Source organism: Lactuca virosa, chromosome 5 (genome assembly GCF_052849685.1).
Source record: "Lactuca virosa cultivar CGN04683 chromosome 5, Lactuca_virosa_CGN04683_v6, whole genome shotgun sequence".
Classification (NCBI taxonomy): Eukaryota; Viridiplantae; Streptophyta; class Magnoliopsida; order Asterales; family Asteraceae; genus Lactuca; species Lactuca virosa.
In genome coordinates, this window is record NC_136430.1 from 51357624 (window position 1) to 51429712 (window position 72089).

At 35.9% G+C, this 72089-nt stretch overlaps 1 pseudogene across 1 annotated transcript; it reads left to right on the plus strand.

Moving 5' to 3' along the window:
- The first annotated feature begins 37540 nt into the window (after positions 1–37540).
- Positions 37541–40070, plus strand: LOC145115373 (protein LATERAL ORGAN BOUNDARIES pseudogene; annotated as a pseudogene). The gene is made up of 3 exons (XR_013711533.1): positions 37541–37650; positions 37788–37851; positions 39267–40070. The product of XR_013711533.1 is annotated as a protein LATERAL ORGAN BOUNDARIES pseudogene (transcript).
- The last annotated feature ends 32019 nt before the right edge of the window (positions 40071–72089 follow it).

A 72089-nucleotide genomic window follows, 5' to 3' on the forward strand; every position in this document is an offset into this window, starting at 1 on the left:
CTAATCGTGTTATTTAACAATCGTAATACTTTTGTTCTGTCCTAGTGACACTGTTTTTTGTATGAATGCAGGTATGTATACTTAGTTAAATATTTTATTATTTAAAAGTGTAAACTCTTGGTCAGAGTATATTAATCCCGTTGTGTTTATAGTTCGTATATCTTTTATGGGTTGATATACCTGATTCACTATAAACAATGCTCTGATACCAATCTATCACACCCCAAAACCGGAACGGCGGAAACGTTCTGGGGCGGAGGACGTCATGTACAGTATCATAACAATGCTAAATAGTAAATAAGCAACAACATCATCCATTGCATTAATAGTATAATTTTATACAAGTGTGTTCTTTAATAGTAATAAGACACCAAAAATGAATAATCAAAATAAAAGACGAGTCTTGAAGATGCTCCGTCTTCTCAAAACCTGACATCGGTACCTGTCTACTGACGACCTGAGAATACAAGTTATTTTGAAAGCGTAGATCAGCATTTAAGCTGGTGAGTTCATAAGTATTTAATGTCAATGTTTGTATAAGTTTGAATGTAAATTTTTGTGAAAGTTTGAATGTAAATGTTTGTGAAAGTTTGAATGTAAATGTTCGTAAAAGTTTGAATGTAAATGTTTGTAAAAGTTTGAATGTAAATGTTTGTGAAAGTTTGAATGTAAATGTTCGTAAAAGTTTGAATGTAAATGTTTGTAAAAGTTTGAATATAAATGTTTGTAAAAGTTTGAATACCCTTAGAAAATCCCATATTTCCTACTAGTTTAAAAAGTAAACTTCTGCCAAGACCCGACTGTTTTGAATGTTTATTTCTTTATAAAAGTGGATGTTTTTCCCTAGTTTATAACTATCTTAACTCGAAAATAACTTGCTTTGACTTCCAAGTAGAACTATTACTATATGAAAGTAATGGGAAAAGTAAGTACTCAGGGGTCTTCAGAATTGACAACCTGCAGTACTAATTACCTGAAAACATATTTGTTTTATTAAGGTCATAATGTGATAAGTAGTTCCCATACTAAAAGTTCTCCCTACAAGAGATTCTGGGAAACAAGAGTGGCTTCCGCAACAAATTGCTACGCCGTAGTATCCACATTAAAGTTATATGATCATGTATACCCAACTTATTATCACCTTTTGTTTAGAACAATGCGTTAGTGATCATTGGTATAGTTAGATCCTGTAGTTGTTCCATGCTATAGCATCTTAGTATGTTCTTTCTGTTATAGTATCTTAGTATGTACTTGTATATGATAGTATTCTCTGTGTGTACTTGTATATGATAGTATTCTCTGTTGTAGTATTCTCTGTTATAGTATTCTCTGTCTAATATTTGTTTATGATAGTATTCTCCTAAACTATACCTACAATAGCTTACTAGTAATTTCTGTTATAGTATTCTTCTTTGTAGTATTTGAATGATTGACTGGTACTTTTATATCTACATATGTATACATAATATAACTAATTTTTAGACGACCTTCGGGCAACTAACCGATTACTCTAAGTACACATTCAAACAAGAAAAAGGAAATAAAGCGGGTTAGAAGTTCTAAGTCCTTTAAACATTTCTTACATATTATACATATATAGGCATGCACTTGACGATATATAAGTTAAAAAGGAAGTTTTGTAAAAGCTTTTGAAGAGTTTAATAATAAATATTCATGACTTGATGTCAATTTATAAAATGATTTAAAAGTAGTTTGTTTGAAATACAGTTTGAAGTATATGAAGTCCTTTTGTTTAAAACACAGTTATAAATCACATATGATTGATTTAATAACAAAAAGTAATACAGGACTTTAACTGCATACTTGAAAGTACGTGAAGTTGAATGTCTCACAAAACTTAGTATCAAATAGATTTACGTATGAAAAGTCCATTTGTTCTTGTATATGAAAGTATTTCCTTGATATAGTACTTATAGTATGTAAAATCTCGTGATTTCTTTGTAAACTATACCTATTATAGTTTTTCCAAAAGTATGTTTCATTTGTATGGTAAACCCTAGCATAGTGTCGACTTTGTATGTACAGTATAACATTTATATTAACATTTATACCCAAAATATAATTATAGGGTTTGATAGTTATATAACAATATGTTTTTATTCTGAAAAGACAAGGTGTTATTGCAATATGTGTTGCATGCGAACGTTTTCATATGATAGTTAAAATAACAGTAAAAAATGCATAGCAAAGGATAGATATTTTCACACGATAATAACCGGGTGTTTACTTGTATTCCCCTCCCCTTAAAAGTATTAAAAAAAACATTTAAAATGTATTTAAAGTGTGTTTGTAGGGGTATGAACTCACTTGATAGATTGAAGAAGGTGAGACGAAAACCGAGCAGAACTTTGACAGGTGAAAGCGGATTTCTCGGGATTCTTGGGAATCTCGGGAGCGTAAAACCTTCCTTCGGAACTTGGATGTGAAGACCGGGGCTTCGGGATATTTTTTTGCACGCAAAACGGGGAAAAAACGCAAGAGAAGGAGAGAAAATGAGCCCTTTTGCCCGGAACTCTCGCATCCCTTTTATAGGGGGCTGGAACCCTCGCGTACGCGGGGCGTACCAGCGAGGTTACGCTGGGCGTTCGCATGCGTCATGGATTACCGCATCCTCGGACGAAGCATTGGAGCGACGTGGACGAACCGAGGCCTAGTATCCGAGTACGCTGGGCGTAAATCGTCTTGGTTTGTGTGCCTCAAACTTGTAAAATCCGTAAATTTCGCATACGAGCTCCGTTTTTGACGTTCTTTATATGCACGCGTAGGTGAAAATGTACTCTACAACTTTAATTTAGACTTCGTCGGCTGGTTTTGAATTTATTTTTAATTATATTTTATTTAATAAGCCGGGACACGATAATTCCATTAAAAATCCATAACTATTATATCCGTTGTCCGTTTTCGTCTGTCTTTTTACCATTGAACTACTTTTGTAGAGACCTTCAACTCTCGTTTAGGTTGCGTCGGCTAAAAATCGCTCGATCTATATTTCGAGTTTCTAGCTGTCTACCGTTGTTCCGAAACTTACAAAAATCATAACTTCCTCATACGAAGTCAGATTTTGGCATTCTTTTTATGCATGCTCACGGTTTAACGTAATCGACAACTTTCGTTTAGATACCTAAGGCTAAAAAGTATTTTACTTAAGTTTCACTTTTTTTACGTTTAGCAGTGTTTTACCGGGTGTGTCGTGGATTTTCGATTGGTCATAACTCCTTTGTTATAACTCGGATTTGAGTGTTCTTTATGTTTTCGGAAACCTTGGCACGATATCTAACACTTTATGCATCCCAAATTAGATTTTTGAACACTTTATTTTTGACGCTGATTTCATTGATTCTAAATAGTACATTATATTTGACTTTTTGAATGTTACATTGACTTGAAAAATATCGGGTTGTCACAAATGGAGCGTGTATGCTTAACCGACATATTGATTAAGTGATATGTAATCTCAAGAGTACCAAGCACATTTGCATGGTTATTCACACCTTGTTTGTGATCCTCGGTATCCCATTCACAAACTTGAAGGGCATAATCGAGAGTTAAACATGTCATTGAAAAGTTCAATGAATCTCAAAAGAATCTAGGAATTTCAATTCATTTAAAACTTAATAATCAATTTCGTTTTTCATGGTGGAAATTGGTAAATCATCATTTACCTACCTTCAAATATTTTGCAATTGGATTACGTCATCCCTCTTCCGAATTGTGAAATATTGTGTTGGGTCCTAGCCTTAATATTTAATTTGGGTGTTATATTAAGGATCCACATCTAATCTAAACTTTGTCTTTCTATTCAGATGTCTACTTCAAACACCGCATCAAACCCAAACTCTTCTGACTCTTTCTCCCTCGTGAACCTATGTTGGAGGGTCATTTTTGATAGATCTAACTTCAATGACTGGATTCGAAATATTTGAATAGCCATTCGGTACGAGGACAAAGAATATGTTCTCGATAAAGAGCTAAAGGAGATTGATGAAAACACTGCAACTCCCGAACAAATTGCTGAGTATAAGACTCATGAGAGGGACGCGACAAAAGTGTCGTGTATCATGATTGCTATCATGACTGCTGAGCTTCAGAAGTCCTATGAGGACTTTTGGCCTAATGAAATACACCAAGATTTGATGGAAAGGTACCATCAAAGTGCTCGGTAGGAAAGGTATGAAATCATTGCCTCCATGATTGTTGGATTAATGTCTAAGTCCATAACTATATTTGGTATGTACTTGACCCGACCCGGCATGGTCCATTTGGGTTGCACTTCACCGGCACAATTTATATGGATAGTCTTTTGAGAATAGTATATTTATGATTTATATTAATATATTATAAGTTATAATATATTAATATGGAATCATATTATTTTATTACTATTGATCAAGAATTAATTTAGAATTAATTAAGTTATCAAAAAGAACTAATTAAATATGGACTCTTATATATATGGAATGGGCCAAGTTCATTAGGTTGGGCTAAGCTTTCATGGATGGTCCATGGAGCTTTTAACCCATGGATCCTATGTAAATGAAAGGTCATGGGTATTAGGGTTTACATAGATGTAACCCTAATCCTCCATAATATATAAAGGGGTCCTTGACTCACAAAATTGGCACAAGTGTGTGAAAATAAGAGTGGACCGATTTTAGTGTTTATACATATTCTCTCAAGTTCTTCCAAGGTGTTTTGGTGATTTGTGATTCCATTTGAGGTTTCCATACTATTGGGGCTAAGCTCTTAAAGCTTGAAGACATCAAGCTACATCAAAAGGTATGTCATCTAACTAGAACTTTGTAGTATAGGTGCTTCATAATATGCTAGTTAGGATGAAACCTTGGAATAGTTAATATTTGCATGTATAATAGAGAAAACATAGATCCAAGGTTTATAGGGTTGCATGTACACCGTAGGAGTGTTAGAATGCTCAAAACCCAACAGTGGTATCAGAGCCATAGGTTGTTTTCTGTTATATTGATGCAAATGTTTTATTTTCAAGTTGAAAAAAAAGGAAAAAAAACATCACGTTTGTCAGATTTTAAGATAATTACTTGTTTTTGTGAAAAAACTAATTATTTGTAAAATTTGAATCATTTGCTATATGAGTTGAATTAGGTCAAATTTAGTAAAAGATAAAATGATATGATTATTTTGTTAGTTTTAAAGGTTTGATCTAAATGTTTTAAGGAGTTACATATTTTGTTATAAAATTTTGGAGATCAAAAGTTTTTTTTAAAGTTGTGATCTTAAGGGTTTTTGAAACTTCCATAAGTTATGGATATGAAAGTTTTTTTTTAAAAAAAAAATTTGATTCAAAGTTTTTATGGAGTTACAAAATTTGGTGTTAATGTTTTAAAGAATTACATAACTTGTTCTTAAGTTATGGAACATGGAAAGTTTCATCATAAAACACCATTAATTCCATAAGTTATGGAATCCAAAGGTTTTCAAGAATTACAAAACTTGCCCTCAAGTTTTGGAATGTGAGAAAAGTTTTTTATGAAAAAAAGAATTGAATTCTAAAACTCTTGGGTTCATAACTTAAACAATTAATTAAATGGTTTTAATTTTGAGTTTAATAATTGGAATTATGATGTTTTGTTGAATAGTTCAAATTAACTCTTATGGACTTTATTAATAGTTAATTAAAGCATTTAATTAAAAGAGTATTATTAATCCATAAATATATGGTTTGAGTTTAAATAAATTAAAAGTCTAGTTTAATTAATAGATTAAACCACCAAGTATTTTAAATGTCTAAAATACACCCTTATACTATTATAATATTAAAAGATTAATATATTATATGTATAAGAGCAAGTCTTCTTACCATTAGTAGGCCTCATTCACGAAGCCGGTTTATAAGGGGGGTATAAGGTTACTGCCTATAAAATGGCAGTTTAATGGGTGTCCACTCTCACTCACCGCTTCCTTGACTGGTGGAGGGTCGTAGCCGAACAGGTAGGACAAGGACTATAATTCTCCCTTCATTATAAGTATAATCATAAATACTAAGTAACTAAACACTTATAAATTCCCAATCTTAGTTACTTAGGAAAATGTGAATAAGGTGCTAATCCATGAAATTACACTTTGCACTTTGTTTAAGCTGTTAGTGGAGCGTGTGTGGTTAACCGTCACACTAACCTGGACTTAACAAGGTAGGCAAAGGGTAACTTAATGTTTATCATAGTATCGTTGGAGCGTGTGTGGTTAACCGGCACATCGATTGAGGGGTAAATATTAAGGGTACCAAGTATATTTGCATGGTTACTTCACACCTTGTTTTGTGATCCTCGGCATCCCAGTCACAAAACCTGAAGGGCACACTCGAGATTGAAACATGCCATTGAAAAGTTCAATGAATCTCAAAAGAATTAGGAGTTTCAAAACCAATTAAAACCTAATAATACATTTCGTTTATCTTGGTGGAAATTGGTGAATCGTCATTCACCTACCTTCAAATATTTTATAGCTTGGATTACGGCATCCCTCTTCCAAGTTATAAAATAGTTTGTTGGGTACTAGCCTTAATATATCATATTAGGTGTTATATTAAGGACTTAAATCAACTTTACGTGAATTTCTCCCATTGTTGATGTCTGGTTTAGACAACAATGATCTTCCCAAACCAAGCTTTCCTAATGAATATGACTTCCCGAGTTTGGCTCATGGAAGTCATACTTCTCTTCCTCCACCTCCTCCAATTATTCTCCCTAACCCACAAGTTCAAGGTCACTCAAGCCCTAATGGCAAGCAAGGTCTATGTGTGATCACATCTTAGAGATGAAGTCACATATTGACAAGCCGGGAGAGTTGGGTGTCAAAGTCTTGAGAAAGTTGGATGTTCAATCACTTTCTAAATCACATAGTGAGTTCCTTTGGGACTACTATGAAATACACTATGACAGGAACCTTAATGATCATATCTATTTGCTTGGTGCTGCTGAATCAGCAAATTTGATTAGAAGATCAACTTCCCAAAAACTTTATGGACAGTGACAATGGTGACACTGGAAATTCAGAAAAAGCATTCTCTTCCCAATGGAAAGGGATTGACCATAGTCAACCCGGTTGACCAAATGGTAAAGAGAAAGGCTAAGTTTGAGATAGTCCCATTACCAAAGGGTCCATATGTTTATTTTGCCAAAGGAAGGGGCATTGATTGCAAAGCTGCCAAATTTACCTAAGGATGTTAAAGTTAATAAGTTTGACTCTACATCAGGTAGAGCCCATTATCTAACTCTGTTAAGTTCTATTCTGAGATCCTCATTACATGATGTGACTGGGTCACATGTTGATGTTTTAAGAATCAAAGAATAGAGAGAAATCTTAAAGGAAGTATATGATGATTCTGATCGCGAAGGTGGATTTCCATCGCATCAGAATTTTGAGCAGTTGCTTAAGAAGTTATGATATATTACTAAGGAATAGATAACAACAATTTTCCATGTGGATTGTAAGGATAAGTTTTTCCGCAAAGTTTTAAAATAAAAGAAAATTGTTTAATTTTATTTATTTGAAGTATCCTTACAATGACATTTGTGGAAAATTGTTGCTTATATGATTCCACTGACAGCAATATTGGAAAATGGATTTAATTCTTTCATTTGTGATAATGTCTAAATTTACCAAATCAGGAAAGTTCCTCATCACCCAAGTTTCAATTGGACCGAAACTTGGAATCATGCAAGTTGAATAGTATGATGAATGAGAACTTTCAAGCATTGGAAAATCAAGACTAATTACTTGTTCACATGGATGTGTGAGTCAAGTGAAGGACTAAAGGGATCGAGTACACATTCTTGTGCACTGGTCATGTCCACCACAAAGCTCGTTAAGACTATTTGATTTACTAAAGTTTAGTAAATATGGTTATACTTACAAGTTTAAGTATAATTATGAAACATTGGAAAAGTCTCAATGTATGGCAGAACGAATGGGAAGAATCAAATTAGGAAGAAAGATAAAAGTTTCTTAAATCTGAAAAGATGGGAGAGTACTTTAGTATCATGTTTGTGATCATCTTAAGGATTTAGAAATCATATCACAATTAGTCCTCTAAAGGTCATCTTAGTGCATTCTTATGACTAAGAAGAGGAGTCATGAATTGTTGAAATGGTTAGATTAGGAAGATGAGTCATACTTCGTTCCAAAACAATTCTTAGAGTCATACTCCAAGATTGTAACTTGAGTGACATATCTTAAAGAAAGGTTTAAAACACTTGTCAAATGTAAGAGTAAAAGTGTCCTACTCTTGTACATTTGAAATTGGTAAGTTGTGATGTTTTGGATAAAACAAAGACCAACTAAGGCCAATTGTGTGAAGTGTTTGTCTTGATAAAGAATCTGCACTATCTCTTGAATATTTGGCAAGATAGTCTTATATGTCAAGAGGATAGTGGGAGTCTTAAAGATCCTACAAAGAATTTCAAGAACTAATCAAGAATAAAACCTGAGGTTCTTCACTAGCACACGGCTTGAGGTTTATAACCTATCGTGTTGACATATTCTGTGCCCATTCCAGTTAAAGTTGGCTTTGCATAGGAGTTCTGAAAGTTCTCAATTGGTTGCATAACAACTTGGAAGCAATGGCAGGCCCTGTACTGCCAGGTGGCAAGAAGTTAAGATTGCATAAGTTCAGTCCATATGAGTTTGGATTTGTCATTATCCTTGTCTTGTGACTATGGTTTTGACGATTCACATGGATAAGAACACATACACCATAAAATCTAAGGGTCATAAGGTTTCTCTCCGATTCATGAAAATGATGGTGAGGAAACACTTCCACCAAGTAGATTTGAAGCAGATGGCAAAAGGTCTAAACAATTGAGACTATGATTACGGCATCCCTTTTCATAGTTCTAAAATTGTTTAGACACACATGCATGTTATCTAAGGAAAGGTGTATGATTTTGATAAAGTTTTATCAAAGCATCTCGTATCAGAAATCTGAACTTTGGTAAGAAAGTCAATAAAGTATTGATTTCTAGAAGTCCAGCTGATTTCTGAGTACATGTCAAAGCTAGTGGGAGCATAAGTGTTATGCTAATAATCATCATGTTAGTGGGAGCATGATAATTATTGTTAGTGTTGCAAGTTAGCAATGTTAATTATAGAAAACAAAAGTTTCAATTCGTGAGGCTGAAGGGATTGAAAAAGTTGTTTTGCTATAATTAAGGGAGAGGATATACTTCATTTCAGTTCTAAAGGCTTAGATTACTTCATTTCAGTTCTAAATGCTTAGATTGAGACCTTAATCATCTTTAGTCAAGAATATATGTATGAATTTCATGTTGGATTGGTTCAACTTAAGGAAATTCTATATATTGCGTTCTCAAAATTCGATTATGATTACGGCATCCCTCTTCATAGTCAAATTTTGAAAACATGGCAAATAAAAATATTGTAGCAAAACACTGGTCTAGAATCATGTCTTTATGTGAGACATCATAAATCGTGTACCATTTGCTTTGGGTACAGGATCGATTGCATGTGCTATAATATTTGTCATTTCTAAATTTTTCCAAATGCCCAGAGGCATTAGGAAGGGAAAAGGACTAGAATTGGATATGACTAAAATGGTTAAGCAATTGTTGAGGACAATCTGAGGTTTACCAAAGATTGGTTGCTCAGGGACAGTTGGAAGTATAGTGCTAATTTTGGAAGGACCATATTGACATATTCTGAAAAGAGGCATCTCTTATTCAGAAGTGATAGTCAAAATGAGAATATGGAGTTGTCTCCATAGGTGGAAGTTATCTGTGTAAGATTAGAAAACTTAATGCAAGAAGCATGTCCAAAGCAATGTACTTTGAATATGAGACTTAGTTTCCATGGAGTTGATCTCCATTGGAATACCTTATAATGACTGTTGACAAGTCTTTGTGACTTTGTACATATTCATTACAGGAGGGTCAGTGCATATAAGTTTAAAATCTAAACAGATTTCGATAAATGATAGGAATTTGAAATTCTCACATTTTTCGATAAGGATTTGGGAGTGTGAAATTAGAATCATTGAAATTATGTTCAATTGGTTTATTTCACAAAGTAAGGATCATAGACAAACATAGAGTGCATACTTGGTGTATGGCAAAGCTATTGTTTAAGAAAAACATAGTGTACATGCTTGGAGCATGGGACAACTAATGTTTTTAATTCAAGTATAAAGTTGATAAAACCGAAACAATGAATAATGAGTAATTAGTATGGTGATAAATAAAAGTGTTTATTTATATTTATAGGGTTTGATACCATATTTGATTCATTTATTCTTGTGTTTCACTTTGCATGTTTTGACTTCCAGAATAACTAAGTCGCTCTTTTTGAATGATTAAGTTATTCAAACCATCCACAGTCGATCATATGTTGGAACTAGATATGAATCAAGACTGTCATGGGTTGGTTTGTAGAGGTCCAAGTTGGTGGACAAAGTGGTGCTACAACACTCATGAGTGCTCATAAGTTCTGAGTATTGGATTCAACCCGCGCTCATTTGAATCACTTCATGGATTTTATCACGAGTGATCATGAGACGATAATATCTTATATTCTTCAAACCTAGAGATATGAGTTGTTACTATGAGTTGGTTATACACTGATTGCACGAAAACGCATTGGTAACTCGATGTTGTAAAACGTGCCTTTGTGTATGATTCAACAAGTAGTAGAACAAGCCATATGAGTTGAAGTTTATCCATTCCTTTTACCTTCGGGATAAAAGCGATATATGTGGGCCCCTCGATGATTTAGCGATGACACATGTGAGTGCTTGGCCAAGCCAGGACTGATTTGATTTGTTCAATCAGTCAGCATTCATAAATCGAAAATCGGGAAGAGAATGATTATAATCCATGTCTCAGTCCATATGATATCTAGAATGGAGGAATATATGATCCCTTATCTAATGGACAAGTCATTGACAAGGTCAGAGTTCGAAAGCGGCTTTAAGAGCTACGATTGCCAGTTAGGTTTTGAAGTCATACTCAAAAATAGTTTTAGACTTATCCAAGTGGGAGACTGTTGGATTAATGTCTAAGTCCATAACTATATTTGGTATGTACTTGACCCGACCCGACATGGTCCATTTGGGTTGCACTTCACCGGCACAATTTATATGGATAGTCTTTTCAGAATAGTATATTTATGATTTATATTAATATATTATAAGTTCTAATATATTAATATGGAATCATATTATTTAATTAGTATTGATCAAGAATTAATTTAGAATTAATTAAGTGATCAAAAAGAACTAATTAAATATGGACTCTTATATATATGGAATGGGCCAAGTTCATTTAGGTTGGGCTAAGCTTTCATGTATGGTCCATGGAGGTTTTAACCCATGGATCCTATGTAAATGAAAGGTCATAGGTATTAGGGTTTACATGGATGTAACCCTAATCCTCCATAATATATAAAGGGGTCCTTGGCTCACAAAATTGGCACAAGTGTGTGAAAATAAGAGTGGGCCGATTTTAGTGTGCATACATATTCTCTCAAGTTCTTCCAAGGTGTTTTGGTGATTTGTGATTCCATTTGAGGCTTCCACACTATTGGGGCTAAGCTCTTAAAGCTTGAAGATATCAAGCTACATCAAAAGGTATGTCATCTAACTAGAACTTTGTAGTATAGGTGCTTCATAATATGCTAGTTAGGATGAACCCTTGGAATAGTTAATATTTGCATGTATAATAGAGAAAACATAGATCCAAGGTTTATAGGGTTGCATGTACACCATAGGAGTGTTAGAATGCTCAAAACCCAACAATGATCACAACCAAAATAAAGGTTTATAGGGTTCCATTTGCCTTCCTGTTATGATCAGTTTCGTATGACTTATAATCTGAACAAGGAGGAGGTCACTCTAAGCAAGCTTCAAGGCCTTTTGAGAACTACTGAAAGTAGTTTAAAAGGCAAATATGGTGTACCTACTCCTACTGCTACTGCCCCTGTCTTGGTAATTGGACATGGGAAGGAAAAGAAGAGGAAGGCTCCTTCTAAGAGCCACAAGGGAAAATCCCATGATGGATCCTATTCTAGTTAGACCAAAGTTGGTTCCGCTAAACCCTCTTCAAATCCAAAGGAAGTAGAGTGCTTCTATTGTCATGAAAAAGGGCACCGGAAACGAAGCTCCCCCAAATAATTGCAAGACATAAAGGATGGGAAGATCAAGCCCACCTTTACAGGTATTTATACTATTATGTCTAATAACTTATCACATGCTAATTCTTGGGTCCTTGATACAGGATGTGGTTTTCACATTTGTTCTGATTTGCAAGGTCTAAAAGGAAGTAGGGATGTGGAGCCCGGGAAGATGAACTTGATCATGGGGAATTGGAAAAAGTCGTATGTCACCAAGATTGGAGTTTATTCTTGAATGCTTAATAGTGGGTTAAATTTAGAATTGAATAATTGTTGCTACTCGTCTGATATGGCGATAAATATTATTTCTTTTCATGGTTTGTATGAACAAGGTTTTACTTTTTCATTTAATAATGAGATTGGTAGTATTAATGCTTATTATAATGGTAAATTTTATTTTGAAGCATTGCCTTGTAATGGTATATATGAAACTGTGATGGTTATAGATAACTTAGGAAATAATGTGTTGCATATCGATTCGTCCAATGGTTTGGATAAAGCATGCTTATGGCAACAAGAAGCGCATAGCCCAACTCCAAAATGATGGAGTGTTGGAGTCATTTGACTTAAATTCAGATGACACATGTGAATCTTGTTTACTTGGAAAGATGACCAAGTCAACCTTCACTGGTTCGTGTGCAAGGGGTGAGGGTTTGTTGGATCTCATACACACCCATGTGTCTGGACTCTTCAGATTCGCCACAAGGGATGCTAACCGCTTCTATGTGACTTTTACTGATGATTACAACATATATACCTATATGTACTTAATCAAGCATAAGTCGGAAGCTTTTGAAAAGATCAAAGAGTTTAAACATGAAGTGGAGAATCAGATGGACAGAAAGATTAAGATGCTCCATTCCGGTCGAGGTGGAGAGTGTCTTAGTATCGAGTTCCATGACTATCTTAAGGAATGTGGAATTGTTTCACAATTGACGCCACCTAGGACACCACAACTTAATGGTGTGGCTGAGAGGCTCAATCAAACTTTGCTAGACCTGGTTCGTTCCATGATGAGTCGAGCTTTGTTACCTATCTCATTCTGGGCGTATGCCTTAGAGACTGCCGCCCATATCCTTTATCTAGTCCCAACTAAAAAGGTTGCCAAAATACCTCATGAAATGTGGACAGTGCAGGTTCACGCGTTAGCACATATCAAGGTTTGGGGTTGCGAGGCTTTCGTAAAACGAGAGACTCACGAAAATCTCGAACCTCATAGTGAGCGTTGTATTTTCATCGGTTATCCATAGAAGTCCTTTGGATATCTCTAATATAGACTGAGTGACAATGTTGTCTTCGTTGCGAGGAGAGGGGTTTTCCGTGAAAGAGAAATCATGTGCCAAGAGGACAGTGGGAGGCAAATTGACCTTGAAGAGCTTCAAGAGTTAAGTGATGAAGGAACCTCAAACACTAGCGCTCAACCCGAGGAGGAAACTCCTGTTGAACCAATTGACAAGTCCTTGCCTCTGAGGCGTTATACTAGAGTTAGAATGGCACATAAGTTTTATGGTTTCCATATTACTACTGAAGGTGACAAATTTATCAGTGATAGTACACTGGTAAACTTAGATGAACCTAACAACTACAAGGAAGTCATGGTAACCCCGAGTCTGCAAAATGGAAGGACGCTACGGACAGCGAGATGCAGTCCATGAATGAAAATTAAGTTTGGAACTTGGTTGACAATGTACTGGGTCGTAAGACAGTCGGGAGCAAATGGATCTTCAAGAAGAAGACTGACATGGATGGGAAAGTACACACATATAAGGCACGATTGGTTATGAAGCGCTTTACTCAAACTCATGGAGTTGACTATGACGAGACCTTCACACCAGTAGCGAAGATCAAATCGATAAGAGTTATGCTAGCCATAGCTGCATTTCATGATTATGAAATATGGAAAATGGATGTCAAAACCGCTTTCCTTAATGCGAAGTTGGCTGAATATGTTTATATGAGTCAGCCAGAGGGTTTTGTCAATGCAAAGTACCCTAATAGAGTGTGTAAACTTGAGAAATCCATTTATGGATTGAAACAAGTATCTCGTAGATGGAATCTTTGTTTCGATGAGAAAGTCAAAGAGTTTGGATTTTCGAGAAGCGAGGATGAGTCCTATGTATATGTCAAAGCTAGTGGGAGTATAGTTAGCTTTCTCGTATTGTATGTAGATGACATACTGCTCATAGGAAACGACATTCCAACCTTGCAGGAGGTTAAGTCGTGGCTTGGGAAGTGTTTCGCTATGAAGGACCTCAGAGAAGCTGCTTATATTCTAGGGATAAGGATATTGAGAAACAAGAGTAAAACACTAATAGGACTTAGTCAAAGCACCTACTTGGACAAGGTGTTCAAACGTTTCAACATGGATGATTCCAAGAAAGGTGACTTACCTATCCAGAACAATACCAAACTGATCAAGGCTCAGAGTCCGAGTACAGACGAAAAGATAGCATATATGAGTCAAGTACCATATGCTTTGGCAGTTGGGTCGATCATGTATGCTATGACATGTACTCGCCCTAATGTGGCCTTTGCTTTGAGCATGGTCAGCAAATATCAACGGAATCCTGGTAGAGGTCACTAGACTGTCGTAAAGAACATTCTTAAGTACCTGCGGAGGACTAAGGACTGGGTGCTTACCCTCGGTGGGAGTGATGACTTGAGAGTGACAGAGTATCGTGATGCCAGTTTTCAGACCGACATAGATAATTTTTGCACTCAATCGGGCTGGGTATTTACCCTAAATGGAGGAGCAGTAACATGGAAAAGTTCCAAACAGGAAGTTGTAGCTGATTCAACGTGCGAATCAGAGTACATAGCAGCAAACGAAGCGGCAAAGGAGGCCATATGGCTAAAGAACTTCATTGGAGACCTTGGAGTTGTACCAGCTGTAAAGGAGCCTATGGATATTTTTTGTGACAATGAGAGTGCAGTTTCCTTAACCAAGGAACCCAGGGATCATGGCAGATCCAGACACATCGACATAAAATATTACTTTATACGAAATCAAGTAGAAGAAGGAGTCCTCGTAGTAAACAGGATATCATCAGAGAAGAACCCATCATATACCCTTACAAAGGGACTGAGTAGAGATAAGCACTTGCAACATCCAAGGAGTATTGGGCTGAAGGACGATATTAGTTGTAGTGATTAGATAGTTTTTTAGAAAGTTGTAATAGATAAAATGTAATTGACATTTGATGATTGAATAAAAGGAGTTTTATTTATGAGTAAAGTTACTATCTTGTTTCAATTGTTTACTATTGTTTCAATTTTCATGTTTTGACTTCCAGAATAATAAGATTATTCAAACCATCCACAGTCTGTCATACTTTAGACTGTCATGAATTGGCTTGTAGATTGTCTAAAGTGATTAGACATAGCAAGAGTTTGCTACAACATTCATGAGTGCTCCTGAAATAAGATTTTAGTATTGGATTAAAGCCACGCTCACATCAATCACTTCATGGAATTTATCACGAGTGATTGTGAGACGATAATATCGTATAATCTTCAAACCAAGATATATGAGTTGTTGATTATGAGTTGGTTGTACACTTATAATGTGAAACCGCATCAGTAACTTGATGTTATAAAACATGCTATTATGTATGATTTAACAAGTAATTAGTACAAGCATATAAGTTGAAGTTTATCTGTTCCTTTTATCCTAAAAGGAATAAAAGCGATATCTTGGGCCCCTCGATGATTTTGTTCTGACTTATGTGTCGGGCCCGGTCAGGACCCAATTGATGTGTTCAATTAAGTTCTATGTCAAACAAATAAGAAATCGGGAAACAAAATGTTGGACAATAAGTATGACTAGGTTCCATGTATTTCTCTGCATGATATCTTGAAGAACAGAGGATTATATGATCCATTATCTAAATCGTGCGTTAGGATTCGACAGCAGCTTTAGAGAGCTACGATTGCTAATCGGATTTTGAAGTTGCATTTGCAATTATAGTTATTAGTCTTATCCAAGTGGGAGACTGTTGGATTAGGTGTCTAAGCCCATAACTATAATTGGTATGTACTTGAACCGAAAGTAGCATGGTCCATTTGGGTTGCAATTCACTAGAACAATTTGATAGGATGGATATTTGAGAAAGAGGTTATTTGTGATATATTAATATATTATAAGTATAATATATTAATAGAGAAATCACATTATTTAATTAGTATTGATCAAGAATTAATTTGGAATTAATTTAGTGATCAAAAGAGACTGACTAAATTTACGGGGACTGATTAGGTAAATCAATAATACTTATAGTTTGGACCAATGATCCATGATGATTAGGGCTAGACTAAACCTTTATGAGAGTCCATGAATGTTTAACCCAAAAAGCCTATGAAATGTGAAGATTCATGGTAAATTAGGGTTTGCATGGATGAAACCCTAGGCTATACAAGTAACCCCTAACTCCCTAAAACCGGTTCATGCATTCTAAAGGAGAATACTTGCTGATTTGTGCTTCCTAGCTTCTCTCTCACAAGCCTCCTTTTTGTTCTTGGTGTGTTGTGAAACATTTGAGGCATCACACTTGGGGTGCTAAGCTCTTAAATGCAAATAAAAACAAGATACAACAAGAGGTAATCTTCTAACTAGTTTTTATGATTCATATATCAAGTTGTATGCTAGTTTAGGCTTCATGCTTTGGAAAAACAATATTGCATGTATAATTAGAGAAAAATTAGATCCAAAGCATTAGGGTTGTATGTGCCCCATAGGGATGTTATATTACATAAAACCCATCAGCCGATATCATGTGTTATGAAAGGGTCGTCTGACTTAACTTACCAAATAACGAAACCCTTGTCATCTATGGTGAAAAACCCTGCACAAACCTCTGAATCGTCTCCTGCATCAAGGCTCAAAAGTACCTGCGCAAGAAGTACCATGCATTCCTAGCCCACGTTGTTGATGAGAAGAGAGAAGTGAAGGACATCAAGGATAATCCATAAGTCTGCAACTTTCTAGACGTATTCCTAGAAGACCTTCCAGGAGTACCACCCGTGCGACAAGTCAAGTTCAGAATCGACTCCATTTATGGAGCCACCCCCATAGCCAAATCACCATATCGATTAGCTCCGACATCAATGCAGGAATTGTCCAGTGAGCTGAACGAATTTTTGAGTAAAGGATTCATCACACCAAGCTTCTCACCTTAGGGAGTACCAGTCTTATTTGTAAAGAAGAAAGACGGATCAGTCCATATGTTCATTTACTATTGGGAGTTAAACAAACTCACCATCAAGAACCGATTTCCCTTACCCCTAATTGACGATCTGTTCGACCAACTCCAGGGATCGAGCTACTTTTCGAAAATCGGTATAAGGTCGGGATATCATCAGCTCAGAATATGGGAGGAAGATATTCCTAAGACTGTGTTTACAACTCGTTACGTCCATTACGAGTATTTTATCCCGTTGTGTTTATAGTTGTATATCTTTTATGGGTTGATATACTCAATTCACTATAAACAATGCTCTGATACCAATCTGTCACACCGCAAAACCGGAATGGCGGAAACATTCGGGGGCGGAGGACGTCATGTATAGTATCACAACAATGCATAATAGTAAACAAGCAACAACATCATCCATTGCATTAATAGTAATATTTTAATACAAGTGTGTTCTGAAGTTTATAAGACACCAAAAATACATATCAAAATAAAAGATGAGTCTTGAATGTGCTCCATCTCCTCAAAACCTGGCCATCGGTACCTGTCTATTGGCGACCTGAGAATACAAGTTATTTTGAAAGCGTAGATCAGCATTAAAGCTGGTGAGTTCATAAGTATTTTAGTGTCATTGTTTGTATAAGTTTGAAGAAGTGTTTGTAAATGTTTGATGTAAAAGTTTGTAAGTGTTTGATGTAAATGTTTGTAAGCTTCCTAGAAAATCCTATATTTTCTACTAAAGTAGTCTTCTACCAAGACTCAACTGTTCTCTATGTTTGTTCTTTTCTAAAAGTATGAGTTTTCCTAAAGTATGACTATCATTACAAAAATATAGTTTCCCATTACCGTTTGTGTGAGAAGATCACAATATGAATGAATTGGGAAAAATAAAGATGTACTATAGTTTTATCTAGGTAACTACTAATGTGCTAACTACCTTTAAACTTGTTAGTTAATTAAGGTAAAATGTGATGTGATTGTAACCATACTCGATTGACCAGTGAAACACGACGTTCGAGACGTCGAAAATGATATGACATTCGTCACCCGCAGACCTGCAGGACCCACTGTAGCTACCAGCAAGGTGTAGGAGGGTCAGTCCTGTATAGATCTATACACAAATTCACGCTCTCCCTCCAGGAGACTCTGGGTAGAAAACGTGACATAGCAGTATATGCCGAGCCATAAAGTATTATCTCACATTAATGTCATAGTATTCTTGTATTTGTATAGTATGTACTAGTGTAGTGTATGTTCTCTCTGTCAAGTATGTAGTATGTTCTCTAGTATATAGTGTGTAGTGTATGTTCTCTTTGTCTAGTATGTAGTATGCTCTATCTGTTTCTCTTTGGTGTACTAGGCTCAGAATGCTCAAATAGACTCTAAACAGTGCTAGAAGATAGCAAACATAAGTCTGACTTTAATTGAGTTGAAGTGTTGTACAAGATAGAAATTTCGGGTTGTCACAGATTGACTAATGCACCCATGGTTTTCATGGATCTAATGAACCGTGTATGCTGACCGTCCCTAAATAAATTCATGATAGTTTTCATCGATGACATACTAATCTATTCGCGAAGTAAGGAAGAGCATAGTCAACATCTGCGACAAGTCTTGGAGACACTAAGGGCGGAAAAGTTGTATACAAAGTTTTCAAAATATGAATTTTGGATTCGAAAGGTGGACTTTTTGGGGTATGTGGTCAGCGAACAGGGGATACATGTGGATCCCTCAAAAATCAAAGCAATTGAAAACTCGAAAGCGCCAAGGACACCAACAGAAATCCGCTAGTTTTTGGGCCTTGCTGGCTACTACCGAAGGTTCATACAGAACTTTTCCAACATCGCAAAGCAACTAACTATTGGGTTAGGTGTCTAAGCCCATAACTATAACTGGTATGTACTTGACCCGAGAGTAGCATGGTCCATTTTGGGTTGCATTCACCAGAACAATTTGATAGGATATATATTTGACAAAGAGGTTATTTGTGATATATTAATATATTATGAGTATAATTTATTAATTGAGAAATCATATTATTTAATTAGTATTGATCAAGAATTAATTTGAAATTAATTTAGTGATCAAAAGAGACTGATTAAATTAACGGGGACTGATTATGTAAATCAGTGATACATATGGTTTGGGTTAATGATCCATTATTGATTTGTGATGGGCTAAGCTTATGAGATAGTCCATGAAGTGATAGTCCGAATCAATTGTTGGATCATAAGCCTAAGTGTAAGAACTAGGGTTTACAAGTGACTCTTGGAATTCTACACTATATATGTAACCCCTTCAACCCTAAAGTGTTCCATAGGGAAACCCTAGATGATTTTGGTGGTTCCTAGCCTCTCTCTCATTGTCCTCCAATTGTTGGTGGTGTTTTGTGAACCACTTGAGGCATCACGCTTGAGGTTCTAAGCTCTTAAAAGGCCAAGTTCTACAAGCTACAACAAAGATGTATTCATCTAACTCAGTTTTATGTTTCAAATATCAATGTTGTATGCTAGCTAGGCTTCATGCTTTGGAAAAACAAAAATTGCATGTATAATTAGACAAAACTTAGATCCAAAGCATTAGGGTTGTATGTGCACCATAGGAGTGTTATAGTACATAAAACCCAACAGTGGTATCAGAGCCATGGGTGTTTTTTGTTATATTGATGCATTAGTAATTGTTCAAAGCTGAAAAAATCGTTTTTTTTTAAATCTGCCTGATGACCACGAGATGGTGACGGGTCTCATGGTAGATTTTAGATTTTTTTGGCTTAATCTGGATTTGGATAATTACTAAAAATTGTTTTGTTGAACAAAAATTCGTTTTTTATGTTATGAAAATAATTATCCTCGTCTAAATTAAAAGATAATGGTCAAAATTTAAGATAATTATTAGATTATATGATAAACTAATTATTTGTAAATTTTGAATTGTGATTATCTTGTCAAATTTTAAGATAATTACTTTTTTTGTGAAAAACTAATTATAGAATTTGAATCATATTGCTATATGAAGAGTATTAGGTCAAATTTGTAAAATATATTATTATATGATAATTTTATTAGTTAAATTTGATCTAAATGTTTCTTGAAGAGTTTCATAACTTGCCCTCAAGTTATGGAATTTGAAAAGTCTCATTCATGAAACATTTACTCCTTCAGATATGGAATTCAAGAGGTTATGAAGAGTTTCAAAACTTTCCCTCAAGTTTTGGAACTTGAAAAGTCTTAATTATGAAATATTAAGTACCAAAACCCTAGTATTTTAAATGTTTTAAATACAACCTTTTGGTTTCATAACTTACATTTAGAATTAAAAGTTTTTTTAATTATATCTTTGTTGATAATTAATTAAAAGATTAACTAAAAGAGTATTAATAAATCCATAATAGAATGGTTTAAAGTTTAATTAAATTAAAAGTCTAATTTATTAATAGTTTAAACCTCTTAGTGTTTTAAAAGTTTAAAATACACCCTTATACTGTATAAAATTAAAACTCTAATATATTATATATGTATAAGTTAAAAGTCAGTCTTAGCGTTGGTAGGCCCCATTCACTAAGCTAGTCTATAAGGGTTGTTTAAGGAAGTGGTCTGTAAAATGACCGCCATTGGGTATACACTCTTACCCACCGCACCCTTGACCAGTGGAGGGTCGTTAGCCGAACGGGTTTGACAGGACACTTAAATCCTCATTAAAAGTATAATGAAATATAAAGTAACTAAATGTTTTATAAATTCCCAATCTTAGTTACTTTAGGAAAAATGTGAATTTGATGCTAACCCATGAAATTGCACATCGCACCTTATTGGTCGTTAGTGGAGCATGTGTCGTTAACCGACACACTAATATGGGACAAATGAAGGATGACAATGGGTAGCTCGTAAATTATCATTGATCAATGGAGCGCGTGTGGTTAACCGGCACATTGATTAGGTGATTAATGACATCGAGAGAACCAAGCTAATTTGCATGGTTATTCACACCTTGTTTGTGATTCTCGGTATCTGAGTCACAAACTTGAAGGGCATAATCGAGATTAAAAATGCCATTGAAAAGTTCAATGAATCTCAAAGAATCTAGGAATTTCAATTCATTTAAAACCTAATGTTCACTTTCGTTTTTCATGGTGGAAATTGGTAAATCGTCATTTACATACCTTCAAATATTTTGCAATTGGATGACGACATCCCTCTTCCGAATTGTAAAATATTGTGTTGGGTCCTAACCTTAATGTTTCATTTGGGTGTTATATTAAGGAGTTAAATCAATTAATTTGAATTTCTCCCTTGTAGATGGCTAATTCTGACAACTATGGTCTTCCCGAATCTTTTCAAAATAGCTTCCCTCATAAAGATGATGTTCCACGCTTCGATCATGAAAATGGAAATCATTCTTCACCTCCTTCACCTCCTCCAATTAATCTCCCTGACCCACATGTTCTTCGAATTGAAAAGTTCAAGATCACTCAAGCCCTATTGGCAAGCAAACATGAAGATGGAAAGTATCTATGTGCTCACGTCTTGGAGATGAAGTTGCATATTGATAGGCTAGGAATGTTGGGTGTCGTGTTCCCAAGGAAGTTGGCTGTTGACTTGGTTACTCATTAACTTCCTAACTCATATAGTGGTTTTCTTAAAGACTACTATGTGACAGACCACGAGATGACCCTAATCGATCTTACCTATTTGCTAATTGCTGCTGAATCAGCAATGATTTGGCACACTAGTAAAGCAAATTGGATTGGAATGTCAATCTCCCAAACTTCCACTAACAATGGCAACATTGGAAGTCCAGAAAAGTTTTCTCTTAGCGAAGATATGAAAAGGTCAAACTGTTTGACCAAATGGTAAAAAGAAAGGCTAAGTCTGAGATTGTCCCGTGTACCATTCCGAAAGAGTTTGTTTGTTTATATTGCCAAGAGAAGGGGCATTGGTTGTGAAGCTGCCCTGACTACCTGAGAGATCTAAGAGGTGGTAAAATCAAATTGTATGGTTCTACTTTAGGTAAGTTCATTATCTAACTCTATTAAGTTCCTACTTATAGATTCTTAATACATGATGTGATAAGATTGCATTTTGATGTTTTGAAGGATCAGAAAAGTGAAAGTAATCTTAAAGGAAGAATGAGTTGATTCTGATCGAAAAGAGATGGATTTCGATCGCATGGTTCGATGATCAGATTTTTGAGCTGCTACTTAAGAGTTATGATAGATTGCTTAGGAATAGATAGAAACATAGTTTCATTTGTCATTGCATTGTAAGGACAAGTTTTTCCGCACTTTTTAATAAATAAAGAAATTTAGATTTTATCTTATTCTATGTTTCCTTGCAATGGCATTTGTGAAAATTGTTGTTTATATGTGTTTCCTTTAATAGAAATGTTGAAAATGGTTTGATTCTTAGTTATATCAATTGTGGTAGTGTCTAAATTTTCTAAGTAAGAAAAGATTCTCATCGCCCAAGTTTCAATTGGATAGAAACTTGGAATCATATGACTTGAATCATTTGATGTATTAGAATCTTGGTACTTGGGAAAATTGGGACTAATTCCTTGTTTACATAAGTATGTAAGTAAAGTGAAAGATAAAAAGGATCTAGAACACATTGATGTGATCTGATCAGATTCACCACAAAGAATGATAAAGGCTATTCGTCATGATTTACTAATGATTCAGTGAATATGATTATGCTTACAAGATTAAGTATAATTCTGACACTTTGAAAGGATTCAAAGTATAGTAGAACGAATAAGAAGAATCAAATTAGGCAGAAAGATAAAAGGTTTCTCCAATCTGAAAGGAAAGGAAAGTACTTTAGTATCGTGTTTTATGATCATCTTATTGATTATGGAGCCATATCACATTTGATCCTCTAAGGACACATTGGTGTATTTGTATGGCTAACAAGAGGAATCGGGAATTGTTGAAATGGTTAAATAAAGAAGATGAGTCATACTTCGTTCCAACATCAAGTCTTAGAGTCATACTCCAATATTGTGTTTTGAGGGAGATATCCTAAGTAGGTTTATAAACACATCATGAAATGTAGAGTAGAAAAGTTTTCTTACTCGTGTACATTTGAGATTGGTAGTTGTGATGTTTTAGATAAAATAAAGACCAGCTAAGGCCAATTGTATAAAGTGTTTTCTTGATAAGAACCCGCACTAACTCTTGAGTATTTGGGTGTCAAGGAATGTTTCTTGACAGAGAATGTTATATGTCAAGAGGTCAGTGGGAGTCTTAAAGATCTTGAAAAGGTTCAATAACTAATCAAGAATAAACCTATTGTTTATCACTAGCAAGTTAATTGAGGTTGATAACTTACCGTGTTGACATATTCTTGTTTCTATGCCTATTCCAGTTAGTTTGACTATGCATGTGATTTCTATGAGTTCTCATTTGAATGCATAAGGCAAAGAACCTTGATCAATGGAAAGTAAATTGATTTGTATAGGTGAGCTGCTCAACAACATGGAAGCAATGGTAGGACCCTTGTGCTACTAGATAATAGGAAATTAAGATTGAACTAGTTCAGTCCATATCAGTTTGGATTTGTCGCAAACCTTATCTTGTGATTATGGTTTTGACAAATTCACATGGATAGGAACACATAGACCATTAAATCTAAGTGGTATGAAAATGATTGTGAGGAATCGCTTTCACTAAGTATATTTTAAAGACATTATAGTTGTGTTAATTGCATTCTCAAATTCGATTATGATTGCGGCATCCCTCTTCATAGTTCGAATTCTGAGAAATGGAAAAAGGTTTGAACATTCGGGACTTTCTGCTGTAAGTTCAAAAATTGTTTAGACACACATGTGAGCTTTCTAATGAATGGTGTATAAGCTTGTGAAGTCTAAATAAAAGAATTTTTGAAGCACCAAGTATCAGAAATCTAAACTTTGGAAAGAAAGTCAATGAGTATTGATTTCTAGAAGTCCAGCTGATTTCTGGGTACATGTCAAAGCCAGTGGGAGCGTAAGTGTTATGCTTGCAAGAATGTAATTATTATGCTGGTAGGAGCACAATTATTACGGTAAGTATTGCGAGTTAGCAATGCTAATTATAGAAAACAAAAGTTTGCAAAGTTGCACAGTTTAAAAAAATTGTGTTGCTATAATTAAGGGAGAGGAACTCATACTTCATTTCAAATATAAAAGCTTAGATTGAGATTTTAATAGAATTTAGTCATGAACATATATGAATGTTATGATGAAATGATTCAACATAAGGAAATTCTATATATGGAAATGTTATAGCGAGAGACTGGTAAAGTATCATGTCTTTATGTGAGACATTGTGAATCGTGTCCCATATGCTTCGGGTATAGGATCGATTGCATATGCTATAATATTTGTGTGTTCTGAATTTTCCAAATTCCTAGGGAATTCAGAAGGAAAATGGACCAGAACCGGATATGACTAAAATTGTTAAACAACTGTCAAGGACAATCTAAGGTTTACCGAAGATTGGTTGCTTATGGACAGTTGGAAGTATAGTAATGGATGGACCATATTAACATGATTGTGAATAGAAAGGATTGTCACATGGAAAATATGGAAATGTTTCTATATTGGGAGTTGGATATTAAGAATCTATGTGTAAGCTAGAAACTTTCATGCAAGAAGGATGTTCAAAGGAATGTACTTTGAATATGAGACTTCGTATCTATGGAATTCTCGTATAACAATCTCCAGTGGAGTACTCTGTAATATCATTGTCCAAGTTTTTGTGACTTTGGTTCCTTGAGATGACAAAAGGATCATTGCATGATAGTTTAGAATCTAACACATTCTAATAGTGGCAAGAATTTCGTATTCTTACACTTACGATAAGGATTTGGAATTGTGAAATTAGTGTCATTGGAAATGTTTACAATTGATCTATTTCACAAAGTAAGGACCATAGGTAAACATAGTGTGCATGCTTGGAGCATGGGAGAACTATTGTTTTAATTCAAGTATTAAGTTGATTAGTCGAAACATTATACATTGAATAATGTGTAGTTAATATGGTGATTACATAACAACTGTTATATTTATATTCCAAAGTGTTGAGACCATATTGGATTCGATTATTCTTGTGTTTCACTTTGCATGTTTTACTTCCCGAATAACTAGGTTATTCAAACATCCACAGTCAATCATACTTTGGAAGTAAGTAATGAGGTAAGACTATCATGAATCTGTCTGTAGATTGTCTAGGTGTTTAGACATAGCACAAGTTTGCTGCAGTGTTCATGAGTACTTCTGAAATAAGAATTTGAGTATTGGATTAAACCCACGCTCACATAAATCACTTCATGGATTTTATCACGAGTGATTGTGAGATGATAATATATTATATTCTTCAAACGGAGACATATAGTTGTAGTTTACAAGTCGGTTGCACATTGATGATACGTAAACGCACCAGTAACTTGGTGTTATAATACGTATTGTTGTGTGTGATTTGATGAGTAAATAGAGCAAGCATATGAGTCGAAGTTTATCCGTTCCTTTTACCCTAAGAAGGATAAAAGCGATATATGTGGGCCCCTTGATGATTTAGTGATGACAACCTAAGCGCTTGGCCAAGCCTGGACTAATTTGATTTGTTCAATTAGTCAATCGTCATAAATCGGAAATCGGGAAACAACACATGAACAGAGAGAATGATTATAATACATGTCCCGGTTCATATGATATATTGTAGAATGGAGGAATATATGATCCCTTATCTAATGGACGCGTCAGAGTTCGACAACGGCTTTTGAGAGCTATGATTGCTAGTCGATTTTTTGAAGTCGTACTTCCAATTATAGTTATTAGACTTATACAAGTGGGAGACTGTTGGATTAGGTGTCTAAGCTCATAACTATAATTGGTATGTACTTGACCCGAGAGTGGCATGGTCCATTTTGGGTTACATTCACCAGAACAATTTGATACGATGTATATTTGAAAAAAGAGGTTATTTGTGATTTATTAATATATTATGAGTATAATATATTAATTGAGAAATCATATTATTTAATTAGTATTGATCAAGAATTAATCTGAAATTAATTTAGTGATCAAAAGAGACTGATTAAATTAACGGGGACTGATTATATAAATCAGTGATACATATGGTTTGGGCTAATGATCCATGATTGATTTGTCATGGGCTAAGCTTATGAGATAGTCCATGAATTTGTAGTCCAAATCAATTGTTGGATCATAAGCCTAAGTGTAAGAATTAGGGTTTACAAGTGACTCTTGGAATTCTACACTGTATATGTAACCCCTTTAACCCTAAAATCACAACTTGTGTTCCATAAGGAAACCCTAGCCGATTTTGGTGGTTACTAGCCTCTATCTCATTGTCCTCCAATTGTTGGTGGTGTTTTTTAACCATTTAAGGCATCACACTTGAGGTGCTAAGCTCTTGAAAGGCCAAGTTCTACAAGCTACAGCAAAGAGGTAATCATCTAATTCGGTTTTATGTTTCAAATATCAATGTTGTATGCTAGTTAGGCTTCATGCTTTGGAAAAAGAAAATTGCATGTATAACTTGAGAAAACTTAGATCCAAAGCATTAGGGTTGTATGTGCACCATAGGAGTGTTAGAGTACATAACACCCAACACTTACTGCCCTGAACCAGAAAGGAGTGACCTTCAACTGGGGGGGGGGGGGGGGGGTAAATACGAAACTGCCTTCGAGATGCTAAATCAAAATTTATGCAGTGCTCCGATCCTGTCTCTTATTGAAGGAACGGAAGACTTTGTGGTCTATTGCGATGCATCCAAGCAGGGTCTAGGTTGCGACTCATGCAACGGGGAAAGGTCATTGCCTATGCCTCTAGACAACTTAAGACTCACGAGGTGAACTACACCACACACAACCTTGAATTAGGGGCAGTAGTGTTTGCCTTAAAGATCTGGAGACACTACCTTTACGGTACAAAGTGTACGATCTTCACTGACTATAAGAGTCTGCACCACATCCTCAATCAAAAAGAGCTCAATATGAGACAATGATGATTGGTAGAGCTACTAAATGATTACGAATGCGAAAATTCGTTATCATCCGGGCAAGGCCAACGTGGTAGCAAATGCCCTAAGTCGAAAGGAGTACTCGGGCCGCCGAGTAAAATCATTGGCAATGACTATCCATTCACATCTGTCCACCCGGATCAAAGAGGCGCAACTTGAAGCTTTGAAACCTGAGAATGTCATAACTAAAGCCTTGCGAGGAATGGATAAAAACCTTGATGTCAAGGATGACGGAGCTCGTTACCTCATGAATCGAATATGGACACCGAGATTTGGAGGGTACAGAGACATTATCATGAATGAAGCTAACAAGACCAATTACTTCGTTCATACTGGGTTAGACAAGATGTATCTCGACCTCAATAAAGTATATTGGTGGCCTAACATGAATGCGGAAATCGCTACTTATATGGGAAAGTGTTTGACTTGGGCCAAGGTCAAAGTAGAGTACCAAAACCCTCAGGTTTGCTACAACAACCGAATATACCCGAGTGGAAGTGGGAACGGATAACAATAGACACTGTATGGGTATTTGTCGATAGGTTAACCAAATCCTCGCACTTCCTACTAATAAGGAGACAGACAAAATGGAGAAACTAACAAGGATGTACATCAATGAGATTGTACGATTACATGGTGTGCCAATATCCATTATATCTGACAGAGATACTAGGTTTACCTCATGGTTCTTGCAATCGCTACAAAAGTCCTTGGGAACCAAACTCGACATGAGTACAGCCTATCACCCTCAAACCGAAAAGCAAAGCAAGAGAAATATTCAAACGCTTGAAGACATGTTAAGAGCTTGTGTGACAGACTTCGTTAAAGCTTGAGATACCCACCTACCACTCATCGAGTTCTCATACAACAACAGTTATCACTCTAGCATTAAAGTTGCTCCATTTGAAGCCCTCTATGGGCGCAAGTGCAGATCACCTATGTGCTGGGCTGAGGTGGGTGACACTCAGATACCTAGAGGACGAGTTCCTAACAACACTCTTATCGGCCCTGAGATCATACGGGAAACGACAGAGAAGATCGTTCAGCTCTGTGAACGACCAAAGGCCTCTCAGGATCGACAAAAGAGTTATATGGATAAACGAAGCAAACCCTTGGAATTCCAGGTTGGTAACCGCGTATTGTTGAGGGTCTCACCGTAGAAGGGAATGATATGTTTTCGAAAACATGGGAAACTAAATCCAAGGTATATAGGGCCATTCGAGATCCTTTCCAGGATTGGCCCGGTACCTTACAGACTTCGGCTACCACAGGAACTCAGCAATGTGCACTGCACTTTCCATGTGTCCTATTTAAAGAAGTGTTTGTCCGATGAGACTCTCATCATTCCACTTTAAGAAATCAACGTAAACAAGAGTCTCCACTTCGTCGAGGAACATGTGGAAATCATGGACAGGGAAGTCAAAAGAATGAAGCAAAGCCGCATACCAATAGTAAAGGTCCGTTGGAATGCCAAGCGAGGACCTGGATTTACTTGGGCACGTGAGGACCAAATGAAACAGAAATACCCACATCTTTTCCCTAACTCTTGAGAACCCATTCGGATTACTAATTTTTGGACTAAATTCCTTCTAACAGGGGGATGATGTGACAACCGTCAATTTTGGTCGGACAAAGTCAACAAAAGTCAACCAGATCAACTCAACTCGTATTAAAATTTTAGGATAAATGTCATATTCCCTAATGTTACTGATGTACTATTGACAAGTTATAATGCAAAGCATCTCTCTTGTCGCCAATTATCGAATATAAACCCTAATTAGGGTTAGTAACGTAACAATTCGATAATTCAATTTTATATTATTTAGGTGTAAATAATATTCATAACACAATGTAGTTGACTTCAAAAACCTTATACTACATGACAAATTCATAACAAAAGTTACATACACAGAGTTTTGGTGAATTCGTCACCAGATGCGACAGATTCTATACCCGACTTAAACACTCAAACGTTAACGAAAAGAATTAGGAATTATCCTAACTTTCGTGTAATGTGTTATTATTTTTGATGATAATGATCTTTATGATAATTTGAATTTAAATGATTTAAATTAAGTAAATATACATCATTTTTACCATACTTTTTATAAAAATCACCAACTTTTATAAAAATTTCTCATTCTTTTATAAAAATAAAAGAAACAATTTTTATCTTATATGATGATGACACCTTTTTTAAAGAAATAACATTTTAATAAAGTCAACCCCTACACCCCCATACCCCCGTACCCTACCCCCCCACCCACCCTCCCCCTCCCCCCTGTAAACTTCGGCCGAACCCCCCCCCCCCCCCTCCCACTCCATCTTCTTCATTTTTTCATCTCTCCTTCAAGAACAAGTTTATCCTCTCAAGATTCATCTCCATAAGTTGGTTCTTGATCTTTTGGTAAGTATTTCCTTACTAAACTAGTGATTATATATATATATATATATATATATATATATATATATATATACTAGTTTTGTTACAATTACACACATTAATATGTGTTAATATCCATAGGATAATTCAACATTCAAGTGTTCTAAGCTTGAAATCCTTCATCTTCACCTCTTTATCCGCCAAGAAACACACTCAAGGTGAGTTCATACACCTCATTTTCGTTTTTATCCAAGTTTTAGGGGGGAATACAAGTAAACTTGTATAATAATTCAAGTTATTATACATGTTTTGTCTTCAATTTGTGTAAAAGTATTATTTACATGATATAATGTTATTACCTAGTATTATCAACATTTATGTATGGTATGTTGTTTAAAATGCAAATCTATGAAAAATGAGTATAAACATGATATATGTTCTTGAGAAAAAGTCATAAAAACTAAACTATAAAAACTATGGTTTTTATGAACATAATATGACTTTTCTAGCAAAAAAATTTATAACCAAGTTATTACATCATTTTTGTGGGATATAAAATAAAATATGTCATTTTGGGCATATGTTTAGAAACTAGTTATAATTACCAAGGATTTGGTTTTACAAAAAGAAAACCTAAAAAATCCACCATTTTTATGTAAACTTTAGGGTTTTCTAGCAAAAATGGTCATGACTAGGTTATGGTACCATTTTTGTGATATTTGACCTAAAATATATTGTTTTAAACATAAAAGGATAACTTGAATTAATCTCCACAAAAAGGAAAAATAAAATTTACAAAGTTCGTTTGGTGACGTAAAAAGGCCAAAAACTAGAAAATTGACTTCATCATACTAAATGTTCATATACTTGTGTTAGATGTAAATTAAATGATATTTATGTACATCTAAATATGTTAACTTATACATATTTTGAGTATATATAGGCACAATAAAACATTAATAATAAATTATAATCGATATAGTTTATGGGTCATTAACACTATTTTATTGTTTTGGGACAAGTCGAATAATTATATAAAAGTATAATTATTTTACACTAAGTTAATACAATGGAAAAGTGTTATTTACACATACAAGGGTTTTCATTACACTAGCACGTAAACTTGTTGAAACAATTATGTGTAACAAAGTCTTCACCGTACCTACCAGAGTACACACTAAAGTCCTTAATTATAACCAAAATCTCGATAAGAGAGTGTGATACTTATGTATAGATCTATATGAGACTAACAATCCTGCACCTAAGCTGCTAGCTACAGCTACACTGGTAGGTCTGGGGTGAGAAATGTCTAACATTCTGACGCCTGAAGAACGTCGCAGCAGGACAACTTTGGTTTTAGCATTGTTGTAATAACTCACATGGGGAATCAAAAATACATTTAGTTTACAGAGTAACATGCATTCAAAAGGTTTTATATAAGGATAAAACTACGTAACACTATGTTAAGTATAGAAATACTCGTACATTTTTGGTCTTAGAGTTTTAAGACTACAACTCCTTTTTAAGAAAATATTGGATTTTCTAGGAACAAATACTGTCATTTTACAAGGAAAGGGTTACAGATTTTTCACATACAAAACTCTGATGAACTCACCAACTTAATTGTTGACACTTTTCTAAACTACTTGTATTATCAGGAAACTGTTAAACAGGTAATCACAAGACTTTTGAGGATGGGACGTTATGGCATCGTACTATTCATTTTTGTCATCATAATGTAATTGGTTTTGAAACATACAATAATTGGAAACAAGGTAACATTCTCAATTATATTTATGATGGTTGTTTTTGCTTTGATCACTATGGTACATTATGTTGTGATACTGTTCATGAAAGTCATCCACCCCCAGACGTTTCCGCCATCCTGGTTTGGGGGTGTGACATAAATCATATCAAGTAAGATTTAATTCATCTTTTATTATCATTAAGGCCTTAGATGATTCTTAACGGTTTGGAATTCAACTTTATATTTGAAACCTTTAACAATGATTTTGTAATTATGTTTTAACATGTAAAATACAATTTATGACTACTATACTTGTTAATAAAGTTGATTTGGTATCTTTTGCAAAATCTTAGACATTCACTACAAAGGAAGTCATACACCATAATGTATAGTTCCTTAATAATTATTTTCTCTACTACTTAGTGAAAATATCATTATAAATCTTTTATATATAAATAATATTTACATATGTAAAATAAAATACATTATTTTCCTTCAATGATCCCTTCTTGAAGTTGGAATATGTGAATGTCATTTATATAATAAAGATAAATAAGTCAAAGATGAGTTTGATTTAAAACAAGTTGAATTCAATAAATTTTGCATATAGAACTTGTTATTTATAAAGCATTGATATTTACTTTATAATTCTTATTAAGAGATCTAGTCTCATAAATAGAATTTTAATCATTTCTGAATATGAATATGATCGTTATGAAAAACGATTTAAGTAAATAGTCAATCAATCATAAATTAAACTGAGACATACATTTAGGCAAGATAAATTAAACATACATTGTTCCAAAACAAGCATTGTTTTATATTACAAATACATTATGTTCCAAGCATAATAAACTAGACTCTGAGAGTGTAGTTCCAACTTGATTGTGCTTAGTTGGTTACTCTTCTGTAAATATTTGTATGCCATTTACAAATATTAGATTAACATTTAAGTACCAAGTACCTAAGTCTTATATGAAACGTGTGATTTCTATATAGTATATACCTAAATTACTAGTCTCTTCCAAACTTTCTTTCCACATAAGAGGAGCAGTTCTTCTTCCAGTGTCTGGTTTCTCCACAAAAGAAACAAGATCCATATATGTGGGCCTTATTGGATTTCTTAGGCTTAAAGGCGTTCAGTCCATAGAACATGGGCCTTCTTGATCACACAAGGTGATTCCTTTTTGGCCTTGAACTATTCCTAGTTTGATGTTAGAAACATCATTAGTATCACAGTGATGTATTTACTAGGTATCATGTTCATGCTATTTGCTCAAAGAAAATAGTTTAGGACTAGGACCTTTAACTGTATACAATTTCATATCTCTTGTGAGATTGTCTCTTAAGACGCGAACTCATTCATTGAAGTTGTATCTAGTGAATGTTACTGTTTCATTAAGTCATTAAAGAAAGATGACAATTTCATGGTAATGAGAATGGATTATATAACAACAAATTTTTAACAAAATTCATTTAGTATTTTCAGTATTTAAATTCTTTAATAATTAATACCCTTCTAGTTTCCCAAAAACATTAATTATCAGAGTGTAGGATCCAAGTTGCAAAACAAATAAATGGTTAGGTATCTTTTATCCCATCCATTTGAATTCAACCCGGTAGATATCGATTATCAATTGTATCTCACTATATAATCCCTATATTTATGGGATCGCTAATAACAATTTTAATTAGACAAGTTTGATCTCATGTATGCCTCCAAACTATCTTGCTTAGGTATCCTTTATCACAAAAGATTCCGATCAAATTCCAATTTGAAAAAAACATGTGTAATCGGTCTATAACTTGGTTATAGAAATCACGAATACACCCCGACCATCAAAAGATAACACTAAGCGGTTAGATATCCTTTATCCCACTAATGCATACAAGAGATGTATGAGTGCTCTTCAAAAAGAATTGCATAGATTTGAGGTTTGTAAAAAGGGTCTTTTATATGTTTTATAATTCTAGTTTTAAAAACATATGATATCATGGTTATTACATGCATATAATAAACCATGTTATCAATTTTTAAAAAGAAAATCACTTTTAAAGGTTCTATATAAAAAACCTAGTTTTTATATAATTTTACGCGATTCAATTTAATAACCGGTATTAAGTTTGAGTATATTTGAAACTTATATCTTCAATAAGACTTCATGTTATTACGTATAAATTTGGAGTTTGTATAAGTTATTAAAGTTACCACTTTAAAACTTATATTTGAGTATTTCAAAATTTGACGTTATTAACGTTTTTATAAAATGAATTTTATTTTAAAACAATAATTTGTTACAACTTATGTCCACATTATAAATTTTGAAAACCAAACTCCAGGTGATGTTTATTTTGTCTAAAATTAGTTTAGCATGTGAAAAACTAATTTATCAACTACACATAATAATTGCATAAAATAAACAACACAAACATGCATAAAATTATATGTGCATAAACATAACAAACTAATGACATTTTTTGTGAGCCAACACAAAAAATGTCAAGTCCATTCTTAAAGGGACATTTTAAGGGACCAAAAATTTTCTTGTAATGTTTTTGTAGAAGCTCCCACTTAAGTAAACAACATTTTGCTTGCAAAAGATTTGAAGAACTTTTTGAAAGCTAAAATTCAGCAACTGTCGCTAAAAGTCCAACAACCCTTTAGAAAACAACTTTAGTGACAGTTTTAAGAAGTTGTCACTCAAAATTTCGTAGGGGTGGCCATATTAACCGAAAAACCGAACCATAACCAAATTAACCGATATAACCGAACTGTTTTAACCGAACCATTACTAAAATATATGGTTCGGTTTCTAATTTTGATTAACCGAATATATATGGTTCGGTTATGGTTTTCATCAAAAACCGAACCATTATTAACCGAACTGAACTAATAATATTAATAAATATTTTTAATATAATATTATATTAAATATATCGTATGTAATTATATTAGAAATTGAAATTTTAAAAGGTAATTATTTGGAGTTAGATAAGATAAGTAATCTTAAATCGATACTACAGTTATATATACACAATCATTCGCTTTTTATAATGATAGACTTTGTGTTTTTCATTTTTTTTTTGAAAAATATGTTTATTTTTATTCATCTTGGACCATTTTGGTTAACCGATATTAACCATCAACCATAACCATTAACCAATTAAACCCGTTAACCAAGACCAATATTAACCGCTACCCAATGGATATCGAAATACATTAACCAATTGTAATGGTTATGGTTCGGTTTTGACCAATAACCGAACCAAACCGCCACATACACACCCTTAAAATCCTGCACACATTTTAACTTCCAAAATGGCTCTTTTGTCTTTAAAAAAATGGCTCCAACTTCATATATTGTTACATTTTTGTACAAATAAACTAATTCTAAAAACTAATCTATTAAATACAAAAATAAACCAAGAAAACTAATTTATTTAATTTATTACATACCATATGAATAAATAAATTATTACAGCCATTTTTATAAAACAACCAACACAACAAACACAACAAACACAATTGTTATTGGCTAGTTTATGCACATCATACATATCAACATACACATTAAACAACTTTTGTTTTTCTAAGACAACTTTAAATGACAAAAGATGTATGAAAACGTTTTTCACATAAAATAAAAATTATAAAGTTGTCATTGAAAATATGTATGAACTTGTTTTTATACAAAACCAGGTTATCCATATTCTCCAAAAACTAAGATTTTCAAAAATCAAAAAATCTAACCAAACTTGCAAGGTGGCTCTTGATACCAACTGCTGGGTTTTTTTATTCAAAAACTAGTTTCAAAAACATAATATTTAGCAACGGAAGACTTGATCATTTTTGAATAATATAAACAAGTTAAACCCACCAAGGATCATCTTGAATTTTGTAGAAAGTTTTAAACACAACCAAAGAAGAAGAAGAACAAATAACAACCTTTGTAGTTCTTTGGATCTTCCTGGGAGGCTTGGAAGTTGATGAAGAATGAAGAACTTTAGAGAAACCAACAAGTTGTCAAATTAATTTAAGATGCTAGTCTTGTAAAAAAACGCTTAATCGCTTAAGTTTGAAGTTCATAACCAATATGAACTTCAAAAGATTATAAGAACAAGTAAGTAATCTTCATGTATGAACCAAATGTGAGAGAGAGTGTATCACCATAACAAGTTACAGTTTTGACTAACTCAAAATGTAAGAAAGAAAGTCTTCTCTTAAAGCTAAATCTTTACCCACGAGGTATTAACACTTTAAAACAACCCATGCCTCTTTATAATATTTAATTCCCACACTCATGAAGCATGTTCCCTACAATATTATATACAAAAGACATGTCTCCAAGATCTATCTCTATTTTCGGCCTATGTTTGTAAAAAGAAGAAAATATGTTTAAATTTTATAAACTCAAAGTTTATAAAATATAAACTTTGTCTTTAGGTAAAGGCAAAAGGATTCAACTAGTTCAAAAGGTTGTACATGACTTATTAATTCATACCATATAAAATAATATGTTACTTGTATTTGTAAAATAATTATTTCTATTAAATAAATATTTTTCCAATTAATTATAAGAGTTTATTGATTATTTATTAAAATTCTAATAAATAATCAATTATATTAAGTTGTTGTTAATGTGACTCATTAATATCACATGTTAATAGCAATATCAATTTAATATGATTCACTGTAAATACTCCCCGGGTTCAAATACAGGCACGATATGGTTAGAGATGTTTTGTTTGACATATTTAAGCGTGCCGGGGTTTCCGCTAAGAAAGAGGCACCTGTTAATTTCTTGACTGACCCGACAGAAGGAAGGTCAACCCTCAGACCGGCTGACATTATGATTTTTGGATGGGTCGGAGGGAAACACGCATGTGTGGATCTTACAGGGGTATCCCCTCTCGTGGGCCTGAGGGCGGGGGGTTTCACGGCGGGACATGCTACTTTAAAAGCAGCTACAAGCAAAGTCACCAAACATGAGAAGTCGTGCATGAAAAATCAACACGTGTTCATACCATTTGCATTTGATACGTTTGGTTTCCTCGCACCGGATGCGGTAGAGCTTCTTAAAAGAGTACAACGAATTATGCATAGTAATGTTATATCCCCTAGATCTTCGGATGTAGTCTTTAAAAGAATTAGTTTTACCATTCAAAAAGGTTTAGCGGCACAGCTTGTTGCCCGTTTGTCATCTCACTCATTGTACGATGACAATTAAAAAATATAAAAATAAGATAAAAATAAATATTAAACATGAAAATATAAATCAGCAAAAAAAAAATATGATTCTTGAGCATACAATATCTTTCTCTCTCTCTCTCTATATATATATATATATATATATATATATATATATATATATATATATATATATATATATATATATATATATATATGATTAAATATAAATTACAAATATTATATGATTATATGAATAGAAATAAATCTGACATTTATTAAGATGCCCAAAATTTGAGACTTGGTCTTCCATTTTTTTGTTTATATATCAGTTGAAATTATCAAAAATTGGCAAGAATACCCCAATACAGAAACTTACACACAACTATTGTACGTTGAACAAAAAAGTTTGCATTTGCAATTACAAAGAAACAATGTAGAAAGTCTACTTTATTCGTCATTACTTTCATACATATTAAATAACACTACCTTTTTAATTAGGATAAAATGGCTAAAACGGCTCATTAATCTCAACAGTCCTTTCATGTCACAACAACGATGATCAATTTGCAACAAAAATTTAAATTCATATACAACAGTTTACAAAATAAATCACTGCAGCTGATTATGGCCAGGTGCATGAGGAAGAGAGGGGAGTCTATTGTCAGCAGGAAAAGAATTTGGTGAGATCCCCACAGCCACTGGTCATGCATTATTATAATATCAAACATTGTGTTTTAGATGGTGTGTCATAGTCATCTTTTTTAACATTTAAAATGTACCTCTTCTATTTTAGATTTATTACCTTTGTTCTTTTGGCTTCATTCCCTTCTCCAATCCACTTATACCCTTTATTTTCACTCTCTCTCTCTCTCTCTCTCTCTCTCTCTCTCTCACACACACACTCACACCTTTTGCAAGCTACAGAAGCTACTCATCAATTTGCAGGTCTGTCCTCTTCTCTCCTCCTCTCAAATTAGCTAGGGTTTCCTAGATGTTTCTTTATTGAGGCTGAAGTTTCATGTGTTATCTTTTGAAGCATATGTATATATATGCACTTACTTTTTATCTTGAATTGAAAGCAGCCACACAGGGTGATCATTCAAAGAGCAAGCTTTTATAACTTAACACACAAGAACAAGAAAAAAGGTACTTGTCTTTTTTCTTTTTTTCTTTTTATTTTAATCTTTTGTGATCTTAAGATCAAAGGAACCTAGCTAGTCAGCCACTAAATCTACAAAGCATGTAATCACATGAGGCTGTTTTTTTTTTTTTTTTTTTTTTTTTTTAGGGTAATTCCCTTTTTCAGTCTTTACTTTCCGTGTAAAGTTTGGAAGTCTATGATCTGCTAGGGTTTTTTCAACTATAACTCTGTGAGAATATATGCTCATGTCATGCCATTAGTTCACCCAATGAATCATTATAATAATGAGGAATTGGAAGCACTTAGCCAGATCCAATGTCTCAAACATGATTCCAACTTCAAAGGGAGTAACACAGACACAAAGAGAGAGAGAGAGAGAGAGAGAGAGAGAGAGAGAGAGAGAGAGAGAGAGAGAGAGAGAGAGAGAGAGAGAGAGAGAGAGAGAGAGAGAGAGAGAGAGAGAGAGAGAGATGTTTGTGCTGATTTGAGCACGAGCAATTGGAATTGGGTAACCAATATATATGGACTTGAGAAATCATAGTATGCATGTGTGTATGTGTACATTTAGGAGAGAGAGAGAGAGAGAGAGAGAGAGAGAGAGAGAGAGAGAGAGAGAGAGAGAGAGAGAGAGAGAGAGAGAGAGAGAGAGAGAGAGAGAGAGAGAGAGAGATTGGGGTTTGGGATTAGCGAAATTCTGTAAAGACTGTTGCAGACATCTTGAATTCATCAGTTCTATATATGTTTCCTACAAGAAAACAAATACTGCAAGCAATCTAATTGATTGATTATTCATATATATGTATGTCCGTGTTCATACACACACACGACACACACTACTGATCAAGGACAACCTTCATAGAACTTTTAATGATTTACTGGAAGATGTTCTGTGTCTATATGAAACCAAACATAGAAAAAAAAAGTCAAAAATTACTTATATAAAAAATAATGATACTAACTACGTAGTACACCAGTGACCTACTTCTGATTTCGTAAACTTAGTTAATATATAATTATCGTCTAGTATTTTGCATACTAATGATCAAGATCGACATATATACTTCTTTCTTCGATTTATCTACTAATTAAATGTATATATCCACAAATAATATTCTTGATTAGTTTATCTTCATCTTTTTTTATTCAATAAGAAATTATGCAGTTAAACATTGGTCGTTTGACACCCAATATTAATCAAATCCAAACACACTTTTCCTGATATTGGGACAATATTATCGTATGGAAAAGCTCAAGTACTAGATAAAATTTTGAAGTGAAACATAATAATCAAATTCATATATAGTTTAATTGTAGAACGGATACATACCATTTATTAATTATATATGTATTTTCGTGCGTGTATAAAATATAATATATTGAGCATATATTCTTTACTAGATGAAATTTTGATTAATTGCAGTATAAAGAAAAGAAGAAGAGAGATAATTAATGGCTTCAGCAAGCTCTTACAACTCTCCATGTGCTGCCTGCAAGTTCTTAAGAAGAAAATGCATGCCTGGTTGCATCTTTGCACCCTACTTCCCACCCGAGGAGCCACAAAAATTCGCAAACGTTCACAAAATCTTCGGTGCCAGCAATGTCACTAAGCTTCTCAATGATCTACTCCCTCACCAGAGAGAAGATGCAGTGAATTCACTTGCATATGAAGCTGAAGCTCGCGTAAGGGATCCTGTTTATGGCTGTGTTGGTGCCATCTCTTTCCTCCAAAGACAAGTTGATCGTCTGCAAAAGGAGCTCGATGCTGCCAATGCCGATTTAATTCGATATGCATGCAATGAAGTCCCAACAGGGACGTTACCAGCTGCAGTGCCACATTTGAATTCAATTCAACCGATAACACCGAGGCAAAGAACCATGGATCATTACCCTACTAGAAGGACCGGAAACATTGATGGTGGTGGTAATGGAGGTGGTGGATTCTACCAATCACCACCATCTTTTCCTTATCAGTATGCTAATCAACTTCAGTGGAACCCTTCTAGTTTCGGTGGTAATATGGGCGCTGGTGGTGGAGGACAAGGTTAACATGTGAATTTCTGTCAATCTCTCTGATGGCCACATACATGTTATAAGACCCTCTTTTGGGACTTTACTCTACATAACTATGTGGTTTACTAGCTAAACTCTATAGTGAGCGTACGATGTGTGCATATATATATATATATATATATATATATATATATATATATATATATATATATATTCATCATCATCATCATCACCACATGTGAGTCTTTGGCTAGACCACCGATTCCTGCTTCTCCCCCGAAATTATAACTCCTTATATATAATTACTTTTCGGGATTTTAATTGAACCACCTTGGGATCCTTATATTTGAATGGTAGCAACTTTCTTATATGTAGAGTTGGTGTCTGATTCATCATTACTATTGGTTATTTGGCGTTTGGAATTGCATTTTCTTTAGTGAACGGCGGTCTTTGAGTTGCATTTTAATAAAATACAAGTGTTAAAGCAGCATCTGTAAAGTAACATATATAAATGGCCTAAATTTACGAACTCTGTCAATAAATTACGGCAACAGTACAAAAGTTGCACATCCTTGTACGTTGGGTCACCAAGTGTATAAAGACACAAAAACACAAACACATACTTACATACATTTAAAAAAAAAAAAAAAAAACCTAACGAGGAGGATAATGAAACGTTGATTTTGTTTATATTTAGTTATTTTTATACGATATATAATCAAACTTGATAAACTTGTTCATATATTATCATTATGGCGTGCTATCATAAGTAAAAAAAAAAGTAATATGTAAATAGTTTTAACAAATTTAATGGTATATATAGTATACAAATAAATGACTAAATATGAACAAAAATAGAGCTTCCCCACCACCTCTGACACCACAACCGTCACCGCCACATCTACCTTCGTCATTGCCACCACCACTACCACGACCTCCACCATCGCCTCTGTTACTATCACTACCTCCAACACCGCCACCGCCACCACATCTGCCTCTGCCTTCGTTACCACTATCGCCACCTCCACCACTACCTTGACCGCCGCCACCTCCACCACTACCTCTATCATTGTGAAGGTAGAGGAGGTGGTGGGGGAGGTTCTTTTTTTGTTTACATTTATCTTAAAAATATGGAGTAATGATGATGATTGTGGTGAAACACCAACAATCATAATCTACTCGGGGTAATAACATACATATATGTGTTATTGTAAGAAAACACAATTAAATCGAGATCAAAACAATTCACCTACAATTTGAATGATCTCAACAACTACATTGCAATACTCAAACAAAAACCTAAAGTTAAGATATCTAAAAAAAATGGTACGACGTACTTCAACCCGCCCCAAGGCTCGCTTGATAGGTTAATTGTGAAACACTAGTAATATTTTAGGTGTGCTAGGGTTTCATGGACATTGAATGTGGAATTTCACTCATCAGCCACTAGACTCTCATTCCTTCGACAACTAACACATCACCGATCGATTCAGTCCAATGAGGACCACCACGCCACCGGAAACCCCCATTGTGACATTCAGACGAAGGGGAAAAGAAATCGGCGGTGAATGTGGTGTATCTTCGGCGACGGTACGACGTCTCCTCCTCATTTCTCTTTCTTTTTTTCTTATAACATCGATTTCCAACTGATAATCGTGATTAATTGCAAAAAATGTCAATTTCAGTTTTTCTCTTTCTCTTTCTCTTGTCACCGCCGACCGTTGCTATCACCGCTGAGGACTACCACCACCGGTGCACCATCTATTGATTTCCGGCCACCACAAGTTCTATTTACTGTGATTTTCGAGATTAACTGCAAAATATGTGTGTTTGTATATATTTTGTGAAATTAGGCATATATGTGTATAAATGGTGTATATATGTGAAACTTTGTGTATTTGGTGTATTGTAACACCCGGATTTCCAGGTATATTATTTTAATTATTTATTTTTGAGAATCATTGATCTACTCGACTAGTTGGTGCTATAACTCGTCGAGTAGAAGCGGGGTGGCCACGTAAGTTTAATGAACTACTCGACGAGTCCAAGAGTAGACTCGTCGAGTAGGCGCTGTTGGTGAAAACCCTAAATCCTCGGGCCTGTGCCCTATTTAAGGAACCTTATGGCCCTCATTTGCGACTACCAGTCCAGAAAGAGAAACCCTAGTTAGCTTGAGTGTGTGGTGTGAGGAGAAGGGCTATTTTAATCCTTGTTGGTGTGGTTTTTGCAAAGAAGAAGGAGATTCCAGCAAAAGAAGGTCAAGGGGGTTGCTATTCTGTGGTTTCAAGCAAGGAAACTCCATCTTTGAGGTATTTAATCGAACCCTTCTTATGTTTTGGTGTAGAACCCTTGGATCTAGGGTTTTCTCTATCCTTTATTGGCTTGGATATGATGCTTATGATGTCCCTTTGAGTGTTAAACTCTGGATCTGGACCTTGAGAGGTCCAGAGAGCCCCAACCTCCCTGCTTTATGCTACTCCATTAGAGATATGAGCCTAGGTTGCCATTTTAGAGGCTATTTCACCAAAAGAAGCATATTGAACGTTGCATGAGTGTAAAGGTCGGACCTTTACGTGATTATTGAGTATGGTAAGGTCAGATCTATAGGATAGAGAAACAGATCTGACCTCAGAAGGTCATTTGAGTGTTGCCATGGAAGGAACTCGCCGAGTCCATAAGGGGACTCGACGAGTCGAGTCGGGTTGCCCCGCGATTCATGACCAGTGGTAACCCGTCGAGTGAAAGGTTAACTCGACGAGTCGAGTGAGGATCTTTGAGGATTCGGAAGATGCCTGGACTCGCCGAGTCACACGAGTGCACTCGACGAATCTGGTCAAAGTTTGACAGTTGACTTGAGTTGACTTCAGTTGACCTTAGGGTTTTGGTCAAGCTGGTTCTAGAGAGAGATCTGGGAAGGGTAGAATGCTCTTCTATCCACTCCTTAGAAATGAGGACAAGAGAAAGTATTGATTAGAGATGTTATTATTGTTGGATATAGTGTCTAAGTCCATAACTTTATTTGGTATGTACTTGACCCGACCCGGCATTGTCCATTTGGGTTGCATGGCATTGCAATACTTGGATAGACTAAATGAGAGAATAAGGCACTTATGATTATTAATATATTATAAGTTCTAATATATTAATAATAGTATTATTTAATTAGTATTGATCAAGTATTAATCTAGGATTAATTTGGTGATCAAAGTGAGACTAATTAAATATATAGGGTTGATTATGACAATCATCAATTCTTTTATGGTGGATTAATGATTCATGGTTTATGGGTTATGGATGTAACCAAATGGAGCTCCATGGATAGTCCATGGGAGTTACAAATCCATGGGTCATGGGAAATCAAGAGTCATGACAATTAAGGGCATTCATGTGTAAACCCTAATTGTGACAACACTATAAAAGGAACCCTATGGCTAGCAAAATGGAGAGCTAGTGGACCTAGTGTTACTAGAGAGGGCATAACCAATTTTGAGTGCTAGAAGTATTCTCTCAAGTTATTCCAAGTCTTGTGGTGTTGTGTGAAGCATTTGAGGCACGACATTTGGGGTGCTAGGCTCACAAAGTCTTGAAGGAATCCAAGGAACAACGAGGTATGTATTTCTACTAGTTTTTATGTTTTATGTAATCCCCATGCCATGCTAGTTAGGAAATAACCTTGAAAAAGAAATTTGCATGTATATAGAGAAAACATAGATTCAAGGTTATTAGGGTTGCATGTACACTTAGGAAGTGTTAGAATGCTCAAAACCCATCAGTGGTATCCGAGCCTAGGATTGTTTTCTGTATACTTGATGCAAAACTGCTTAAAAATCGAAAATTCTGCATTCTGACGACTGGACTCGCCGAGTCCATGGGGAGGACTCGCCGAGTCCATGAACAAATACATCCTACTCGACGAGTAGAATAATGCACTCGGCGAGTAGGAGCGTGCTGGGCAGTTTTTTCGAGTTTTGTTGTTGGAAATGGATTAAGATCATTATCCCAATCTGTTTTGGACTTGTAAAATCTGTTTTTCAAAATGATAATGATTATGTTAACCCATTTTACATGACTTTTATCAATTTTCAAGTATTGTATATGTTTATATGGTTTCTTGAAATTGCTTGACATGAATTTGTGTTCTTATGAGTTTTAGAAGATCATAGGAATTATGTGTAACCTCCATGTGTGTTTAATTCATGATCTTAATGGCTATGATGGTGTCCATAACTTGTCCTCAAGTTATGGATAACCAAGAGTCACTTCTTTTAATTATGATTAAAGAACTAAAGAGGTTTCATAAAATGAAGAGTCTTCATTTTTATGAACCATTAAAACACATAAGTTACAAATTGAAGAGACTTGGAATAGTTTCAATTCTTGCCCTCAAGTTTTGGAATTTGAAAAGTCTTACACTTTAATACTTTAATTCCAAATTAAACCTTAGATTTTTAAAAAGTTTAAAAATCAACACTTATACTATTATTATAATTTTATTATATAGATATGTATAAGAATATGTCATTCTTACCGTTAGTAGGCCTCATTCACGAAGCCGGTCTATAAGGGGGGTATAAGGTTGTTGCCTATAAAATGGTGACTTAATGGGTGTCCACTCTCACCCACCGCTTCCTTGATCGGTGGAGGGTCGTTAGCCGAACGGGTAGGATACGACTTTAAATACTCGTTAAAAGTATAATGAATTATAAAGTAACTATACATTATAAATTCCCAATCTTAGTTACTTTAGGAAAATGTGAAATTGGTGCTAGCCCATAAAATTACACTTTGTACCTTACCAAGTCGTTAGTGGAGCGTGTGTGGTTAACCGGCACACTAACATGGACTAGTAAGAGTGGCAAAGGGTAACTTGACCTTATTATAGATCGGTGGAGCGTGTGTGGTTAACCGGCACATCGATTAGGTAATATTGTTGAGGGTACCAAGTCAATTTGTATGGTTATTCACACCTTGTTTGTGATCCTCGGCATCCCAGTCACAAACTTGAGAGGGCACAATCGAGATTCAAACATGCCATTGAAAAGTTCAATGTATCTCAAAAGATCTAGGAGTTTCAAAACCAATAAAACCTAATAATAAAATATTTCGTTCTTATGGTGGAAATTGGTAAATCGTCATTTACCTACCTTCAAATATTTTATAGTATGGATTACGGCATCCCTCTTCCAACTATAAATAGTTTGTTGGATCCTAGCCTTAATATTTCATTTGGGTGAATTATTAAGGATTCCTAATCTAATGAAACTTGTCTTTCTTTCCTTTCAGATGTCTTCCAACAATGCTTCTGGCTTAAACCCAACAGGCTCCTTTTCCCTTATGAACTTGTGTGGTAAGGTAATCTTTGATGGATCCAATTTCAATGAGTGGATCAGAAACATCAGAATGATTACCCGCTATGAGGACAAAGAATATGTCCTCGATAGGGAGCTTAAGGTTGTGAGTGAAGCCACTGCTACTCCTGAAGAGTTTGCGGAGTTTGTTGCACATGAAAAGGATGCTACTAAAGTAGCATGCATCATGATGGCCACCATGACTCCTGAACTTCAAAAATCCTATGAAGATTTCTACCCCTATGAGATGCACCTGGATCTGATGGAAAGGTACCATCAGAGCGCGCGTCAGGAGAGGTATGAAATCATCTCCTCCATGATAACCGCAAGGATGAAGGATGGTGAACCCATCACCGGTCACTTGTAGAAGATGCAAAGGTTCGTTGACCGGTTGCTGAAGCTAAATGTTGACTTTCCTGAGGAAATGGCGATTGACATCATTCTCCATTCCTTACCTCCAAGTTATGATCAGTTTCGTATGACTTATCATATGAACAAGGAGGAAGTCACACTTAGCAAACTTCAAGGACTCTTAAGGACAGCTGAAAATGGCCTTAAGGGTAAAGCGGTTGCTACTTCTACTCCTTCAACAGCCCCTGTTCTGGCTATTGGGCAGGGAAAAGGTAAGAAGAGGAAAAGCCCTTCGAAGGGTACCAAGGGTAAGACTCTTGATGGTTCCTCTTCAAGTGGGACAAAGAAAGGTCCCATTACTCCTTCTTCAAACCCAAAGGAAGCACAGTGCTTCTATTGCCAGGATAAGGGACACTTCAAGCGAAGCTGCCCTAAATATCTGCAAGATCTAAAGGATGGGAAGGTTAAACCTACCCATGCAGGTATTTACACAATATTGTCTAACAACTCATCTAATGCTAATTCTTGGGTGCTTGATACAGGGTGTGGTATTCACATTTGTACTGATTTGCAGGCACTAAGAAGAAGTGAGCAAGTGGAGCACGGGAAGATAAACTTAGTCATGCGCAACAGGAAAGCATCACATGTTACCAAGATAGGAGTTTATTCTTTATTGCTTAATAATGGGTTAATGTTAGATTTGAATAAGTGTTATTACTCGCCCGAAATGGCGAGAAATATTATTTCCTTTCATGGCTTGTACAAACAAGGTTTTACATTTTCATTTGATAATAAAAATGGTGCTATTAATGTTTATTACAATGATGTATTTTACTTTAAAGCATTACCTTGTGATGGTGTATATGAAGCTGTGAATGTTGTAGACAATCTAGGAAATAATGTGTTGTATATTGATTCTTCAGATAGCTTGGATAAAGCATCCTTGTGGCATTGTCGTCTTGGACATGTTAACAAGAAGCGCATAGGCCAACTCCAAAAGGCTGGAGTCTTGGAATCATTTGACCTCAAGTCAGATGATAGTTGCGAGTCTTGTTTACTTGGAAAAATGACAAAGTCACCCTTCACAGGTACTTGTGATAGGGGTGAAGGTTTGTTGGACCTTGTACACACGGATGTGTGTGGGCCCTTCAGAGTTGCTACAAGGGATGCTAATCGCTATTATGTGACTTTTACTGATGATTACAGTAGATATGGATATATTTACTTAATCAAGCATAAGTCAGAAACCTTTGAAAAGTTCAAAGAGTTTAAGCAGGAAGTGGAGAATCAATTGGGCAGGAACATCAAGATGCTCCGATCCGATCGGGGAGGAGAGTATCTTAGCATTGAGTTCCTTGACTATCTTAAGGAATGTGGGATTGTCTCACAATTGACACCTCCCAGAACACCACAGTTGAATGGTGTAGCTGAGAGGCGCAATCGAACCTTGCTGGATATGGTTCGTTCCATGATGAGTCGAGCTTCGTTACCAATCTCTTTCTGGGGGTATGCCTTAGAGACTGCCGCCCATATCCTTAATCTAGTTCCTACTAAAAAGGTTACCAAAACACCTCACGAGATGTGGACTGGGAAAGTTCCCAATTTGGACCACATCAAAATTTGGGGTTGTGAAGCTTTCGTGAGGCGTGAGACTCATGATAAGCTTGAACCTCGAAGTGAGAGGTGTATTTTCATCGGCTACCCACAGAGATCCTTTGGTTACCTCTTCTACAGACCCAGTGATAATGTGGTTTTTGTAGCAAGAAGAGGAGTCTTTCGTGAGAGAGAATTCATAAGCCAAGGGGACAGTGGGAGGCAAATTGACCTTGAAGAGCTTCAAGAGTCAAGTGGTGAAGGAACCTCAAATGCTATCGACCAACCTGAGGAGGAAACTCCTGTTGATCTGATAGATGAGTCTGTACCTCCAAGACGTTCCACTAGGGTGAGGAACACACCTGATTTTTATTATGGTTATCACATCACCACTGAAGGTGATACATTTATTAGTGATAGTACACTAATAGATTTGGATGAACCTAATAACTACAGGGAAGCCATGGCAGGCCCTGAGTCTACTAAATGGAAGGAGGCTATGGACAGCGAGATTCAGTCCATGTATGACAATCAAGTTTGGAACTTGGTTGACAATGTACCAGGTCGTAAGAAAGTTGGGTGCAAATGGATCTTTAAGAAGAAGACCGACATGGATGGAAAGGTACATACTTACAAAGTGCGACTGGTTGCGAAGGGCTTTACTCAAACTCCGGGAGTTGACTATGATGAGACCTTCTCACCAGTAGCTAAGATTAAGTCTATTAGAGTATTGTTAGCCATAGCTGCATTTCATGATTATGAAATATGGCAAATGGATGTCAAAACCGCTTTCCTTAATGGAAAGTTGGCTGAGGATGTTTACATGGCTCAACCAGAGGGTTTTGTCGATACAAGATACCCTAATAGAGTGTGTAAGCTTGATAAATCCATTTATGGATTGAAACAAGCATCTCGCAGATGGAATCTTTGCTTTGATGAGAAAGTCAAAGAGTTTGGCTTTTCTAGGAGTGAGGATGAGTCTTGTGTGTATGTCAGGGCTAGTGGGAGCATAGTTAGCTTCTTGGTGTTGTATGTGGATGACATACTTCTCATAGGAAACGACGTCCCAACCTTGCAGGAGGTTAAGTCCTGGCTTGGGAAGTGTTTCGCTATGAAGGACCTTGGGGAAGCTGCCTATATCCTAGGGATAAGGATATTGAGAGATAGGAGTAAGAGACTAATTGGACTTAGTCAAAGTACTTATGTGGATAAGGTACTGAAGAGGTTCAGTATGCAAGATTCCAAGAAAGGAGAATTACCAATCCAGAGTAATGCCAAGCTGAGTAAAACTCAGAGTCCGAGTACAGAGGCTGAGATAGCTGAAATGAGTCATATACCATATGCTTCCGCTGTGGGCTCGATCATGTATGTTATGACTTGTACTCGCCCTGATGTGGCCTTTGCTTTGAGCATGGTCAGTAGATATCAAGGGAACCCTGGTAAGGCACACTGGATAGCGGTAAAGAACATTCTCAAGTATCTGCGGAGGACTAAGGATTGGGTCCTTACCCTCGGAGGCAGTGATGACGTGAGAGTGGAAGGATATAGCGATGCTAGCTTCCAGACTAATAGGGATAATTTCCGCTCTCAGTCGGGCTGCGTCTTTATCCTAAATGGAGGGGCAATTACTTGGAAAAGTTCCAAGCAGGAGACAGTAGCTGATTCTACTTGTGAATCAGAGTACATAGCAGCAAGTGAAGCAGCTAAGGAGGCGATATGGCTAAAGAACTTCATCGGAGACCTTGGAGTTGTACCAGCTATAAAAGAGCCAATGGAAATTTTCTGTGACAGCGAAAGTGCGGTTGCTTTGGCTAAGGAACCAAGAGATCACGGGAGATCTAGGCACATTGACAGAAAATACCATTTCATCAGACATCGAATAGAAGAAGGACTCCTCGTGGCTAAGAGGGTATCATCAGATGAGAACCCGACAGATCCCCTCATGAAGGGACTGAGCAGGGTTAAGCATTTACAGCATGCGAGGCGCATTGGGCTGAAGGATAATATTTGTTTCAATAATTAGATTCCTGAAACTTGTAAAATGTAATTGACATTTGATGATAAATAAAAGTTGTTATTTATTTATGAGTAAGGTGTTACTATCTTGTGTTGATTGTTTACTATGTTTCAATTTTACATGTTTTTACTTCCAGAATAATTATGTTATTATTCAAACCATCCACAGTCAGTCAAACTTTGGAAGTAAGTATTGATTTAAGACTGTCATGAATTTGGCTTGTATGATTTGTCTAAAAGTGCTTTGGACAATGCAATGGTTGCTACAACATTCATGAGTACTCATAAGGGCTGAGTATTGGATCCAACCCACGCTCACTTGCATCACTTCATGGAATTTATCTCGAGTGATCGTGAGACGGTAATATCATATAAATCTTCAAACCTAGAGATATGAGTTGTTGACTATGAGTTGGTTATTCGTTGATTGTACGAAAATGCATTGGTAACTCGATGTTATAAAACGTGCCTTTGTGAATAATTCAACAAGTAGTTAGTACAAGCATATCAGTCGAAGTTTATCTGTTCCTTCTAGAAATAGAAGCGATATCTGGGCCCCTCGATGATTTGGTTTTGACCTATGTACCGGGCCCGATCAGAACCTAATTGATGTGTTCAATTTAGTTCTATGTCGAAACAAATCAGAGATCGAGAAACAAATGTTGGACAATAAGTAAGACCATGTTCCATGTGTTTGTCCGGCTGATATCATGAGAACAGAGGATTATATGATCACTTATCTTAAATGGCGTATCATCATCATCTCAGTTCCGAGAGACTTTGAAAGAGCTACGATTGCTAGTCGGATTTTGAAGTCATATTTGCAAATATAGTTATTAGACTTATCCAAGTGGGAGACTGTTGGATATAGTGTCTAAGTCCATAACTTTATTTGGTATGTACTTGACCCGACCCGGCATGGTCCACTTGGGTTGCATGGCATTGCAATACTTGGATAGACTAAATGAGAGAATAAGGCACTTATGATTATTAATATATTATAAGTTCTAATATATTAATAATAGTATTATTTAATTAGTATTGATCAATTATTAATCTAGGATTAATTTGGTGATCAAAGTGAGACCAATTAAATATATAGGGTTGATTATGACAATCATCAATTCTTTTATGGTGGATTAATGATCCATGGTTTATGGGTTATGGATGTAACCAAATGGAGCTCCATGGATAGTCCATGGGAGTTACAAATCCATGGGTCATGGGAAATCAAGAGTGATGACAATTAAGGGCATTCATGTGTAAACCCTAATTGTGACAACACTATAAAAGGAACCCTATGGCTAGCAAAATGGAGAGCTAGTGGACCTAGTGTTACTAGAGAGGGCATAACCAATTTTGAGTGCTAGAAGTATTCTCTCAAGTTATTCCAAGTCTTGTGGTGTTGTGTGAAGTATTTGAGGCACAAAATTTGGGGTGCTAGGCTCACAAAGTCTTGAAGGAATCCAAGCAACAACGAGGTATGTATTTCTACTAGTTTTTATGTTTTATGTAATCCCCATGCCATGCTAGTTAGGAAATAACCTTGAAAAAGAAATTTGCATGTATATAGAGAAAACATAGATTCAAGGTTATTAGGGTTGCATGTACACTTAGGAAGTGCTAGAATGCTCAAAACCCATTAATTATGTTGATAGGAGGAGGCTAGGTCGGGTTACCGAGCACGAGAGGTTATCCGATATCGTACGAGGTGAGTCTTCTCACTATACTTTACCTAGAGTGGTAATTTGTGTGACCGGAAGGTCTTATGTGCTATGAGGAGTATGCGATGTATACTGTTATTTAATATGTATGTGCTATGTTATGTTATGGATCGGAAGGTCATTATGATATGGACCGGAAGGTCGCTACGGGTAGGACCGGAAGGTCTACCAGGATTGTGGGACGGAAGTCCCCTGAGACACATTGACCGGAAGGTCTTGTAGAGCTATAGCCTTGAGTGGCGTATGTGTGTGTGTGTGGTATTTTGGGGAACTTACTAAGCATTTATGCTTACAGTGTTGTGTGATGTGTTTCAGGTACCAGTGAGGATCGCGGGAAGGCGCTGGCATGATCTGTACACACTGATGGGATTTATGTATTAGAGATCTTGGGATTTGTTTTATTATGATGTCATGTGATACAATGGATTTTTATGATATCTTATGAATGAAATTATGTTTTAAAAATGAAAAATTGTTTTGAAAATTTACGTTGTTACAAATGTATGTTTGTGTGTATAATATATACTAGTTGTGACACCTATGTATTACATGGGTTATATTAAAAATATATATATAAAGGTCAAAATATTTGAGAACTTTGAACTTATAAGAAAATAAAAAATAATGAATTATTATAATTGAAATGTTTTTTATCTTTTAAATTTAAATAAATAAACAAAAGAAAATAATGAGCTTTAATTTGAAAATTTTGAAATTAAAAGGTAAGTTCATTAATGAAATTGATATCCATTTATTATTATATTTATTGCAATTACTACATTAAAATATTATGTGGAATTTAATAAAATAGAAAAACTCATAAAATCACATGTGGAAAAAAAATTAATTTAAAATAATCCCTAAATTGACATTTGGCAAATTGAATGAGAAAGTGACATGTGACAAAAAACCTTCATTTATTAGAGAGGATGACAACAGACAAGGTTCTAAAAAGCTCGTCATGGTTCCACAATGGCTTCAAGGCTTATACCTGCCGCTAAGTTTTACCAAAATGTCGTATTAATTCATATATGTGTATAAAATAGAAAAATAGTTGAAAATACATATAAAAATATCAATTATATATAAAATTGTCGCATTAAGTCACGCCTTACAAACGACGTGGCTCACTAAGGCTATAAAATCACATGTGGAAAAAAATTAATTTAAAATAATCACAAAATGACATTTGGCAAATTGAATGAGAAAGTGACATGTGGCAAAAAAAACCTTCATTTATTAGAGAGGATGCCTACAGACAATGTTCTATAAAGCTCGTCATGATTCCGCCATGGCTTCAAGGCTTATACTTGCCGCTAAGCTTTACCAAAACCCCGCCTTAATTCATATATGTGTATAAAATAGAATAATAGTTGAAAATACATATAAAAATATCAATTATATACAAAATTTCCGTCTTAAGTCGCGCCTTACAAACGACGTGACTCACTAAGGCTATAAAATCACATGTGGAAAAAAAATTAATTTAAAATAATCTCAAAATGACATATGGCAAATTGAATGAGAAAGTGACACGTGGCAAAAAAAAACCTTCATTTATTAGAGAGGATGTGAAAGTATGTGTATTTGGTATAAGTAGGATGTTATTATGTATGTATGTATGTGAAAGTATGTATATTTTCTATAAATAGGATGCTATTGTGTATTTGATATATGTATGTGAATATATGTGTGCTTGGTGAATATGTGGTATATGTATGTGAAAATATGTGTATTTGTGTCTATTATGTGAAATTTGACAGATGTGTGTATATTTGGTAAATATCTATGTGTATTTTGCAAGGTTTTAAAAATAGCTCGGCGGTAGCTCGACGGTCAACTGGCGATAAACGATTAATCGGATTAGGCAAAGATTAATCGGGGACCCTAAATTATTAATAAAATTATTTAAAAAACTAATACTCCGTACAAAATAAAGTATTTTAAAATTTAAAATTTTAGAATTTTGAAAATTTGAAAATTTTAGTATAAATATTTTGAAATTTGAAAACTTAAAAATTTGAAAATTTAAAATTTTGGTGTAATATTTGAAAATTAAAAATTTTGAAATTTTTAAAAATTTCCCGCCTATGACCGCCGAGGAACGCTAAGGGCCGCCAAGGACCGCCAAGCCCGACATTGACCAATTTTGATCAATTTCCGCCAAGCACCCTAATCGTAATCGGTTCAAGGCCGCCAAACGATTAATCGGCCGCCAAGGCCGATTTCTACAACACAAGTATTTTTTAATGTATGTGAATATATGTATAATGTATATTTTGTATGTATGAAAACATGAATGTGCATTCTATGTGTGTATAATATATGTATATCTGGGTATATGTGTATTTGTATGTATATGTGTGTATAATGTGTATTTGTATGTGTCTATAATTTGAATTTGTATGCCTTGTGGTATATGTATATGTATTTGGCATAAGTAGGATGCTATTATTTGACAATGTTATTTAATGTAAAGCACTATAATGGATAAAAAACAAAAATAAAATGTTATAAATAAGATGCTATAAATAACAAAAAAAATCTTCCAAATTCTATTTGTTTACGAGTCTTCTTTGTTATCATCATGAGTCTAAAAATATTTGCTTGTAATTGATTTAGAAATTAGGTTTATGTTGTCCCCATTTTGGAACTGCTTTTGGAGTACGTTATCTCATCTAGGATGTGAACATGTATTACATGATTGTTTGTTTAAGACAGATTCGGTGTTCACTTTCTCTTTGCTCTTCAAGAATATATATATATATATATATATATATATATATATATATATATATATATATATATATATATATATATATATATATATATATATATATATATATATATATATTGATGATATCCTGTCAGCCCTGTCTGGCGTTCCCTTGCTAGCCTAGATGACTCTGGCGTGCCAGCCTTGCCTAGTGCGTTCCTGCCAGCCCTGCCTGGCGTTCCCTTGTCAGCCCTGCCTGGCGCTCCCTTGCCAGCCTTGCTTGGTGCTCCCTTGTCGGTCTTTCCTGGTACGCGCCCACCAACCTTGCCTGGTACGCGCCCGCCAGCGTTGCTCGGCGCCTCCGGGCGGCCTTGCCCAACTCCTTGCTAGCTGAGCCTGAATTGGGCTGGCCCAAGGTCTGACCTAATTGTCCCCATATAAACTGAACAATATCTCCTCCATGGAGAGGGATCTTTCCCCTTATCTCAGCCGGCACCCTCCGCCTTCAGCCAACATAAACCACCCCCAACACCAAGATGGTTCTCCCCAGCTAAGGAGAACCATCTCACATCTATCAAACCGATCTAACTTGATCGTCGGAGCCTGCTCCCGTGTCACAGTCCCTGCGGCGGTTCAAACGGCCATGTTTGTTGTGACCTCGTAGATTCCCTCTAGCGTAGGAGTGCATCCTTAGAGCAGGTGGTCGGAGCCGATGTCGCATCATATATATATATATATATATATATATATATATATATATATATATATATATATATATATATATATATATATATATATATATATATATATATATATATATATATATATATATATATATATATATGTGTGTGTGTGTGTGTGTGTGTGTGTGTGTGTGTGTGTGTGTGTGACATCCCCATTTTTACGTTAAGAAAAGATCGATTAGTTTGTACTTCTTAAATCAGAGTATTCTTTTAAAAAGATTAATTTTGCGGAATTTTGTCCCAAAAACATGATAATAATTTTATTGAAGCATTTCCACGAAATGTGTCTTATTTATAAAACTAGGGATCTCATCGTCAATATAGAAACATAAGCATAAACGAAACATTACAGACTTTACAATATTTACACTAGAAGCCTACAAACTCCTTAATTTCTCAGCATGCAGTTATATCGTTATCCATATAACTTGGTATCGTTACCTGTGATACAAAGAAGCTGAGTGTGTCAGGTTGGAAAACACGGTGAGTACATAGGATTTTCAACCGAAAATAATATAATATAATTTATATATTTTATATTAAACAAATAACCCAAATTACCCATTCATGTTATCCACACTCCTTTATCCTAACTGATGGTTTCTAGGGACTTATCCTAAAGGATCTCTAAGTAGATAATATTGCCTCGGGGATTCCTTAGCCATATGAGTCAACCATAGGTTTAGCAGAGTATACTCATTGTCACATCCCCATTTTTCACGGCCAGGAAAGACCGATTTTGTTTATGCTTTATAAAAATCAGAGTACCTCTTTTAATAAAAATGTTGCGGAATTTGTTCCCGGAAAAACATGATAAATACGTTATCAAAGAATTTCCGAAGAAATGTATTTTTATCCATTTTAAAACATTTGGGATGTCATCATCAATACAGAAACATAAGCATAAACAGAACTTACATTCATTTACACTAGTGATCTACATCTCTTTTAAATCCCTCAGTGTAAAGTAGCTTCATCTCGACACCTGTGATACAAATAAGGTTGAGTAGGTCAGGTTGGGAAACCTGGTGAGTACATAGGGTTTTCAACCCACAATAATATAATTATTATGTTTAAACATCAAACAATTAACCCAATTACCCATCGCCATTATCTTCTTTACTCTTAAGGATCTACCCTAAGATTCAGCTATTCCTCATTCATTCATTCCTAAGGAGTATCCTAACGAATCGGCACTAAGTCTGCATAGTCGCCAAGGTTTATCTCATTTATTAAAAATATCGTTTTCGAGAGTCCACTCGTAATATCTGTCAATGGGTTTTTAGAGTACACCGGGTGAACACATCATTCACAACACCTACAGGTTGCGAGCCTGCTAGTGTTCCACTAGACTGTCTAGAATAGTCCATGGTTGTCATCCATACTCTGCTAGATGACGGGGCCATCGCTTGGGTCATCGTTTGGCTCATCATTTTGGCTCATCGTTTTGGCTCATCGCTTTGGCTCATCGTTTTGGCTCATCGCTTTGGCTCATCGTTTTGGCTCATCGCTTCGCACCATATTTCATCACTCATATATCGTCGTTCATCATTCATCTCATCTTTCATCGCTCATCATTTATCTCATCTTTGATTGCTCATCATTTATCTCACCTCTAATCTACCCATGTTTTACCCAACACGTTTTGTAGATATAAAATACATATACAGTTTAGATCATTTAAAACATGTATAAAACGTTTCATCCAGCATAGACAGCAAGTATTCAGACAGTATACACACATAACACGTAATTTATATAAAATACTTCATATATGTGTGTAAGATGAAAGTAACTATGCACTCACTTGATAAGGTGGTGACTCGGTACTCGGACAGCGCTTCGTTTACTTTAAAATAATTTCCTTCGGTGAAACCTAGTATTATTACCATTAGATTTTAGTCTAATATTTACCGTGACTAATTATTTGTCTTATTATTATTATTATTATTATTATTATTATTATTATATAAGAGTTTAAACAATACTTTCCAACCACTATGTACAGACAGGGGCCAGACATAAAACACCGGAGGGCAAGACCATTTTGGCATATAGCACTTCTGAAATCCAACAACCATATGCGGCCCTTTAAACCAGATTCCCCGTACTGCGAGTAGTTAAAAAGATATTATAATGACACTTATATAAGTCATAATAATAGCTCAAATATTTATTATAAGTTCATAATAACAATACTAATTTTAAATATAAGCTATATTAAAATAGGGTAAGCATAACTTACTTACAAGGGGGTTTTAGCTAGGAGTCGGGCTCTGCAGGAGCAGAACTTCGTCGCTGAATCTTTCTAAGAAAGATTCGTGCAGCACTTCAGCGCTCACCTTACTACACTAAAACTATAGAAAGAGAAGTCGAATCACGAGGGACGGAAATGCTCAGGGGATAAGAAGAGAAAGACTCTTGAATCAAGAGAATGGTGCAAGAAATATGAGAGCCCAAGCCTCTTATTTATAGTAATTGAATTTACAAAAACTACCCTCCATAATTACTTAATGACCTTATAGTTATATAAATGACTAAACACCCCTTCATAATACTATTTTAAACAGATTTAACGATATTTGTACTAAACTAATGTCGAAAGTACTCAACACTAGTCTTATAATAACCGCATCGTCGATACCTTTCTAATGATATATACATTTGTATATATATGTGTACGTATATATGATTTATACTTTATTTTAATACGTAAATATGCTATTATAATTTGTAACTCGTTCATACGAATTCCATTTTTGACGTTCTTTATATCCACGCGTTGGTATTTACGAGTACTACAACTTTCATTTAGAAATCGTCAGCTAATTCTCATTCTATCTCAGATTTACAAAACTGTATCGGATTTATCGCGCTCGAAGAGTAGGGACCAAGTTTCGTCCATATCATTAATATACGAGATCTACTCTCGACATTATTTATATCCACGCGTAGATAAAAATAAGATCTAAAACTTTCATTTAGACTCCGTCGGCTAATTCTTGACCGATCTTAAATTTAACAGTAGGAGGAGATTATACTGTGAAATGTCCGCGTAAAATTCATAACTTCTACATACGGACTCCGTTTCCGTCTGTCTTTTTACAGTTGAGTTCCTATTAATGAGATATTCCACTCTCATGTAGGTCGCGTAGGCTAAAAACCGCTCGAACTAAAATTCGAGTTTCGAGGCGTGCACTGCTATGCCAAATCTTAGAAAATTCATAACTCTCTCATACGAAGTCAGATTTGGGCGTTCTTTTTTTGTATGTTCTCGTTTTAACGTATACTACAAATTTTGTTTTGATCACTAAGGCTAAAAACTCTTCTACCATAAATTCACTATTTACGTCTCCCGGTGTCGTGCCCGTTTTGCCGTAAAACTTCGACGGGCCATAACTTCTTCGTTATAACTCGGATTTCGGCGTTCTTTATATGTACGGAACCCTTGTAAAATATACTATCACTTGGTTATGATTAATCCTTCTAAATAATCTTCCATCAAAAACTCATTTTTGATGTTCATCGTCTCTAAATTGACTAGCCCGGATCTGCGGGCGTTACACTCATGTATAGTTCATTTATACCTATAGGTTTTATTCCTGGCCATGTATGATTTTTTAATGCCCACCGGTCATTGTCCTGCCTGCATAAGAATTAATAACACCTACAGGTTGTGAACCTGCCCATATATGGCATATAAACATCTGTAGGTTGCAAGTTCGTTACTGCCTCTCATTATATTTTATTTCACCTAATTCTTCACTACCAAATATGACTTATGATAATTTCTAGTACTTATCATAATATAATCTAGTAAGCCACAATGAACACAAGAATTGTAAATACATACATTAGGTACACATAGCATCTAAGTAGTTAAAATACTTCATATTATGTGTAAGATGAAGGTAACTATGCACTTACTTGACAGAGGTGGGTGACTCATAATTTTGGCAGTACTTCGCTTTGTACTTTCGAAAGACCTAAACGCATAAATTACTAAGCCTTATTCTAGTTTTATAGTCTAGATTCCTCACTAATCCTAATGTCTACATCAAGATCAATCAAGCAAAGATCGGCTAGACATGACAGTTGGGAGGCATGACCATTTTAGCGTAAAGCCTTTCTGAAATCAAACAACCAAGCCAACGTGACCATTCTAGACACCTCTCCCATATGTAGATCACTCAGTATGATTGTAATATTCAATTCATGTGAGGAATTGTCAAGTTTAAAGATTTAAAGGTTTGACCCTACTCACGATGTGAGATATTGTGTGTCACGTCACGAGGAGGTTGGTGTAGTCGCGCATTACCTTTGGGCTCACGACGTGAGCATATATGGCTCGTGACGTGAGGTTAGCCAGAGGAAAAACCCTAATTTTAGTGGTCTTATTCCGTATTTAAAGGAAGTGAGGGCTAGGGTTTTCCTACCCTCAACCCCATCATTTCCCTGCACCCCCTTTTTGAAACCCTAGCACCTATAATTGATCTTGAGCTCATTTATGGTGATTTTAGCCAAGGAGAAGAATAAGAAGAGCATCTAGTCCATCATTTTTGCATTCAAGTCTATCCATCAAGCATCCTCACACTTTCTGGACCTTTTTGAGTTTCAAGTTCTTTGCTTTATGAATTTTTAAGCTTAGATCTAGGTTTTTATGCTTAAGTCCTTCATATCCAAGGTGATGTAGTGGTTGGAATCCATAAAGTTGCCAACTTTATGAATCTCCAGTGTCCCTTGAGTGTTATAGATGCTAGATCTAGATTATGGTGGAGTTTTATGACTCTTGCATGAGATTGGGTGTTATCTTCTCATTTTACACCATAGTTAGAGTTTAGGACATGCATGTCCAAAAAGCCACGATTTTGATGATGTTTTGGAGTGAACAAGACACTAGGAAAGATTTGTTTGCTTGGCCAAAAATGGATTAAGAGCTTTATTAAAAACGTTTTTCCAGGGGCATTCTCACGATGTGAGGATGGGAATCCTCGTTTGTTTTGGACTTATTAGATCATGACGTGACCATTTGAGGTTACGATATGACTACTGGATTATGGACTTTCGAGTATGGATTAATTTTGACATTGACCAAGTTTGAACTAAGGGTATTTTGCATATTTGAGTTGTAATTAAGTGCGGTTACTATCTGATGAATAGGTGACCGGTAGGGCGGATATTTCGAGAAGTCTTCAGTCAGCGATCTTTTCAGTCTGAGAGGTGAGTTTTTCTCATTGTACCGTGGATCGAAGGCACCAACGTCGGCCCACTAGATTATGTATCCTGGTTATAGGATAGTGTTATGCTAGTATATGATTGATAACTGGATTAGTATTATTATTTTTATTTGCTGGTCCTGTGTTTAGATTTGTCTGTTCCATATGTCGACATATTGTGGAGGGGTTGAGGCGGTCTTGCTCTTAGCTGAAGGCCAAAATACACAGGACGGTCCGGATAGGCTGTAGGCCCTGCGACGTGGTCCGCTCAGGCCGAAGGCCCAGTGAGCGGTCCGGATAGGCTGTAAGTCTTGCGAGGCGGTCCAATCATGCCGAAGGCTCCGAGAGTGGTCCAGATAGGCTGTAGGCCCTAGCAGGCGGTCCAGTCAAGCCTGAGGCTTATATTTTTATGATTTCTTTGTTATGTTGTGTGTTGGTACCTTAGGGGAACTCACTAAGTTTTGACTTACAATTTTAGTTGTGTGTTGGTACCTTTGTTATGTTATGTGTTGGTACCTTACGTTTTGTGTTGTAACATCCCGAAAAACATAAAGTAAAAATTTCATTTTTATTATAATCCAAACACTCGAGTAACTCTTATTCAACATTTAAAATCATTTCACATTTATCAGAGTTCACTGCCAAAATCATGTATTGCGGAAAACAAGGGTATATGCGTGACGATCAAGCCGGGCCCTTCCTTTTCGAACCGGAAGTACCTGAAAACAAAAACCACAAATAGTAAGCACAAAGCTTAGTGAGTTCCCAAAATACCACATACCATACATATAAAACGATCCATACATATCATACATATCCAATCAATCAATAAAAGTGCTATGTGCCAACCATAGTCTTGCCATTATGCCATGAGCCGTATCATGGTCTTCCTTGCAGGCTAGGGCCCAAAACCCTGGGTCTTACAGAAAAGTGCCAGGAGCCACCTCCTGGTATTCCATGCAAGCATCACAAAGATAACTAGCACACAATCCACAACTACTTACTAATTAACTCCTAGAGTTCAGACTCTGGTGTTGCATACAATTTGCCAGGATCCGCCTCCTGGTCTTACATACAAAATGCCAAGGGCTACCCCCGGGTCTTCCAACAATACATACACCAAATGGGCCGGCATTGGTGCCTTTGATCCATAGAACACCGAGTAGACTCACCTCGATTGCTGAAGCTCACTGAAAGAAATCCGTAGCTGCTGCCCTGACGACTCCCCGAGCTATCAGTACAAAATAACACCCAATTAGCAATTGGGTTCCATTCTAAGGCCCACAATCCATTCTTGGGGTAAAATGATCATTTTACCCCTGACCTAACATGAACCAAAACAGAGGCCCAAGCCCAAGATCAAAAAGGCCCAAAACCAAAAGATCCACAAAGGCCCACTAATGACCCATTTTTACAAATTGGGCCCGACCCCCATATGGGACTTAGTCTAAGCCCAAAACATCCCTTAGTCCAATAGTTGATCTCACATGGCCCAAAAAGCCCAAAACAACAAGGTGGCCCAAGATGTGAAGCCCAAAAAAATACAACAAACCCAAAGCCCACACCGAACGTGGGGCGTACGCTCAGCTACGTTGGGTGTACTCGATGAATCCAGATCGCGACTTCAACTCGGTACGCTGGGCGTACGGCCAGTTACGCGGGGCGTAACCTGGCTTAATCCAAAACTCATTTTCTGGCTGAACCACTTAAGCACTTTGCACCCAAACTTCAGAGAACCTCAAAATAAAGCTCTTAATGCATAAAGTCAACACCTTTATGCATTTGCATGACTCAATGGGACCCAACGACGATATTAATCCATTAAGACCCATTATAATCCAACTAGAACATGCATGGACCATTCTTAAACATCAAGCAAGCATTTTTATGAACTAACAACATCAGAAAAGGCAAGATCTATCTCTCCAAGCTCCAAGAGTGGCTCAAACTCACAATGAGAACTTAATACACCATAAAATACCTTAATGTTGCCCTAAGCTCAAACTAACATAAGAAGAAGTCAAGATAAGAACTTTTTACCTCCTGAAGCTTCCTAAGAGTGTAAAGATTATGGATCTATAACCCTAAGGCTACACCAAGCTTGACCACTAAGATCCACTTCCTTGAAATAACACTAAGAACCATTCAAAATCACCTCCAAGTTCAAGAATGCACCACCAAGGGGATTAGGGTTCGAAATGAGGCTCTAAGGTCAATGGAGGCTGAGAAATGAAAGAGCCTTGAGCTCATAAGGAGGTTTAAATAGTGCCCAAACTCTAAAAATTTGGGTTTGGCACTCTGCTCATTTTGCTGGGCGTACCCCAGCTTACGCTGGGCGTACGAGCCCAAGCACGCGTCATCCCTCCTTGCATGCATGGGACCAACTTGCCAACTTTTTCCACCAAGGTCCATTTCTGCCAATAATTTCAAATTGCCATAACTTCCTCATCTTAGGTCCGTTTCCAACAAACCTTATATCCATGGAAATGTGGCGACAAGCCCTATGCTTCTAAAAACACACCATAGCCTTAAAACTTCCCGAACAAAACCAAAAATTCATAAAGGACCGAGTTATCAAATTACAATTATACCCTTAGCCTCCGAAGACACCATCGCACACTTGGATCACTTAAACCATATCACCCACATCCGAAAAGGGCCAACTTCTTTCTTCCCCACGACCCTAAGCCTCATGACATTTGATGATTGGGCCGCAGCCCTGAATAATGAAGAAAATTTGAAACCAAGTGTTAGACCTCTCCCCACTAAAATTAGATTTTGTCCTCGAAATCGCTCCTTACTAACACTCAGATCATACCAAACAACCCGAGGAATGCAACCGAAATTTCTGAGCATAAAACGACCTTCCCAAGATAACCAAACCCAACCCAAACAGAAACTTCCAACCCGAAGAAGAACAAATCCTTAGCCCCTGAAGAAAACCACTTCTAGCTTTCTGAAACCTGAAATCTATATTGGTCTAACTCCTTGTAAGTCCCCACTCTGCTTGTGTATCAATAAGATCCGTTTTATGGTGCGAAATCCCAATCAAACGGATGATTCCAGATCAAAATAGAAGAGAAGAAGAAGAATAATAAGTGAATCTATGATGTATTCAATGAATAGAATGATGCTCCATACACATAGTTCACACACACTAGCTCTTCTCTCTAGTTTCTCTCTCTAGAACACCTTGGATTTCACACACTTAAGCTCCTTACTCTAGCCTCACCCCACTTAGTTCTGAACTCCTCACCTGCACTCCTCACTATATATAGTAGACATGGGCCGTGAATGAGTTTACAGCTGTAAACCGTTCACGGCCATAAACACAGTCGTAAGCTCATATACAGCCGTAAACACCAAGCTTTTTACGGTCCTAGACATAAAAGTACATTTGTCTACAAAAGCAAAGTATAAACCATAATTTTAGACTCAACAATCTCCCCTTTGGTTTATAGCTTTCTTTTCTAACTGACCCAACAAAATCCCCCTAAAAAGTAGCTGACTTTTCTTGTTAATCTTCATTGGGAGCTTTGGCTTCAGCTTTAATCTTCGATATCTTCATGACTTCAAGATGAACATATGAATCTTCAATGAATGACTTCATCTTGAGCATTTGGGATTTTCTTCAGAATTTGGCATTGAACGCACGTTGGGTTAGGAGGCTTCTTGATAAGATTCTTTAAAGAAAGTGCTTTCAGCTTGAGAATCCTCAGGGAGAATATCAGATAGAAATCTAATCTTCTGGATCACTTCAGCAGGTACAAGATAACAGAAAATTGATTGAGGAGGCTTCAATAGAATCTTTCACATAATCTTCAAGAACAGCTTGACCTTGCTTCTGGGGTTGAAGGATTGAATGTTGAAAGAATAGTCTTCATTTCTTGCTCCTTCGAATGAGAATTCTTTGATGCTCACGGATGAAGCCTTGGCTCAGAAATTTTCGATTCAATCTCCATGAGTCTCATCTACATCTGAATTCACTTTTCAAGACAAAACAAAACTAAAAGAAAACTTAGCACACAATATTTTTGGACTTTTCATATTTTCTGGAAAAATAAAAACAGAAACAAAAATATTTTTGGATTTTTTATTTTCTAAACAAAAAATAAAACAGAAATAACACTATTTTTGGATTTTTTTTTTTAATTTTATGAATTTTATTTGATTTTTGAATTTTTTTTAATTCTCCCCCTAAATTTGTGCATAGAGGAAAACTATGAACAAATTTAACAAAAACAAAAATATTTGGATCAAAGTTGTCAAGCAATCCAATATCGTTTATCAGCACACACCTTCATGTCTAGATCTGGTCAATCACCGGTATTGTGGTCCACTTAAACACAAAATATGTTGACAATTTGGACAGATTATAAGTGATAAGTCATTGTGATATATATTCCTAAATGGACATTTAGCTGACGACGACCAAGGATATTGTTGTCCACTTAAATTAAGCAGCAAGATCTACAGACAACCTATTAAATGGTTCATTTTTAGATGTACTAGAACATGTTTCCCACTTCTCGATATACCCCGGTAATCAAGAAGTTCCAAAGAACTCCTTACTTTAGGTGAGTATTCAATCATTAAGAAAGAAGTCAGATATAGAAGTACATATGTTGTATCCCAGGTCGGATGTCTTCCAATTATACAGAGGGAACAACATATTACTAACATAGATAGGGGTTTAGAGAGATAGTAGAGTGCATATGCTGTGTCCCAGGTCGGATCTTCCGATCACGCATAGGGAACTGCATATGGCTAACAGATAGAAAGAATTTCATAGATATGGAAATGCATAGAGATAGAGTTGCATATGTTGCATTCCAGGTCGGATATGTTCCAATCACGCAAAGGAAGCAACATATGATTGCCAGATAGAAAGCAAGAAAATAATTTCCTACATACCTACTTTATCAGAACCCCCCCCCCCCCCCCAGTTGCCCTATCAATACTGGAATTAAGGACATGACTCCATACATCAAGGAAATGTTCAACCATAGTTCTAGATAATTAACTTTTAGTGTATCTCGCAGGTTCTCATGTTTATCTCACTGCTCACTCTACCCGAGCATCGTATGGTCAGTCCAAATGAAACTATCTAAGTTCATATTAGTCAAGTCCTTTCAAATTTTCAAATGGAGTCTAGTCCTTTTGAATCCTTTGTGCCCACCAGCACATTGAATACAGAGTCTAGACAATTCGGCTTTAGTGCATTACACGCATCATAAATTGCCCTTTAGCACTATATTTCATATCACTTCCTAAAACAATACCTACTAAAGAAATACATATAAGGAAATTAAAGAAAATTGTCTTTGAAATGAATCAATGTAAGATAAACTCAGGAGTATCGAGAAGAAAACTCAAAGCGTAAGTCACCGATTGAATTTGCATCCAGAAGGTCTGAGAACAACACACATAATCTCAGAACAGATCCGAAAATTCTTCACATCGTTAAGCAATAACCCCATGAGTGATCCATTCCTTTCTTCCTTTCCCGCAAAGGACACATACTCTCAAACAAAGTTCTGAATGTTGTACAGTTGAGAGATGCCTCTTATCATGTGCCTGGAACAACCACTACCAACAAATTGAAGTTTGATGATATGCCTCCATAGCTGCTCCGACACAGAGCGGGATCAGTTGGCCTTTGGAACCCAGTCCATTTTGAAACTGGGTTGACATTTTTCATCCTTGCACGGTACTCTCTCCCATGACATATCCTGTTTATCACAAACAGAAGATGAAGAAATATTAGAGTCATTAAGTGATTTGGGAGATTGAACCTTTGGTACCAATCTATAGTTGGGTTTAACCCATTTCTTGTTCGATCCGATGGGTGCCTCGGCACTTGCTTTTGAACTGGAAGCCGATCGTTGAGCGACTTTGATCTGATTGATCTTGATTTCGCTGGAGCATCTCTTGGATTGGACTTCTTGGCCGGCATTCCCTTCTTGCCCTTGGGATTTTGATTCTTGGCCTTTTGCGCGTTCCAGTTGCCATTGTCTGAACGTGGCCTCGAAGGGCTGCTTTTGGGGTATCTCCCTCTTGGCGCATTATGCCAGCCTTGTGCGTAGTAGGGAATGTATGCACGATTAGGACAATTTCTGGCAATGTGTCCAGGTGTTCCACAGTGAAAACATGACTTTTTATTCACTAGGAAGTTGTTTCTTCCTGCCACAGGTGGCGTATCCTTGCCTTGTCTCTTGTTTTTCCCACACGCACAAATACAACAATCACTCTGTTTCACTTGTTTTGGTGGCATGTATTTCTTAATAGCAGGCTTGTTAGGAGTAATGGAATTAGAAGCAACAAAATTCGAAGTAACAGATTCAGAGTTCAAGGAGTCATTGGATTGTTCAATAGTTTTCTCCTTGTTCTCATCCTCTACTGATTTACCTGCACAGGAAGTAGAATCATTAGTATCTTTCATCTCAACACCCTTAGTTGCCTGTTCAGCAGCTGGTTTACCATATACCATATATGGTTCTCTATCAATCTATTCCTGAGTCAAGGGATTAACATAATACGAATGGTTAAATGGAGGAGGGACACTCTCATATCCTAGACCTTTGGTTTGATTATCTTTAAAACTCAATTGTTTTTCGACTAAGGACTCGACTGTCTTACTTGACGCAGTATAATATTTGAAACTAACATATGTTTTCCACACTTAATTTTTAAAGTGTCAAGTTCTTTGGTTACAGCAGCAAGTTTGTTTTTGATGTGATCATAATTCTCACACTTGTTGCTGTAATCTTCTTGCAGTTTCCTAAAATCATTTGTTTTGGCTTCTAATTTTTTTTAATGGTTTTTGTCCTTTTCTGAGTTGATATCCTTCGTATTTTAGGTCCTCATTTTCTCTTTTAATCAACTCGATTTGTTCACGTAAAAACTTGACAGTCTTAATACAAGATTGAGAACAAGAAACTTCATTGACCGGGATGTTTGAGCAACTCATTTTTATAAAAAATATGCCCTTTGACTAAAAACTCAAAAGTCAACCTTAAAAGTCAAATTTAAAAGGTCAAACTTAAAAGTCAAACTTGAAAAGTCAAACTTCAAAGTTAAACTAGAAAGCTAAATTTGAAAATTTGAAAATTTGAAAGTCAAACGAGAAAGTCAAAGTTTAAAGCCAAAGGTCAAACTTGAAAGTCAAAGTCAAAATTTTAAGTAAAAAGTCAAAAATTAAAATCTAAAATTTTTGGTTGAAAATGTAATTTAAAAACAAAGGAAATTGATTTTTGGATTAAAAGTGCTAAAAATGCGCAATTGGGTGCGAAAGAGAGTCATTTTGAATTAAATATGGGAGGAAAAGAACATCCAGCAAGCTGGATGAGATGGAAAGGCCCCTGTACTTTATAATCAGGGGACCAGGGTTCGATTCTTCGCACCCCCAAAATCGATTCCCGCCCCCCTTTTTTTTAAGTGTTAACAAGCTACTTGTTAAGACTATATGATTTAAACGAGCGAGATGTTTAACGTATTGCTTTGTAGCTCAACTGTTAAGGCGCTGAGTTGAAGATTGAGGAGACCCGGGTTCGATCCTTGCAACCCCCAAAAACGCTTCCTATTTTTGCTGATGCGAGGATGCTGCGTGTGAAGCTTGTCCGAAGCTGAGCCGTGAACGAGGCGAGGCTGTAAACTCCGGCCGTAAACTCCTCGGAAACCCTAGCTGCTGGCCGTACACGCCGCCAACCCCCGTTGGGTACGACCAAAAATAGCGTCTTTCACCCTTTTTGCTCCAAAACACGATGAACAATCCCCCATTATTTTGCCAAGATCTATCAAAAAACGCAGGAATCCTTCAAAAATTAGATCAAATAAGCTTCGGATCTGACAAAAATGATTGATACAATCCAAGCTCTGATACCAATTGTAAGTCCCCAATCTGCTTGTGTATCAATCAGATCCGTTTGATGGTGCGGAATTCCAATCAAACGGATGATGCCAGATCAAAATAGAAGAGAAGAAGAAGAAGAACAACAAGTGAATCTATGATGTATTCAATGAATAGAATGATGCTCCATACACATAGTTCACACACCATCAAACGGATCTGATTGATACACAAGTAGATTGGGGACTTACAATTCGTATCAGAGCTTGGATTGTATCAATCATTTTTGTCAGATCTGGAGCTTATTTGATCTTATTTTTGAAGGATTCTTGCATTTTTGGATAGATCTTGGCAAAATAAGGGGGGTTTGTTCTTTGCATTTTTCATAAAAACGAGTTCTGGATCTAGTTTTGGAGCAAAAAGTGTGAAAAACGTCGTTTTTCTTCGCATCTGAAGCAGGGTTTACGGCCGGAGTATACGGTCGGAGTTTAAAACCGGAGTTTACGGCCCCGGAGTTTGCTGTCGGCGGTTTACGGCTTGGTGGTATACGGCTTGGTGGATTGCGGCTCGGTGGACGGCTAGGGAATTTGGCTCAGCTGCATCAAGCTCTTACCTGCACGCGCATTTAAAAAAATTGGAAGCGAAATTGAAGGTGCTGAGGATCGAACCCGGGTCTCCTCCAGACTCAACAAGGCGCCTTAACCAGTTGAACCAGCTTGCATCACGTTCCTTTCCTTCGCAATTTAATTCAAAAGGCTTCTCGATTTCGATTCCCACTTCGCATTTTTGACACTTTTAACCCAAAAAATCAATTTCTTTTAATTTTAAATTCCATTTTCAAACCAAAAATTTTAGTTTTTAATTTTTGACTTTTAATTTTGACTTTTTACTTAAAATTTTGACTTTGACTTTAAAGTTTGACCTTTGACTTTAAACTTTGACTTTCTCGTTTAACTTTAAATTTTCAATTTTAGCTTTTCGGTTTGACTTTTTAAGTTTGACTTTTTAAGCTTGATTTTTAAGGTTGACTTTTGAGTTTTTAGTCAAATGGCATATTTTTATAAAAATGAGTTCCTCAAGCATCCTGGTCACTGAAGTTTCTTGTTCTCAATCTTGTATTAAGACTTTAAAGTTTTTACGTGAACAAATCGAGTGTATTTAAAGAGAAAATGAGGACCTAAAATACGAAGGATATCAACTCAGAAAATGAAAAAAACCATTAAAAGAAAAATTAGAAGTGAAGACAAATGATTTTAGGAAACTGCATGAAGATTACAGCAACAAGTGTGAGAATTATGATCACATCAAAAACAAAATTGCTGCTGTAACCAAAGAACTTGACACTTTGAAAATTAAGTGTGAAAAAACATATGTTAGTTTCAAAAATTATATTGCGTCAAGTAAGACAGTCGAGTCCTTAGTTGAAAAACAATTCAGTTTTAAAGATAATCAAGCCAAAGGTCTAGGATATGAGAGTGTCCCTCCTCCATTTAACCATTCATATTATGTTAATCCCTTGACTCAGGAAGAGATTGATACAGAACCATATATGGTATATGGTAAACCAGCTGCTGAACAGGCAACTGAGGGTGTTGAGATGAAAGATACTAATGATTTTACTTCCTGTGCAGGTAAAGCAGTAAAGGATGAGAACAAGGAGAAAACTATTGAACAATCCAACGACTCCTTGAACTCTGATTCTGTTGCTTCTAATTCTGTTACTCCTAACAAGCCTGCTGTTGAGAAATACATGCCACCAACACAAGTTAAACAGAATGTCTGCTGCAACTGTGCGTGTGGGAAAAGCAAGAAACAAGGCAAGGATATGCCACCAGGGGCAGGAAGAAACAACTTCCCAGTGAAGAAAAAGACTTGCTTTCACTGTGGAACACCTGGACACATTGCTAGAAATTGATCTCATATGGCCCAATACTTCCCTTAGTCCAACAGTTGATCTCATATGGCCCAAAAGGCCCAAACCAACAAGGTGGCCAAAAGATGTGAAGCCCAAAAAATTCAACAAGCCCAAAGCCCACGCTGAACACGGGGTGTACGCTCAGATACACTAGGCGTACTTGATGAATCCAGATCGCGACTTCAACTTGGTACGTTGGGCGTACGGCCAGTTACGCAGGGCGAAACCTGGCTTAATCCAAAACTCGTTTTTTGGCTTAACCACTTAGGCACTTTGCACCCAAACTTTAGAGAACCTTAAAAAAAATCTCTTAATGCATAAAGTCGGCACTTTTATGCATTTGCATGACTCAATAGGACCCAATAACCAACTTAATCCATTAAGACCCATTCTAATTCAACTAGAACATGCATGGACCATTCTTAAACATCAAGTAAGCATTTTGTTGGGGTGCAAAGTTCTTCATGTATGAATTTGTAATGGTTTGACTCATGTAGACCCACTTGCATGTGGTGCATTAGCCTTTAGATACATGTGTTAGTGAGAGTGAGAGAGAGACATGTAAACACCTCTATAAATAGTGGGTTCATACCACATGTACAGGTGTGCTTGAGAGATCTAAAAGTGAGTGTGTGAGTGTGTGTTATTTATGTAGATGTAGATCTATGTCCCTTTTTGTAACACAATACATATTCAATACATCTCTTGAACACCCAAATCACCATGTTCATTGTGCAAACTTTAATTCCGCATGCCAAACCATGTTCTTTGTCACTACAATTGGTATCAGAGCAGGTATCATATGTTTGATCTGATTTTCACTTTGTTCAAAAGGTTTTTGAGTCAACTTTTTGATTCAAAAGTTTCCGCACTTTTTGAAAGTGAAAAATTGTTTAGATCTAAGTCTGTGATTCGATTCTGCACTTAATTCATTGAATCGAGTGTTCTAAGAGTGATTGTGATTTGAATCATACAGTTTGTTGTCAAATTCTCAAAGTTTCTTCAAAAATTCTCAAGGATCTATTCCGTACAACAATGGCGTCATTCAATCTGAATTCCATGACTTCATTTTCTCATCTTCAAGGATCATCTACCAAAATTCCTATGCTCATCCCTGAGTATTACGATCAGTGGGCTGATCGTATGCAGGATTATCTCAATGGATTGGATGAAGAACTGTAGAATTGCATTTCTGGCAATCTCAATCCACCATCGAATGTTCAACCAATTGGTTCTTCCTCTGGAAACTCTGAAGTTGAAAATCAATCTGATCGTCTGAAAAAGCTGGAGAAAAGGTGTGTAAGAGAGCTAAGAGGAGCTTTGCCTCCAGTTGTTTACAACTACGTGAGGAGTTGTACAACTGCAAAGGAAATCTGGAACAATCTCAAGGAAAAATTTCAGGGAAGTGAGAAGACGAAAGTTAATTCTGTGAAGCAATGTTTAGTGGAGTTGAAGGACTTCAGACAGAAAGATGGTGAAACAATTGAAGTTTATTATGATCGTCTTAATGAATTGATATATCGATGCAATCGATATGGTATCACCAGATCAGCCATGGAATTCAATCTGATATTTGTTATGGGTCTTCGAAAGGAATGGCGTAGTGTGAGCATGATGGTGAAGAATCAACAGAGCTTTGATACGTCAACATTGAATGACTTGTACAACCAACTTAAGACTCATGAAAGCAAAGTGAACGAAATAGCTGAAGAATCGAAGGCTATGTTGGGAGGTCCACCAGCTTTGGTTTCGAAGATCTCTGAAAAAGATACTGAGAAAGATGCTTCGGATGAAGATGAAGGGTTCATCATGAACTCAGATGATGAGGCAGTTGCTTTTTATTCAAACAATCGTGTGAAAAAGTTCTTCAAAAAGCCTTTCAATCCGAAGGCAAAGTCGTCTGAGACAAAAGGGAACTTTCTGAGTAAAAGTGCTGGGGAAGAGAAAAAGAAAGATGAGATGAAAGATTCGAAGCCTGTTCAGGGAAAGTCTGAGAAGAAGCTAAAGGGAGATACTGGGATTGATTGTCATTATTGCAATGGTGCTAATCACCTTGCTAATGACTGTATGCTTCGAAAGAAGGATGAGAGAAAGAATAAGGTCAAGGATGAGGCGTACTATGCTGAAAAGTTGGAGGAGATTCGTGCGAAAGCCAAGAATTTGTCTCTGGTTGCAAAGGGTGCGAATGAGGATGAAGATGGTACTTATCAAATATGGTCATCTGGATCAGATGATGAGGAAATGCGAAATCCAACCTATGGAGCTATGTTTGCCAAAATGGAGGAAGAATTAGAGGAGGAAACATACGAAGTGCATGGAAGATGCTTCGTATCAAAAGCTGCTGACAAATCACCAATGACCACAAAGGTACGAAACATTCTTGAATCTTTTAATATTCCAGTACATGCTTATAATTCTGAATTAGTATCTTTTGATGAAACTGTTACTTATTTTGATTCGATTGTGGTATGTGCTAGCAATGAGGCTAAGAAGTTGTCAATGCAATTGCTAGAGACACAGAAGAAATTAGATTCGAAAATCACTAAGATAGATTGTCTAGAACTTCAAATAACGAATATCATGGTTGATAGGGACAATTTATCTAGTGATAATAAACTATTGTTAGCACAAAGAAACATTTACTGTAATGCTGCTAAAAGCTTATATGGGAAAATAACTGAACTTCATCATTCATGCGAAATCAGTAAAGAACAACATAGAAAATTGCTAACATTTTTAGCTTATGAAAGAGCTAAGGTAGA